Source organism: Solanum dulcamara, chromosome 8 (genome assembly GCF_947179165.1).
Source record: "Solanum dulcamara chromosome 8, daSolDulc1.2, whole genome shotgun sequence".
Taxonomy (NCBI): Eukaryota; Viridiplantae; Streptophyta; class Magnoliopsida; order Solanales; family Solanaceae; genus Solanum; species Solanum dulcamara.
The window spans coordinates 20,188,195-20,260,283 of NC_077244.1; the positions used below are offsets into that span (position 1 = coordinate 20,188,195).

At 34.5% G+C, this 72,089-nt stretch overlaps 1 protein-coding gene, 1 long non-coding RNA gene and 1 pseudogene across 2 annotated transcripts; all 3 read right to left on the reverse strand.

Moving 5' to 3' along the window:
• Positions 1 to 6,576: 6,576 nt before the first annotated feature.
• LOC129899838 (mannose-1-phosphate guanylyltransferase 1-like) lies at positions 6,577 to 14,436 on the reverse strand (annotated as a pseudogene).
• Position 14,437: 1 nt separating this feature from the next.
• LOC129901709 (uncharacterized) lies at positions 14,438 to 17,490 on the reverse strand. Its single transcript, XR_008769924.1, has 3 exons — positions 17,400 to 17,490; positions 15,125 to 15,253; positions 14,438 to 14,655 (listed from the first exon to the last, which is right to left on the reverse strand). It is a non-coding gene; the product is annotated as an uncharacterized LOC129901709 (long non-coding RNA).
• An 18,557-nt stretch (positions 17,491 to 36,047) lies between these two features.
• On the reverse strand, positions 36,048 to 37,910 carry LOC129899840 (transcription factor bHLH51-like). Its single transcript, XM_055974848.1, is given in 2 exon segments — positions 36,048 to 36,482; positions 37,636 to 37,910. Coding segments are annotated over 2 exon segments (708 nt in total). The 5' UTR covers positions 37,909 to 37,910.
• Between the last annotated feature and the right edge of the window lie 34,179 nt (positions 37,911 to 72,089).

Here is a 72,089-nt window from a genome sequence, read left to right on the forward strand (position 1 = left end):
AAGACTCTCAAGAGCTCCATTGAAAACTTCAAGTAAATTCACTCAAAACTCTCAAGTTGTTCTAAATCATTTGGTTTTCTCACTTAAGGTATGTGGGTATTGATTCATGGATTCTTTCATACATAAAGCCCAATCAAATTCTCTAGTCAAATTAAAGTATGGTATTTTATGGGTTTTATGATCTCTATTCCAATTATATGAATTATGATTATGAGTCTATTTTATTATGAATTGAGGGTTGTTGCATTGAATTGAAGAGCTTTTCCATGAATTCTCTTACATTGATCTCTAGGTTTCATGATATTAAGTATGGGTATTTTCAATTATACTTTCGAATGATATTATCTTTATAAATTATGTATGGACTGATAGAAAGTATATGAGCATGCATGTTTTCAAGTCAATTTCAAGGTTTTCAAATCAATTGATCATGCATTCATGTCTTACCCTAATTTCAAGTATAAGCTATGATCATGAATTTTTAAGTATGAATTATGTCTATGTATGTATGATTTATAATGTGGAAGGACAATACTCGCATTTCATTTATGTTATGAAAATGAGCTACTCTATGATTTCAAACCTATGATCATGACTATGTTATATGTTCATTACTATTTTTATGTTATGTATGTATTCCGTGGGATTTGACTTAGCACCGAATGTGGACTTGAGGTGGGGGATCAAAATATGAGGTCCTTATAAAAAGTCTCTTGATGCATAGTTACGTGCCACCATAGGTTGCCTTCATGGCCTAGTTATTGGATCCACATATAGCGTATGTATGACCCACATGCGGGGTAGAGTCTACCTTGGCAAGTAGATTTTCTTTTCTTCCAGTGTAGGGGTAACATCGGGATTCCATGTTATAGCTCACATGGTGTTATTATCGGTTATGAATCCTATCCCACATATGTACGATCTCATATGTGTGATATTTCGTATTTTTGCACATTGAACTATTCATGAGCTAACGGACATAAATTCAAGGACTTTTAATTTTAAATTTTAAAATGGCATGATATTTTATAAATGACAAGCTATATGGATAATATATGTGAAGTTAAAGACATCTCAAGAAGGTCCCTTGATCCAAATCACAGTAGAAGCCAACAAATATTTTTTTCTTAATATCACATTTAAGGGTGAGCCGACTTCGAGAGGCCATAACCCCTTTAGAATTTGGGAATTTGGGAAAACTCTCAAAATGACAGTTGTACAAAATTGAAATATATTTCTAACCATAGGTCATGGGTCTGGAGGAGACATCGAGGTAAGGATATATGGATATTTTAAGGCAGAAGGGTCTAGATAAACAGTGAATTCGGCCCAACCCGAATCCAACTCGGGTCAGGTCCAATACCCATACAATTTAAAGGATATTTCAAGCTTTATTCCTTATTCTCAAAAAACAACATCCAGAATATTATATAGAGAGAGGGAGAGAACCCTTAGGCTAAGAAATCCAATTCAACCAAAATCTAAGTTTCGAAATCCGAAGCTCATGAAGAAAAAAGTGTTGTACGTCACCTTGCCTTCAATTTGAGCTAACAATCAGCCAAGAAGGAGAGTGTTAATGTGTTTGCTGAATACCTAAGGTAATATTAAAGTCCCGTTTTCATTGTTAACAAGTTTATTTAGAGTTCTAACGGATTAGAACTTAGAAAATAATGATATAAACTCATTTGTTATTTTGTTGAGATTTATGGATTTAGAGGCTATTTTGGGTGGATTAAATGGATAAAATTAGCTAAGTTATAATTTATAATAATTATTGATATTGTTTTGATGTTATTGATGAGTTGTTGCTCTTGAATTTGGAAGAATAAAGTGTATCAAGATATCGTACATATTTTAGAGCTGTTTGGTATGATATGTTGGGGACTATTTCATGGTTGTTACTAACTATTTTGTGGGATAGAATATCGGGGGATTGGCTGTAGTTGTTGTTGTTGTTATACTATGGATATACGAAAGTAAAAAGGTAAATACAAGCATTGTCATCTGAATATATATTGGGCTGTTTTGGAAGTAACTTAAGGATGAATTTAATTCTATCTTGAGATGGAATTGTTGGTATTGTTGTTGTTGATATTTTTAATTGGTGTTTGCCTAAATTGGAATTTCGAGGATTGTTACGTTTGCAGGGAAAATGCTTCCCAAATTTTATTAAGTTTCACTATATTTGGATTAGTTAGTAAGTAAGGTGGACACCTAACTGTGGCCTATGTCATCTTAATTTTAGACCCACGAGCTCAAGAAGTAGACGTTGGACATTTAGATAGAGTTCAAGGTATGTAAATCTATCCCTTCTTCCTTTTTGGCATGCCTTAGATTTAAGTAATGAATGATATGAGTTTGGGGTAATTCTATTCATAAATTTCGAATGTAATTCACGATCCTTATTTAATTCTTGATGTTAGAGATCGTAATGTGATTGAGCTATTTCCCCTCAAATTCTCTATATATTGGATAGTTGCTGGTGTATAAAAGTCCCTATTTTTATAGACTTTATCATAATTCGCGTCCTTAACTTACAATAGTTGTTCGCACCATCTTGTTGCATTACCCACACCCAGGTCCGCGACGCGGACTTATCATGGACCACACTATCTAGAAAATTATATTCAAGCTTCAGTTTTGATCGTTACTTGTCCCAGGTCCACGATGCGGACTTGTCGCAGACCACACTATCTCGCAGATTAAATTCAGACTTTAATTTTAGCCACAACATGTAACTGGTCCACGATGCGGACTTGTCGCGGACTATACTTCCTCATGCTTAAATTCTTTATTTTGGTTGGGTTATTCCTGATGGCTAGTTCTGCAATGCATACCTATCGCAGACTACACTGCCCTTGCTTGGCTAATAAATTCCATACTTTAGGCACTCGAGTGTTACTTATTCTATTAAATCTCAGATGATAATCTAATCATATATGGTTGCTCATAATAATCTACTCGTGCATATTGTTATTGTATTATTCACCAAGTCCCGGGTTGGGTATGTTGTCGTGCACAAGTTTAATATATTATTTACCGAGTCCCTTACTAGAGGACCGGGTACAGTATATGATGATATGGTTATGACACTGAGTTCCATATGGGCCGGGTACGGTAAAATGTACACTACTTTATTCACTGAGTCCCTTGCTAGAGGTCCAGGTATGGTATATATGTATATACATATGATGATATAATGATTTAATTATAGCACCGAGTCTCATAATGGATCGGGTATGGTATATGATGATGATATGCATGACTTCATTTCATAAGATGCAGGTACAGTGATTTATTGATTATCATATTTGTCTCCTGAATCTATATTTCAAATGTGATCTCCTTTATGGTATTTTATGTTTTATAAACTCAGTACGTATTCCGTATTGCCCCCTCTATTTGGGGGGCTGCGTTTTATGCCCGCAGATACAGATACTCATTTCAAAAATCCGTCAGCTTAGGATTTCCACTCAGCTATTTTGGAGTGCTCCATTATACCGAAGCCTAGATTTTGGTACCGATCATCTTGATATATATATATTTGTTTATTCAGGAGTACGTTGGGGGCCCTGTCCTACCATATGATATTGTTGATACTCTTAGAGGTCTTTAGACATATGTGTGGGTTGTGTATAAGTTTGTTCAGCTGTGTCTATACGATATTCTGTGGATATTGATACGTAATGAAAGCCTTGTCGGCTTGTGTGTCCTTTCATGATATGATTAGTGGTGACTCCATAGGAGACAAATGATAAGAATGTATTTATATAAAGATGTTATGAATTATTGAAGTTCTTAAGTAAGTTACCATATTGCTCGTAGTTCATCTTGACTACATCTGATAGGTATGTATAGGTTGTTTAGGTCGGACCCCAGTTATGGCCTACGGAGTTGGATCGTGACAATATGTATTTTCATGATCTCAATTATGCTTTTGAAATACTTTGGTCATTATGATTTTCTCATGACTTTACTTATCTCATCTTATCATGTGTTTTACTTGACCATTGCATTGCATCACATGATTTACATTGCATATCATGCCTTCATACTTAGTATATTCCAACATACTAATGCATAATTCTTGCCTACATTGTCTCATAATGTAGGGGTTGAGGTTAAAGATCATATTCGTCAACATAGCTAGTTAAGTTTTTCTATCCGATGGTATTTGTGGTGAGTTCTCATTTATCGAGGACTATTCATCGAGTTGGCTATTATTTTCAAAGATTTTTTTATATTTCATATTGAGGGTGAGCTAGGGACATGTCTTAGCCCCTTTCCAGGCTCATGAGTAGGGCATCTAGTTGGACAAATATTTCAAGTCTATGTTGTCATGTGACATTCTTCATTTATTATTCATGGTTTAGACTCTCTTATAATATTTCCGTTTTTAGTTTTACCTTATGTATACTTATGATATATACCAGAGGCTTGGTTGGAGACCCTTCGGAGTTTTGATCAACGTGTTACAATTAGGCGCTAGGTTAGGTCGTGATATGTTCGATCATGGATGAAGCATTAGTTACCATTGTTTTCATAATCATTAGGAATGTAGGAGAGTAGCATGATTTTTCTCATAATTTGATCTTCAATAGAATCATATTACGTGATGCATGTGGAGAGGATCTACCGGTTGAATCGTGATTCTCCTTTGTGGTAGAGTTTTTGTAACCAGAGCGTTTGAGTAGAGAAAAAGTTTGCTTGATCTTTTCAGCAACACTTCTTCCTCCTTCTGAAACATTTGTGGAGTACTTTGATCTTTTCGGAGTTGAAGACCCAAAAATAGGAGTTGATGTGGATGATACTTGAAGTGTTTTTCATCACAGCATAGTGGTCTTGGTCCTCGTAATAGCTCTAAAACTTCCAAAGGTAACACAGAGGATTCCTTCTATATCAGCAGAGAACTTGGAGGAAGTTGATTGGGAGATGATCTTCTTAGAAGCCATTTCGATATTATTTGATGCTTCAAAAGTTGAAATGAGAGGTAAATATTGTCCCATTGGGCATGCCAGAATTTGTAGACAGTAAAATTTGCATCAAGAAAATAATAATCAAGACTGGAAAATATCGTGACAACCGTAGTATTTGATTTCAAAATATGAGTGTTACAATCTCTATGAATCATTTGATTTGTCTTTTCAAATATGAATTCAAGGGCTTGTAAGCTTGATCTTGAATTTGGTTGAATTTGATGGATTTGATCTTGACTTGTACTTGAATTCAAGGGCTTTTGGACTTGATTTTGAATCTTGTGGTCTTGATATTGATTTGTGGATTTGACGAATTTTACAAGCTTGATATGGATTTGTTCTTGAATTTGATATTGATCTTGACTTGTACTTGAATTCAAGGGCTTTTGAGCTTGTTTTTGAATCTGGTGATCTTGATCTTGAATTGTTCTTGAACTTGAATGCTTTTGTTATTGAAGTCTTGAACTTGTAGCTTGTAAAGAAATTTGTATTTTTGATCCACGAGCTCTCTCTGGATTTTTGTTAGGTTTCTAGTGTCTTTTTTAAATTATGAGGACCCCTATTTATAGGTGTAGAATAGAGGAGTTGTGATGAGAACACACTTCCCTTTTGGCTAATCAGATTTAAGTGACATGGCATATTGGTCTTTAGCAAAGTGGACATATCATTTTGACACATGGCATGATCCTATTGATTTATTGTATGACTTGGAATAACACGTCACTTGATATGTGGCACCAAATATGGGCCTCTAAGATGATATGATAATGGGCATTCACAAGGTGGGCTCATCATTGTGGCCCAGATCAATGTATTTGAACTTTTGATTAAATTTATATTTATTGGACTTACATAATTAACTCAATTATATTAATCCATAATGTTTATTTGGACTAATAGATCTTGAATTTAATATAAATTAAATCATTTTATAAATTTATATTTAATAAATTTTAAATGATTACAATGTGAATAAAGAATAATTATAATTTTCAAATGAAATTGAAGAAACTCAAAATTTAAAAAAGACAATCGAGAATTATGAGTAGCGGATGAAAAAAAGAAGAGAATTTTGATTTGAGAGATGAATATAGAGATAGATTAAGTTTTGAAATCTAAAAAAGGGAGATATGGAGAGGGGTATTGGATCTTTTGGAGAAAAATATGCAAAGAGATATAAGAATTATTTTTTAAAAAAAGATTTGTATCAACTCAAATCCCTAAAATATAGTGAAAAGCTTTTCTGAAAAAAGAACGTAACTACATATTCCTTTTTTAACTCTTGTATATGATAATTAAAAAATAAAAAAATAAAAATTAATCAAATATAAAATAATCCTAATTTGATAGAACTTGTAATTAAATTATTATATTAGTAATTATTAAAGAGTATTTTTATGACTTATAATATAAAGTCTTAAAGCATGGTTTTTCTTAATTAATAAATTATTTTCGATCAGAGATCATTAATAGAGAGACCATTGCCTTCTTGAAGAGGGCAATGAGATATACCATTTTAAGCCATGGAGGAATCAACCAGACAAATTCTGAAGAAATTAGGAAATTGGCACCACAAATTTATACATGAATAATACAAAGATTTAAAGAGAACCTCTAATAAAAAAAATTATTTGTATATACATTGGAAATACAGACAAACCTTCGGTATCTCATATGTGATACCTTTCACAACAGCTATTCTTCAGCATATTACCCTACATAGCTCAACTTTCCCATACTTTTACAATTGAAGAAGATGAAACTGAAAATCAACCATATAAAGAAAAAGAAAATTACATTTTGGACAAACTGAACATATAACTCACTGTTTCCTAGCGCTAGAAACTACCCTCACATCTCTATTTCTGGTTTTAAGATGATAGATTTGATCTTCTTGTGAGGTAAGACGACTTCGCCATTGCTGTAAATTTCATCACAAACATGGACATCTTCTCCAAGAATGGTCATATTCTCAACACGAGCCCATTGTCCAATGGTTGAGTGCCAACCAATAATGCTACTTGAGACGCAAGCGTGTTTCTTAACACGGACTCCGCGTATCACAGTGCAACGAGAGAGTTTAACTCCAGACTCAATCACACAACCAGGGCCTATCGCAATATCTGGTCCAATCAAGCATCCTTCTCCAATTTTCGCAGCCTCATCCACTATGACATTTCCAACAATGTGAGAACCTGATGCCAGTTTTGGTGAAGATCTCTTCTTCAAAGAATCTAGGTAGAGTCTAAGACTAGTGCTGTAATCCCTTGGTTGTCCATGTTGGGTTTAATTGATAGTTTGAATGGGAAATTGAGGGGAAAAAAAAATGGAGAGGAAGATGATATGTTCTCTCTTGCTTTATTTAATAAGCTTTGGTCTCACATAGGTGGTGGAAATGAAAAGTCTCCTACTTAAAAGTAAAAGCATTCCTTCATGTTGCTAAATGTCAAGAATAGGGTCTCCCCTCGCGCCGTCGTCGTCGTCGCTCGCTCGGCTTTGGATTTGAATTTGGATTTGGATTTGGTCAATTGATATGATTGATTGATAATCTTTTTGGACCAAATTTTCTTTAAATTTTAATTAATTAATATTATTTATTTATTTAATTAATTAAGTGAAAAAATCCTGACCCGCGACCCGTTTCTTTCCCGGATTAATTTAAAAAATTTCTTCGTTTTTCCAACGGATTTTTGAAAGGTTGCAACCTTGTCCGAAAAGTTGCAAACCTTTTCTCAACAGGCAAACCTTTTCCCAACAGGTGCCTTTTCTTAAAAGGTGTAAACAGTCTATATATATCTGTTAATCCTCAGAATGTTCCATACGAAAATTCTGAATATACCATCTTCTTCTTCTTTCTGCACTTCCTAAAACTCGTGTGAAATACAGCCATCAAGTGGTTCGCAATCACCAAAAATTAGCAGTACCTCTACTATGGTGAGTAAATCGTTCTATCCTAGGAGGAAAGATTCCAAAACCTCGGGTACTTTGAGGGGAATAATTTCCTTAAGGACACACTGTGCAGTCAGTGGGCTCGATTTTGTTCTTGCATTAATTTTCCAAATTCTGTGTTTTATTACTTTTAGTTGTTGTTACTGTTTTAATATTTTCCAATACAGTTTACTAACAATCTTAAGGAAATTACTATTATTATTGTTTTCTAATCAAACTGTATTCTGTCTTTGGAGACTAAAACCTGTGTGGTTTTCTACTCCGTATGAAATAAATATTCTGACTTGAAGAGTATAAAAACTTCGTTGGAATATTAAAGTTCATACTTGTACAACGATTTGAAGAGTATAAAAACTTCGTCGTTGTTTTTGTAAAAGGTCTGATATTCTGAAATATTAAGACAGTTTGTCTATTTTGACAGTGAAAAGAAATGACAAGTGATACTGCTACTACTTCTGCGACTGTTGCTGCAACAAGCCGCACTTCTGTGCCACCGGCAGAAAAACCAAGAAAATTTTCTGGAGCCAACTTCAAAGAATGGCAGCAAAGGGTGTTCTTTTGGCTTACCACTCTTGGTATGCAGAAGTTCACTAACGAAGATCCTCCTGTGCCCGCTGCTGATATGCCGGCCAATGAAAAATTTATGATTACTGAGGCATGGACACAGGCAGATTTTCTATGCAAGGGCTACATCCTAAGTGCTTTGGATGATGATTTGTACAATGTCTATAGTGCTGTGAAAACTTCTAAAGAATTATGAGATGCACTTGAGAAGAACTACATGACTGAAGACGCATGCTTGAAAAAATCTGTGGTTGCTAAGTTCCTAGACTATAAAATGATAGATAGCAGAACTGTTGGAACCCAAGTTCAAAAACTACAACTTATTTTTCATGACCTTATTGCTGAAGGTATGGTAGTTAATGAAGCATTTCAAATGGCTGCGATGATAGAAAAGTTGCCTCCTTCGTGGAGAGATTTCAAAAATTATCTAAAGCACAAGCGTAAGGAAATGAAGTTGGAAGATCTTGTGATTCGTCTCAAGATTGAGGAAGATAACAAAACAGCAGAAAAGAAGTTGCGTGGAAATTCAACAATTATGGGAGCGAACATCGTTGAAGATGTTGCTCCAAAGAATAAGAAAAGGAAGCAACCTTTTTGGAAAGAATCAGCAGCAGAACAAGAAAAAGTTCAAGGGCAATTGTTATAATTGTGGGAAAGTTGAACACAAAGCTCCAGATTGTCGTCTTCCGAAAAAGGACAAGGAAAGGGACAAGCCAATATGGTGGAAAATAAAGAAGGTATTGATGATCTGTGTGCAATGCTATCAGAATGCAACCTAGTAGGTAATCCCAAAGAATGGTGGCTTGATTCGGGAGCTACTTCGCATGTGTGTGCAGTCCGAGAAGTCTTCTCTACTTATTCCCCTACAGCACCTGATGCGACGATCTATATGGGAAATTCTGCAACTGGTAAGATTGAAGGATATGGGAGAGTATTTCTGAAAATGACATCCGGCAAGGTGGTGACGCTGAACAAAGTGTATCATGTTCCAGAAATGCGAAAGAATTTGGTGTCTGCCGGCCTTCTTATCAAGAATGGATTCAAGTGTGTTCTAGTTTCAGACAAAGTAGTTGTTAGTAAGAATGAAATGTATCTAGGAAAAGGCTACCTCACTGAGGGTCTTTTCAAACTAAATGTAATGGTTGTTGATGATAATAAAGTTCAAGCTTCTTCTTACTTACTTGAGTCAAATAATTTATGGCATTCACGTTTAGGACATGTCAATCATAAAATCTTGCGAAAACTGATTAATTTAAATATATTGCCTAACTTTGATTGCAATAAATCAAAATGTCAAGTATGTGTTGAATCTAAGTATGCTAAGCATCCTTATAAATCTATTGAAAGGAATTCTAGTCCCTTAGAATTGATTCACAGAGACATTTGTGATATGAAGTTTACACCAACTCGTGGTGGAAAGAAGTATTTTATAACTTTTATTGACGATTGCACTCGATATTGTTATGTATATTTGCTTAATAGTAAGGATGAAGCAATTGATGCATTTAAGCAATACAAGAACGAAGTAGAAAATCAATTGAATAAAAAAATAAAAATGATTAGAAGTGATAGGGGTGGAGAATACGAATCTCCTTTTGAAAAGATATGTTTAGAATATGGAATTATTCATCAAACTACTGCCCCCTACACACCTCAATCAAATGGAATTGCGGAAAGGAAAAACCGAACATTAAAAGAAATGATAAATGTTTTATTAATAAGTTACGGTTTACCACAGAACTTGTGGGGGGAAGCTATCCTTATAGCTAATCGAATACTCAACAGAGTACCCCACAGCAAAACACAAACTATTCCATATGAACTATGGAAAGGAAGAAAACCCAACTTGAAATATTTCAAAGTGTGGGGGTGTTTAGCAAAGGTCCAAGTTCCTTTGCCCAAAAGGGTAAAAATTGGACCAAAGACCGTGGATTGTATTTTTATTGGCTATGCTACAAACAGCAAAGCTTGTCGATTTTTGGTTCACAAATCGGACAATCCTGAAATTAATGTTAATACGGTAATTGAATCAGATAATGCTGAATTTTTTGAAAATATTTATCCGTATAAAACTAAATGTGAATCCTCAAGTGAAAGATCTAAACGACCAAGAGAAGTTCAAAAGGAAAGTAAACCAACCGAAGAGGATCCAAGGCGTAGCAAACGTCAAAAGATATCTACTTCATTTGGACCAGATTTTGTGACATTCTTGCTTGAAAATGAGCCTCAAACATTTAAAGCTGCAATGTCTTCTTCTGATTCAGCATTTTGGAAAGAGGCAATCAATAGTGAGATTCAATCAATTTTGAATAACCATACATGGGAATTGGTTGATCTTTCTCCTGGAAATAAACCTTTAGGATCAAAATGGATATTTAAAAGGAAAATGAAAGCTGATGGCACTATTGATAAATATAAGGCAAGACTTGTGGTCAAAGGTTATAGATAAAAAGAAGGTCTTGATTACTTTGACACATACTCGCCGGTAACAAGAATAACATCTATTCGGGTGTTAGTGGCACTTGTAGCTGTATATGGTCTTGAAATTCATCAAATGGATGTTAAGACGGCTTTCTTAAATGGAGAATTGGAGGAAGAAATTTACATGAAACAACCTGAGGGTTTCGTAGTTCCAGGTAAAGAAAGGAAAGTGTGCAAACTTGTTAAGTCACTTTATGGACTTAAACAAACACCTAAACAATGGCATGCAAAATTTGACCAAACAATGTTGGGAAATAGATTTAAGATTAATGAGTGTGACAAATGTGTTTACATTAAAATATTCCAAATCATGAAGTCATTGTTTGTTTATATGTTGGTGACATGTTGATAATGAGTAAAGACATTGCCGATGTAAATGCTACGAAGCGTATGCTTGCTAGCAAATTTGACATGAAAGACTTAGGGGTTGCTGACTTAATCTTAGGAATTAGGATCCATAAAACTCCACAAGGTCTAGCATTATCACAGTCACATTATATTGAAAATATACTTGATAAGTTTAAATATTTAAATTTCAATGTTGCAAAAACTCCAATTGATGTAAGTTTTGCACTTTAAAAGAATGAAGGTAAAAGTGACTCACAATTGGACTATGCACGAGTTTTGGGAAGTTTGATGTATATTATGAATTGTACACGACCAGATATAGCATGTGCTATTAGCAAGTTGAGTCGATTCACGAATAATCCTAATCAAACTCATTGGATGGCAATGAAACGAGTCTTGGGGTATTTGAAACACACCCAAAACTATGTTTTGCATTATAATAAATATCCCGCAGTAATTGAGGGATATAGTGATGCAAACTGGATCACCGGATCATCTGAAGTTAAATCCACAAGTGGATATGTTTTCACCGTTGGTGGAGGAGCAGTGTCTTGGAAATTATCAAAACAGACATGCATCGCCCGCTCTACAATGGAATCTGAATTTATAGCTTTAGACAAGGCTGGTGAAGAAGCTGAATGGCTTCGAAATGTTTTGGAAGATATTCCATTTTGGCCCAAACTTTTGGCACCCATATGTATACATTGTGATAGCCAAGCGGCAATATGGAGGGCAGGAAATGTTATGTATAATGGAAAATCGCGTCACATTCGACGGCGACACAATACTGTTAGACAACTACTCTCTAGTGGTGTTATCACTATTGACTACGTAAAGTCAAGAGATAATGTATCGGATCCACTAACAAAAGGCTTATCTAGAGAAGCTGTTGAAAGATCATCGAGGGGAATGGGGTTAAGGCCTAGGACAAGTCAACATGGCGGTAACTCTACCTAGTAGACTAGAGATCCCAAGAACTAGGTTCAAAGAGATCAAACAAAGTTATGATTGGCGGTTCAACATTGTCAAATAACTCAATCCATTCTCGTGATGATGACAATGTTCAGAAACAAAGGATAAAACCTTAAGGCTTTTTACTGAGTTAATACAGCATTAAAGGTTTTTTAATGATTATCTAAGTCTGGCGGAAAATAACTAGATAGTGTGTCTATAGGACTACACGTTTAGAAATCACCTATGTGAATGTGAAGTATAAGCCGCTTCAAGGGGAATGACGGTAAAGGCCCATTCTCTATGCATTCACGAAACCAGGCGGTGTTCATGGCTGAAAAGAACACAACTATGAGAACCATAGATGGTTGATGATTAATTGTGTGACTTATGTTGTCTAGTTATACAACAAAGTTCGACGGTTCAAAGATATTGCATCTACCGATTGATCGAGTATATCCTATATAAGTTCACTATGGAAAGTTCAAAGGAAAACCTACTTATCCAGATGCAATTAATCTTCGCTTGTATATCACACACTTATCCGTGCATTCCTTTATCTTGTAGACATTCCCCATTCATGTGGGGGATTGTTGGGTTTAATTGATAGTTTGAATGGGAAATTGAGGGGGAAAAAATGGAGAGGAAGATGATATGTTCTCTCTTGCTTTATTTAATAAGTTTTGGTCTCACATAGCTGGTGGAAATGAAAAGTCTCCTACTTAAAAGTAGAAGCATTCCTTCATGTTGCTAAAGGGTCAAGAAGAGGGTCTCCCCTCGCGCCGTCGTCGTCGTCGCTCGCTCGGCTCGGCTCGGCTTCAGCTACGGCTACGGCTACGGCTTCGGCTTCGGCTTCGGCTTTGGATTTGGATTTGGATTTGGATTTGGTCTCCTACTAAAAAGTAGAAGCATTCCTTCATGTTGCTAAAGGGTCAAGAAGAGGGTCTCCCCTCGCGCCGTCGTCGTCGTCGCTCGCTCGGCTCGGCTCGGCTTCGGCTACGGCTTCGGCTTCGGCTTCGGCTTTGGATTTGGATTTGGATTTGGATTTGGTCAATTGATATGATTGATTGATAATCTTTTTGGACCAAATTTTCTTTAAATTTTAATTAATTAATATTATTTATTTATTTAATTAATTAAGTGAAAAAATCCTGACCCGCGACCCGTTTCTTTCCCGGATTAATTTAAAATTTTCCTTCGTTTTTTCAACGAATTTTTGAAAGGTTGCAACCTTGTCCGAAAAGTTGCAAACCTTTTCTCAACAGGCAAACTTTTTCCCAACAGGTGCCTTTTCTTAAAATGTGTAAACAGTCTATATATATCTGTTAATCCTCAGAATGTTCCATACGAAAATTCTGAATATACCATCTTCTTCTTCTTTCTGCACTTCCTAAAACTCATGTGAAATACAGCCATCAAGTGGTTCGCAATCACCAAAAATTAGCAGTACCTCTACTTTGGTGAGTAAATCGTTCTATCCTAGGAGGAAAGATTCCAAAACCTCGGATACTTTGAGGGGAATAATTTTCTTAAGGACACACTGTGCAGTCAGTGGGCTCGATTTTATTCTTGCATTAATTTTCCAAATTCTGTGTTTTATTACTTTTAGTTGTTGTTACTGTTTTAATATTTTTCAATACAGTTTACTAACAGTCCAACATCCATTCAAGACCCAGGTAGGACCATAGCATATAGCTTTTTCTCAGCAGCAATATTTGAGAAAACCTCTTTCTCAATAGATGTTGGTCTTAATTGAATTCTTTCAAGAACGGAAGGGTCCAGCAGGTAAATGTCAGCATTAATCTTGTTGACAACAAATAACTTAGGCTTTTCCACAAATATCTCAACTTGGCCAGTGGATTCTTCCATGACAACAACACCATATTTGGAAGGTTCATCCACCTGTATCAACCAGTTATATTACCTTTTATATGCACGATCATCCTCAAAAATCATGGGAGGCCCCTACTAACTTAAATTCAAACAAAAGATGTAACTAAGAACTCACCTTAGTCACCATTAAAGAAGACTCACCTCCATGGGATTTGTTTAATTCAATCATCTCCTTGAAAGGATATTCACTGATAACGTCACTGTTAAGAACAAAAAACAGCTCACCAGCATCATCTACCAGCTTGTCTCTAGCCAAAGCAAGGGGACCTGCAATCCCAAGTGGTTCAGTTTCTTGAGAACATATAATCTTAATCCCCATTTTTGTCTCAAATTCTTTCAAAAAGTTCAGCATCACCTGCGTGAAATAACATTTGTATATTCTTTTAGTTGCTCATTATATATTTACGATCTCTAATGGAGAGAAGCTGACCTCTGGCTGGTAGTTAATAGCCAAGACCACTTCAGTCACTCCAAGAGCCTTGAGAGCCTCGATCTAACACATAAAATGTTTAATAAGATATGATTCAGTATAATTTATTTTTCATAAGCAAAAAGGAAGAACGTGTGCAAGGCAAAAGTGAATTCTTATTTACATTTTCCATTCTCCTTTAGGATCCTGTCCTAGCAGAGGTAGGGGTTATTAAGCCCTAGATACTCCAGGACATAGGACACCTGAAACTTTAAATGAGGAAGACAGGATTGGGGTCATAGAGAGAAACATAATATTGAAAATGTTGGGTTACAGACAAGGTATGCAAAATCCTATTATCTAATATAAGGTCCAAACTGGAATAGTGAGCTGAAGTTCTCAAAATTCAAATAACCAACTAAAAGGATAGAAAGCAATATCAGGAATCTGCTTAAAAGTCACATTTCTATGAGGAGGTTTTGTATTAGAATGATATTTATAAAATAATCATCCCTATGACTGTAAAATAAATGAGGCTAACCAGGAATTTTACCTGATGCAAAATCATGGGCTTGTTGGCAAAATCAACCAGTGGCTTTAGGACACTAACAGTTACTGGCCTCAGCCGAGTACCAAAACCTCCAACAAGAATAAGTGCCTTCATCCTAATTTCTCAAAACTCCTGCTAATAATAAGACAGAATTTTAAGCACAATTGATCATAACATGTTAGAGAAAAAAGCATGTACTGAATTTAAAAATGGACTCTCTCCTCTCCACATTTATCAAGCCAAAAAGAAAGATACGCGCAAGACTATGAAAACCTTTTATTGACATATGTACAGAAGAAGCAATCATTACTCTCACCTATATGTAAAGTCTGTTGTCCATGACATGTAGCTTATAGAGAGAGATAGTCACGCATATAATGTTTAACTAGGGGACCCATGAAAGTGAATTGAAAGAGAGAGACTACCGAAAGTTGAAGACAAGATCATAGCAAATGGCTGAACTTATACATGAATCTTCAAATGAGCTGAAGTCATAAAGTGGTTCAGGAAATCCAGTCCAAGTGTAGTATTTTGTTGGACAAAAGACAAAATCCCAGCTACACTCTAGGTTGGATCACTTAATGAGAGTGATTGCATCCAATATTTTATATGTTTTGGTAAATAATAAAGATTCAGTAGCTTTGATTAGAAGGTTTAAACTGAGTTTCTTAACACAATGCTTCTTGGATTTCTCGAAAATTTTACAGTCACAGACTCAAAGTAATATACTCCCTCTGTTTCAATATGTTTGTCTGACTTTCCTTCTAAGACAATTCCAAAAAAGAATGTAGGTTTCTTTATTTTTTGGCAACTCTTTAATTATTACTTCCTATATAGCATGATTTAGTGTTTGTTTGACTTAACTTATCTAAAAGAACTTACAAGCTAAAAGTCAGCTTATAAGCTATTTTAGATAAGCTAAATCAAACAGGCTCAATTATTATTTTGAGTTTATTTTAAGCACAAAATGGTTTTAAATTGGCCAACCAAATACTTAAAAAAACTGAAAACAACTTATAAGTTATTGCCGGCAACTTATAAGCCAATCCAAATAAGCTGTTAGACCACAAAATTAAAGGATATTTGATACATTTTACATATCTTTAGTTTATGATCACAAGTTTTTAAATTGTTATTTACTTTCTTAAATTTCATGCCAAGTCAAAACATGACAAATAAATTAAAATTGAAGGAGTAAAAAAGGATTGAAGATACTACTCTCTCCTCTATTCTTCAAAAGAGGAAAGGAAGTTGGACGGAAATCACACTTTTATTAATGTTACTCTTAACAGCTTAAAAGTTGAAACATAACACGATTCTTATTATTCACATTCTTTACATGTTATTTTCCTTGTATATTGCTTTAGCTCTACAATTATCATACAAAAATATGGAGTTGAAATGTTATTCTTTAACTGTGCACAAGAGCATCAAAAATACATTTTCCTCTCATTTTTTTTGTTGATCCTTGAGCTACAAGGCCAACACGTAGGCTTTTAACATTTCCAAATATGTAACAGGTGGGAAAAGAAGGTGAAAAGACTATAGGTGTGTTAGGTATGGAGGAAAATATTAAAAGGCAATGGGTATGTTTAATATGGAAAGATTATTTTTTGAAAGTTTGGTTGATCAAATTTTCTTTAGGAAAATAAGCTGCTTAATAATCATAAAAATAACTTCCCTAGTTGGTAGTACACAAAACAAATAGGAGCATAGGTGACATTCATTGTCTCCTTTCCATCACCAAAAATGTTCACATTTTCTTTCATACCAAACACAAAAAAGTGGTCAGGAGACAAAGGAAATCACAGAAGCTCTACGTCAGCAGGGACAGTTGGGAGAAGGAAAAGAGCTCATTCCAGCTGTAATCCTAAAAAAGAAACAAATAAGTTACCGGAAATTTGGGCATAAAATCAAATTCATCGCTGCAGAAGATGATATTCAAGGTCTAAACGACAAATAGGATTACATGAAATCTAACATCCAACATTTGCTATACACAACTCAAAATACCTCATCTCATCTTCTAGGGAGAAGACGAACTGTATGTAAGAGGATAAATGCAAAGGACAAATTGAGATCACATTACACATTAACTGAAGTAAAAGTTTATATCTCTCATGTGAAAACCTCAGAATAACTCATTAACGAACACAAAAATTAAAATTAATTGTTCATAAAAAATCCAAAGAAGAAAATATAAAAATGAAATCCAGATCCAGATGAAGATGAAGATGTGCAATAATGCACAAATTTAGAAATAGAACGTAATAATCACCTTGGAATCAAAGATCTAAAAAATTCCAGGGCTGGAGTTGACTCTAGTCAGGAAAAATAAATTTGATAGACCCCAAACAATGATGGTCGAGTTGTGCTATAGAAAAGGGTAGAAGAAAAACATAATCAATTCAAGGAATACCCAATATGTAAACAAATAATAATGCATTATTTGTCATATTTTGTTCTTTATTCCTTTTTAAAAAGAATATTTTTTATTTCATTTTAGATAATTCTTTAATTTAAATTTTATATATATATAATGTTTAAGATCAAAAAATTTAAAATATATTTTGATATTGTTATAAACATCTATCTATATATAATAGGAGAGGAAAAAAGCACCACGTGTCAGCACCATAAAATTTTCTAATTTTTTGTATAGTTAAAATTAATTATCTATAATTACATTAAATAATAAATTATAATTTAAAAATAAAATAAAAATTTAAATATTAATGCATGCCTACATACTTAGCACATTCAAAATACTGACGCATACTATTTTGCATACATGATATCATCATGTAGGGACAGACGTAGCTCTACATTTACCTCCACGTGGCTAGTTGATTGAGTTGAAGGCTACTTTATTGGTGAGTTCCCATGTTTCGAGAACAACATTCTTTTCTTTTCTAGCTTGCATAATTTAAAGACTTTTGGTATCTTTCATAGTACGTGTTTCCATCTATTGTGAAGGTGAGCTAAGGATATGTTGTCACGCTCCGAGATGGTACTCTAGGCGTGGCCGATACCTAAAAACCATATCTAGCCTCCGAGAGAACCACTTGATCTCATCACTCATTTAATCATCAGTGGAAGACTTAAGTGAAAATAAGAATACTTATGTGGGCTCACCATCATCAACATCAAAGGAAATAAATAATCCTTAGAAAAAGTAGTTTCAAAGGAGAACTACTCCAATTACATAATAAAACTCTATCTATGAAGCCTTTAATATTATCAGACGGTGCAAATGAAATGTCCATGGTTATCTCAAAAGAAACATAATACTCAACAATAATAAAAGGATAAAGATTTCCTCTGAATACAAGAAGGAATCACTAAATAGCTGAAAAGTAATAATCTTCAATGATGCACCTATTGAGGATCTCTAGCACCTATATCTGCATCATAAAATAATACAGGTTGAATGATGTCAATAAATGGAATGTACGAGTATGTAAAATAGCAGGAAAGTAAGGACATATATCAAGAAACTCCTCTCAGAAAGAATCATTTCAGAACTCAACATCATCTCAACATCAACATGTAATGCAAGTTTAAAAATAATAATAAGCAACACTTACTCAGTTGGGAGTTTCTCTAACCGAAAACCATCACTTATGAGTTAGTGATGATACAATGAAGCGATATCATTTCCACATCCATCCAATACCTTGCCAGGATAAAGGACATCACCATCTTGGATCCAATCATCAAAGTCCTCTTTTTGGAACGTAAGAGGCATAGCCTCCATCCTACGCTAACTATGTAGTTCTAGGGTTTGAGTCAATTAAACTCTTACCCAACTCGGTGCTCAATACTACTCCCAAAATATATGCTCATATTAACTTCATCATCTTGTCTCATTGGACTTTTATTTAAAACATCAAACTCATCTCAATGCATCATCATCATCATTACCTCTTCATCAAATCATTATACTTTAAAATATTCTACTCAAAACATCATTTAATCCAAAGAATCAAAATCATTTAAACTCAATACTTTTTCTCTTTTAAACCTCAATAAAATACATATATAGTAATAATTTAAATCACTATTTTATTCAATGCACATTAAAAGCTAACATCTTTACTCGAAACATGCATAAAAAATAATCAGGGAAATTAAATCAATTAGGGTTCATGAAAAAGTAGCCACGAACAACAATCCCAATAATATGAGTGATAAAAATAATAATAATCTCAATGCATAAATATAGCTAACTCAATAGAAGAAGAATTAAGTCATTTAGAATTCAAGAATTAGGGTAAAACTCAACTATAACTCAATTACGATGAATTTAAATATTGGACGCATGAACGAACTCAATCCAATGCTATGAATAGCCTTACATACCTAGAATCCAAAACTTTAGTCCGAATTAAAGAACTCAATGAACACTCTTGAAACCCTAGCCTTTTCTCCTCGTCGGAGCATTTTGTGTACTACTCGGACTATAAAAATTACCAGAATAGTATTTCTACACTACTAAAAACTAAACCTATATTTGAGAAGGAGTAAAGAAGTTTATAGAGAGAAGAGTTGCTTGAAAAATCTTGATGAATAAAATGAGTAAATAAGGTGGGTATTTATAGGTGTAGAAGAGGGACCTAACAATAAATAAAAATAATTCCAAAGCATGATCTTAAAAATTTAATGGAGGATTGTGATGTCATGGGTGATATCAAATAGAGGACTATTGATGTAATGGGTGATGTCAAATGGATCTAGATCTTTCCATGGTTGGTGAGATGAACCTTCTTTTAGCGGAATACCCTTTTTTGGAGCTGCATTTGAATGAGATAAGTTCCTTCTTAGGATTTGGTGTCTCATATAAATTGTATCATTAGAATTCTATTTTCATGTCGTTTAAGAATCAACTGATTTATAGTATCATACAGTGAGATGTGATTTGTTTTCTACAAATACTTTATTTTGTCACAGCACCATGTCTTGAAAAATAATTTATTTGACCTACTTAACCTCTGAATCATAAGATATGGTTTGCACGAAAGTTGTAGGTAATGATGTTTAGGGTATTTAAAAATTTGAATCACTTAATTTGGACCAGCCTATGAAAAGGTATACCCAAAATATAAAAGTAGTATCATTTTTATCGAGAATTGAAACACCACATACAACATTTTAGGGGGTGTTACAATATCTCCCCCTTGGGATAATTTGTCCTCGAATGAAGATGAAACTAGGAGACATCAAGAACGAATATCATCAAGACATCAATTTCTTAAAAACTCTGATACTCAAATTCTCAAACAACACATACTCAAATAGTCAATGACTCAAACTCAAGAATACATATCGACTCAAAGGTAGAAGTAAGGAATATTACCTTAAACATCATCATCGGAAGGAACGAATAGATGAAGATATTTAGCCTTCGTATCTTCTTCATCTTCCCATGTAGCCTCTTCAATAAATTAATTTCATCATAGGACTTTGATAGATGTCACTTCCTTAGTTCTTAATTTGCGAACCTGACGATCAAGAATCTGAACGTGAATCTATTCATAACTCAAACTCTCTTTCACCCCAATGCTCTCAGTCAGGACAACAAGTGAAGGATCTCCTAAACACTTCTTAATCATAGATATGCGAAACACGAGATGAATAGTTGCTAACTATGGGGGCAACTCCAATTCATAGGCTACGTTACCAACCCTCTTTACAATTTGATAAGGACCAATGTAGCGGGGACTAAGCTTCCCTTTATTTCTAAATATCATCATACCCTTTATGGGTGAAACTTTCAAGTATACCCAATCACACACTTTGAACTCCAAATCTCTCCTCCTAACATCAGTGTAAGATTTCTGGCGACTCTAAGAAGTCCTCAACCTCTCTTGGATGGTTTTCACCTTCTTCATAGCTTGGTGAAATAATTCTGGTCCAATCAACTCAGCTTCACCAACTTCGAACCAACCAATTGGTTATCTATATTTTCTCCCATACAGAGTTTCATAAGGAGTCATTTGAATACTCGAATGGAAGAAATTATAATATGCAAACCCAATAAGAGGTAAATGATCATCCCAATTACATTTGAAGACGATGATACAGGCTCTTAATATATCCTCCAAATTTTGTATCGTACGCTCTGCCTGGCTGTCTATCTACGGATGAAAAGCAGTACTGAGGTTCACTCTTAAACTCAAACCCTTCTGAAACAACTTCCAAAATTGATAAGTGAATTGAGCTCTCCTATCTTAGATGAAGACAGAGGAACTCCATGTAGTCTAACAATCTCTCAAAGATACAGTCTGGCATAATTCTCTACGATGTTCGTAGTCTTAACCAGTAAAAATGGGCCGATTTGGTCATCCTATCCAAAATCACACAAATACAGTCATGTTGTTTGTGAGTTCACGATAAACCGATAATGAAGTCCATGTTGATCATTTTCCACTTTCATTCTGGGATCTCTATTTGGTACTTAACTTTAACTTGTTGTCAGTTTGGGCACTTGGACACAAACTCTGTTATATCTCTCTCTATTCCACTCCACCAGTATACTTCTCTCAAGTTATGGTACATGTTTATCGAACCTAGATGGGTGGAATACTTGGCATTATGGTCTTCTGCCATGATTCTCTCTTGAATTCCATCAACATTTGGAACACATAATCTCCCTTAATAGCTCAACACTTCATCTCCCTCTTTGGAAAAATCCATTACCTTCTGCTTGTGAACCTCATCTTTCAATTGAAGAAAAATAGGATCCTGATCTTGCTTTCCTTTCACCTCTGTAACTAGAGATGATTCAACTCCATTCCATACTATTGTACCACCCTCACTAGAGTCAATAAGTTAAACTCCCAAATGCCCAAATCTATGCACTTTCTTTGCCAACTCCTTCTTTTCCTTTTTCACATGGGTCGTACTCCCATGGATAACCTACTAAGAGCATAAACAACTACATTTGCTTAACCTGGGTGGTAGAGGATGCTCATGCCATAATCCTTGAGCAACTCTAGCCATCTCATCTGCCTTAAGTTCATCTCCTTTTGACTGAATACACACTGCAAGCACTTGTGGTTTATGAATACATCCATATGTACACCATAAAGATAGTGACGCCAAATCTTAAGACCAAATACCACTACTGCTAACTCAAGGTCATGAGTGGGGTAGTTCTTTTCGTGGGTCTTAAGCTGTCTAGAGGTATATGCAATGATCTTATCTTTCTGCATCAACACATATCTCAACCTAACTCTAGAAGCATCACAATAGATTACAAAACCATCCACTCCCTCGAGTAGGGACAACACTAGAGTAGTAGTCAATCTAGCTTTCAACTCTTGAAAGCTTTTCTCACAAGCATCAGACCATTGAAACTTAGCCTTTTTCTGAGTCAGTTTAGTCAATAGTGAGGATATGGATGAAAATACCTTAACAAACCTCTTGTAGTAGCCAACCAAACCCAAGAAACTCCTTATGTCAGTTGGAGAGATGGGTCTAGGCCAGTTTTTAACTGCCTCAATCTTTTGAATATTAACTTGAATTCCATCACTAGATATAATATGGCCTAGGAATGCTACAAACGCAATCCAAAACTCACACTTCGAAAACTTAGAATATAACTCTCTCTCCTTGAGAGTTTGTAGGAAAATCCTCAGGTGGTTAGCATGTTCACTCTTACTTCTAGAGTAGACCAAAATATCATCAATGAAGACAATCACAAATATATCTAGGTATGGCTTAAATACTCGATTCATGAGGTCCATAAAAGATGCAGGAGTGTTAGTCAATCCAAAATACATAACAAGAAACTCAAAATGACCATAGTTGGTTTGGAAAGGCATCTTTCGAATGTCACATTCTCTCACTTTCAACTGATGATATCCTGATCTGAGGTCTATCTTAGAGAAGCATGTGGCACCCTGAAGTTGGTCAAATAAATCATCTATCATGGGGAGAGGATCCATGGTATTTATGGTGACCTTCTTTAGTTATCGTTAATTAATGCACATTCTAAGGGGCCTGTCTTTCTTTCGCATGAATAGGACAGGAGCACCCCAAGGTGAGACACTTGGCCTAATAAATCCCTTATCTAGGAGATCTTTCAGCTTTTCTTTCAGCTCAGTGGGAGCCATCCTATAAGGAGAAATGGATATAGGTTGTGTATCATAAAGGACATTAATACCAAAGTCTCTCTCTATCAGGAGGGATTTCGGGTAGATCCTCAAGAAATACTAGGAAACTCATTCACAAAGGGAACTGACTCAAGAGATGGAGCCTAATCATTACTATTTTTGACTCAAACTATATGATATATACATCCATTGGAGATTAACTTTCTGGACTTAAGGTAGAAAATAAATTTACCCCTAGGCATTACAGAAGTCCCTTTCTACTTTAAGATAGGCTCATTCAGAAATTGAAACTTGAAAATTCGAGTTCTACAATCAACTGAGGCATAACAAGCATAAAGCCAGTTCATATCAAGAATCACATCAAAATCAATCATGTCCAACTCAACTAAGTCAGCCATGGTATCCCTATGATAGATTGACACAATACAATCTCTATAGACCCTCTCGGCTAAGGTAGACTCACCAACAGGAGTAGACATGCTAAAAGGCTCAAGAAGACACTCAGGAAGGATCTCAAATTTACTATACAAGTAAAGAGTCACAAAAGATATCATAGCACCCGAATCAAGTAATGTATACACATGAAAAAAATGTATCGGAGCATACCAATAACAACATCGGGTGCATTATCTTGGTCTTGGAGACTACCGATAGCATACAGACGGTTTGTTCCCCCGCTTGCACCTGAAGCTGCATTTCTCTAATTACCTTTATTCTATGGTGCTGGAGAAGAAAACTGAGCTCTACTACCTCTATCTCTCTATCTCTTTGAAGGAAACTTATTCTAGAAGTGACTTGTCTTTCCACATCTATAGCAAGCATTGGTTCCCTCATGCCACTCTCCTAAATAGAGCTTCTCATATCTAGCACACGGTGTCTTTCCTCTAGAACCTTGAGCCACACTTACTTGGGACTGATAACCCTGAGGTCAAAAGTTTTGGTGACTCAATGACCTCTAATCATACGTGGTATTAGGTGTAAAAGCACTTGTTGAGGAAGGTTCATAATTAGAAGACCTCTTCTGAAAGAAGGACTTGTTACCCTTTCATTGCTTCTGCTCGTTCTCATGCCCACCAGACTTAGCCTTCTTGCTTAAGTGTTTCTCTCGATCCTTTCTTTGTTATCCTCAACCTTCTGAGAATACACCATCAATATAGAAAAATCCATGTCAGAAATCATTAGCATTGCCTTATATTCTTTCTTTACATATTTGTCCAGGCCAAAGATAAATTTCCTCATTAGCCCTCATATGAGAAATCATTTCTAGGGCATATTTGGATAACTGAATAAACTTCAAACTATACTCCTTTACAGTCATGATCTCTTGCTTGAGGTTCAAAAACTCCTTAACTTTTGCTTCCTATAGCTCTTGGGGAAAGAAGTGGTCAAGGAAGGCGCTTTCAAACTCATCCCAAACTGTAGGTCCAGAATCCTCACAACGACTCTGTTCCCACTAGTCATACCACATGTTCGCCACATCCTTGAGCTGGTAGGAAACCAACTCAACACCCTCAACCTCGTTAGTATGCATCACTATCAAGATATTCCACATCTCATCAATGAAATTTTGAGGATCCTCTTCAACCTTAGGCCTGTGAAGACTGGCGGGTTCATCCTCAGAAAATCTCTAATCCCTGTGGTAGCAAACGGCTCTTAAGAGCTAGAGCTAGGAGTTGGTGAACTATGGTTACCCATCTGGAAATCTACCAGTTGAGTAAGCATGGCAATAACTCCTCTGAATTCCATCTCTAATGTAGGAATGGTCTGAACAGTAGGTATTTGGGCTACCTCAATAGACCTTGCAGGTCGGCCCCTAGTTCTCAATAGAGGGATCTTTGACTGTGGAACCTCAGTGCTAGCAGCTACCTCTGAGTGGTTGTATGTTTAGGAGGCATGGTCCACAACGTGTAAAGGCATGGATTAGAAAGGAAGTTTTATAGAGTTAAACTCTATCGCACGAACTCAAATTATGAAAGAAGTAAAATAATTCCTAATGTACAATAGCCTCCTGATTATAAGTGTGGTGCAAGACACACACATAAGCAAGACCCTACTAGACACGGCTTCATAGACACCCTAGGACTATTGAAAACTATGCTTTGATACCAAGTTTGTCATGCCCTAAGAGGATACCCTAGTTATGGCCGACACCCAGAAACCATCTCTAGCCTTTGAGAGAACTACTTGGTCTCATTACTCATTTGTTCATCAGTGGAAGACTTAAGTGAAAATAAGAATACTTATGTGGGCTCACCATCATCAATATCAAATGAAAGAAATAATCCTTAGAAAAAGTAGTTTCAAAGGAGAACTACTCCAATAAGATAATGAAACTCTATCTATGAAGACTCTAACACTATCAGACGGTGCCAATGACATGTCAATGGCTACCTCAAAAGAAATATAATACTCAACAATAATAAAAGGATAAAGATTTCCTCTTATTACAAGAAGGAATCACTAAATAGTTAAAAAGTAATAATCTTCAATGATGCGCCTATTGAAGATCTCTAACACCTATATCTACATCATAAAATGATACAGGTCGAATGACATCAGTACATGGAATGTACGAGTATGTAAAATAGCAGGAAAGTAAGGACAGATATCAAGAAACTTCTCTCAAGAAGAATCAGCTCAGAACTCAACATCATCTCAACATCAATATGTAATGCAAGTTTAAAAATAATAATAAGCAACACTTACTCAGTTGGGAGTTTCTCTAACTGAAAACCATCACTTATGAGCTAGTGATGATACAATGAAGCAATGTCATTGCCACATCCATCCAATACCTTGCCAGGATAAAGGATATCACCATCTTGGATCCAATCATCAAAGTCCTCTTTTTGGGACGTAAGAGGTATAGCCTCCATCCTACGCTGACTATGTAGTTCTGGGTTTGAGTCAATTAAATTCTTACCCAACTCGGTGCTCAATACTAGTCCCAAAATATATGCTCATATTAACCTCATCATCTAGTCTCATTGGACTTTTATTTAAAACATCAAACTCATCTCAGTGCATCATCATCATCATCATTACCTCTTCATCAAATCATTATACTTCAAAATATCTTACTCAAAACATCATTTAACCCAAAGAATCAAATTCAGTTAAACTCAATATTTTTTCTCTTTCTAAACTCAATAAAATACATATATAGTATTAATTCAAACCACTCTTTTTGTCAATGCATATTAAAAGCTAACATTTTTACTCAAAACATGCATAAAAATAATCATGGATATCAAATCAATTAGGGTTCATGGAGAAATAGCCACGAATAATAATCCCAATAATATGAGTGATAAAAATAATAATAATCTCAATGCATAAATATATCTAACTCAATAGAAGAAGAATTAAGTCATTTAGAATTCAAGAATTAGGGTAAAACTCAACTATTACTCAATTACGATGAATTTAAATGTTGGGCGCATGGACGAACTCAATCCAATGCTATGAATAGCCTTACATACCTGGAATCTAAAACTTTAGTCCAAATTAAAGAACTCAATGAACACTCTTAAAATCCTAGCTTTTTCTCCTCGTAGGAGCATTTTGTGTACTATTCGGACTATAGGAATCACCAGATTAGTATTTCTACACTACTAAAAACTAAAATTACATTTGAAAATGAGTAAAGAAGTATATGGAGAGAAGAGTTGCTTAAGAAAATTTGATGAATAAAATGAGGAAATAAGGTGGGTATTTATAGGTGTAGAAGAGGGACCTAACAATAAATAAAAATAATTCCAAAGCATGATCTTAAAAATTTAATGGAGGATTGTGATGTCATGGGTGATATCAAATAGAGGACTATTGATGAAATGGGTGATGTCAAATGGATCTAGATCTTTCCATGGTTGGTGAGATGAACCTTCTTTTAGCGGAATACCCTTTTTTGGAGTTGCATTTGAATGAGATAAGTTCCTTCTTAGGATTTGGTGTCTTATATAAATTGTATCATTGGAAGTCTACTTTCATGTCGTTTAAGAATCAACTGATTTAGAGTATCCTACAGTGAGATATGATTTTTCTTCTACAACTACTTTATTTCATCATAGCACCATGTCTTGTAAAAATATTATATTTGACCTACTTAACCTCTGAATCATAAGACATGGTTTTACAAAAGTTGTACGTAATGATGTCGAGGGTATTCTGAAATTTGAATTACCTAATTTGGACCATCCTATGAAAAGTTATGCCCATAATACAAAAACAGTATCATTTTTATTGAGAATTAAAACTCCACATACAATGTTTTTGGGAGTGTTACACATGTCTTAGCCCCTGCTAAGTCTTTTAGTAGAGGTATGTTTGGACATAAATGTATGATGATTTAAGTTTGATGTTGACTCTTATTCTATGTTGTTTCCCTTAGTCTCATTATCCCTTTTGTTTCCACTTTTTATTGAATGTCATTACTTATGAAAAGCTAAATGAAATGCTAAGAGACTTGGGTGAGGTACCTCTGGGTTTCTGATTCACCGTGTCACATCTAGGCCCTAGCTTGGGCCGTGACAATAAATTACACATCTAATTAATATTATTTTTATGAATTATATATGGGTTGATATAAGTAGTATGATCATGCATGTTTTCATTCCAATTTCATGATTTCCAAGTAAATTGTTTATGTATTCAAGTTTCTACCCTAATTTCAAGTATAAACTATGATTACAGATTTCAATTATAATCAAAAAATGAATTTCTTGCAAGTTATGAAAGACGTGACTTAGGATACTTAATTGGTGACCTAGGAATCTAATGACATATATTATGCAAGTATGATTTGTGATGTTGAAGGCTTTTACTCACATTACAATTATGATATGAAATGACCTACTCTACGAGTTTTAAACCTATGAACAAGTCTATGATCTACATTAAGTATGATTACTATGTTATGTATTCCGTGGAATTTGACTTAGCACCAAATGAGGCTTGAGATGAGGGCTCAACCTACGGGGTTCTTATATAAAGTCTATTTCCTCATAACTATATGCCACCGAAGGATTTTCCCTTTACGGCCTAGCTAGTGGATCCACATATAGCACATGTTCATGACTCACCTAGCGGAGTTGAGTCTACCTTGGCAAGTAGAATTCCCTTTATTTTGTTGTATGGAGAGACATCGGGATTCCATGTTATAGATCGCATGGTCTTATTGGCAGTTATGGTTCTATTCTATATATGTATATTTTCTTTAACTCTTCATGATCTCATCTATGTCTCTTAAATGCTTTGATCAAACTATGATTTTCTCATGATTCTGCTTGTCATCTTTATATTATGCAAATTATTTGATCATTGTATCTTATGTATTATACTATATGGCATGTCCGCATACTTAGTACATTCAAATATACTAACACATACTTTATTGCCTAATATTTACCATAATATAGGGGTCGAAGATCACATCCATTCTCCACGTGGCTAGTTGAGTTCATATACGTCGAAGATTGGTGAGTCCTCATCTATTTTAGGGGGAGTTATGAGTTTACTTCTTTCAAAAGACGTTTGTTATCTTACATTGAGGATGAGTTAGGGACATGTCATAGCCCCCGCCCATATTGATTAGTAAAGGCTTGCTGGACACACTATGTAGAGTCTATGTTGTCGTATTCCTTACTTTTTATGATACATGTGTTGAGACTTTATTAGGTTGTTTCCACTTATTTATACCTTATGCATGCTTATGATACATTAGAGGCTTGGTTGGATCCCCTTCGGGGTTTCAGTCGTCGTGTCGCGTCTAGGGCCTAGTCCGGATCGTGATAGGAGGGCGTGTTATAACACCTTCAACTTTTGTCTCCACTTTTTTTGAGGCTTTTGCAACTGGAGATTTCAAACTTGCACCAGGATCCTTCCCTAAATACTCCTCACGCAATTTCTTCATCATTAAAGGATCGTTGTGGTGTTTGAATCTATTTTTATCATAACCACCACAACTAGACGAATCATCAGGAGTAACAAGTTTTTCTTGTTGGAAAATTAATTCGGTAAGACCAATACAAAATAATGGATGAGAATACACATGTATCAGAAGTTAAAGATGGAGAGCACAAACTTAAAATAGTTTGATCAAAATCTGGAGAAGAAAATGTAAAAACGGAGAAGAAGAAATTCTCCTACCATTTTTAGAAATTTAAATTGATGAAGAATACTAGAAAGGCACAGTTGTAATTCAAAAAATCAACTGATGATACTTAGGCTTGAATTTAAGCGTGAATTTAGGATATTAACAGTGAAGTGGGAATAGGGAGTGTAATGTATCCAGGCATTAGAGAGAGAAAGAATAAAAGAGAGAATTTTTGAATTTTTTTCAAATTACAGGGAATATTTAGAGAATATAGTAAAATAAGTTGTGTAATTAGGTAATTGTTTCTTATATTAATAGGCTGAGCAGTTTGGGCTGTATATTTTTTCTTTATTTAATAAATCTTACCCAATAGGTTCTTCACCAAAAATAAAAAAGTTCTCCTTTTTGAGTTATAAATTTGTTTGCTTTACTAGTTTCAGTTTCAGTTTTATATATTCTCTCAAGATTGGTTTGCTATTTTGTTTGTCTTAATTTTGTAATTCTTTTGTGATATTACTCCTATTGGTGTTAATTTGATGCTTAAAGTTGACTTGGACGATACCACTTTTCTGATAAACAAATAATGGTGTTGGGTAAAGTTAATGTCAATAGTTGTATCATGGTACGGTAACAGTTTATATTGATAAGCTTATCTTTCCAGGCACATGCCATGTACCTTAATGTTATATTCCCAGGTAATGAATACAAATTTCTCAACTTCTCTACCTTGTGTAACATGTCTCAATCTTATGACCAATTTATAACAATCGAGATTGCACCTCAACTTACCTTCAACACGATGCATAGCATTTTGTTGTTATGTAAGTAAAATGTAGATAACTATCTTGTAAAAACGTGGATCCTTGGTAAATGTAATAAGTTATCTTTCGAATCTTATATATTTAAGTTTCCCAACTTACCATACACACTTCCAATCTACCTTATAATTGGTATCAAGTTTTGATATTTTACTCCAAACATAATTGACGTTGGGCCTATATTGGCATGGGCCATTCCGTCTAGTCCTCAAAGACTGATTTCTAAATGGAAAATACATTGAACTAAATAGAAGCCGTCAAATATTTGCATTCTTTATTATAATTTATTTAATATCATTTTAGCATATTTAGATATAAATATCTAAAGCAAAAGTGAATCTCATACATGCATTAATAAGATTGACACATATAATAGATAACAATGAAAATGGCCCCCTCTTTAGTGAGATTATATGAGCAAATGCCTGAATCAAAATATGTTATTGCTATGATCATTAAGCAAAATTGGACATAAATTCACCGGAGGGGATCTCATCCCCTTAACAAGAAAGGTGTTGTGAAATAGTATTTTTGATTTGATTATATGTTGAAAAAATATATTGTTATAACTGATTTTAATTAACTTATTTAAGGGTATAATTTTTTTTTCCGTTTCAAGAGATTAAGGAGGTTTAGGCTTCATTTGTTTGCACTTAATGGAGATCTGAATCTTAATCATTCAGATTCATCTCATTAAGTGCGTTTGTTTTTTAGATCTGAATCTGAAACATCCAGATTAAACCTATTAAGTCCATTTATTTTATTTTAAAAACAAAAAAAAACCTCTTAATGGATCTGAAAAGATCTGAATGAATCAGATCTATAAGGGTCTTAATAACATTCATACTTATTAAATATGCTATAAAAAATAAAAAGACAGCGCCTCGCCTCTTTCACTCTCTCTTTGTACGACTTTGCTCTCACTGCTACAAAAAAATTTCTTCTCTTTTCTCAATCAACACCAATTTTTCCTACTTATTAAATACGCTATAAAAATAAGAAGACAGCGCCTCGCCTTTTTCACTCTCTCTTTGTACGACTTTGCTCTCACTGCTACAAAAAATTTTCTTCTCTTTTCTCAATCAACACCAATTGTTTCCTCTTGAACTGATAAGTTTTCATAATCTGTACAAGTATTTTTTTTAATATTAACAATTTTTATGGGGTGTATTGACGTTTGTCAAGAACTCTTGTTGCAATAATATTTTTGGTGTATTGATGTTTGTCAAGAATCCTTAAGGCAAATAAAAACAAGGGAAAGCTTTCTCTCAGACAAATTGGTGGTGGAACAATAACTATATATACATATTTGAGGTTTCTTATTAAAATTTGATCTTAGGCCATTAATTTTATTGAGACTCCTTGATCATCAAATTCACTTGTGAGATTACACTAGATATATTATCATTGTTGAATTATGTACATACTTAAGGTGTTTTATTAAAATTTTGTTTTAGACCACTAATTTTATTGAGACTTTATATGATCAACCTCTTTGTGAGATTAAACTAAATATATTGTCATTGTTGAACTATGTATATATATTTGAGGTTTTTTATTAAAATTTGGTATTAGGCCACTGATTTAATTCAGACTCTTTGATCTTCAAACTCTCAAACTCGTTGGTTTGATCAAACTCACTTGTAAGATTACACTAAATATAGCATTATTATTGTTGTTGTATTTTAATATCTTAATACATGTGAATTAGAGAGTGGTAAAATGAAGAAATATCGTAACATACTACAACTAGATTATTTTTTGCTTCTATATTCTAAATATATATATATATATTTCTTCGTTTTTGATCTTTTTAATCATCTCGATTGTCTTTGTTTAGTTATTTTTTATTGCATCTATTCATATGTTATATTTATTATATTTTATATTTCAACTATGAAACAATCTAATGAAAATTCAAGAGTGATTTGAAAGAATTTGGAGATAAATAAGACTTTTTTAGAAACTTGTATTCAAGAAATATCTTTAAATGGGAGGCTTGAAAGCAGTTTGAAGTCAGGCTCATGGAAAAAGTTAAAATAACTCTGAAAACCTCTCATGGGTTTATTGTTACCCAAAGATAGATGAAGAATCGTTATGATTATCTAAAAGAAAAATATCTAAGCTTAAAACTTTATTACTAAGCTAACATATAAGGGTTAATTATGATATATAACTACTGTTTAAAATAATTACACAGAAGAGTTATAATTTTTATTTTTGGCTATTAAGACTAATCCCACGTTTGATTTGTATCCAAAATCAATGTCAGTTATTTCTTTCAACTTTTTATACAAATCAAATTAATTTCTCTCTCCCCTCAAACCCCCTAATTTAGCCCATAAATTCCTTCGTCTCTCCGTAAATCTCTCAACCACATCAAATTCAAAATTTTATTTTTTTGTGTTTCCCTCCTAACCTTACAGATTCCTTTCTAGGTAAATATCAAATAATTTTTATTTTTGGTTTGTATATATTTTTTTGATTTCTTTCCATTCCCTCATATTTTACCACTTATAATTTTCAATATCTCAATAAAATCAGTGTTTTTCATTCAAATTCATGGATGAACAATCTCCTTCTGTGAGGATTACTAGAGGTATATATTTGCATGTACCAAATTTCATTCAGCATCTATCATATTCTTTGGGTCTTACTCAAGATTTTGGAGTAATTGCAGGATCTATTGCTAAAGCTAAAGACATGGCTGAAAATAGTACAGAGCAAGAGATTAGGTCTAAGTTTCGCATTGCCCCCAACATTAACAAAGAAATCATTCAGAAATCGAAATTAAAAGTTTCGAAAAAAAAAGAGAAGAGAAGAAAAAAAGTTCGGAATCTGAGTTGTTGGTTTCCAACAAAAAAGAAAATCAAAAGAATCATCTTTCAGTAAAAATGACTCCCAATCACATGGTGAAGATGATGATGATGCTGCAAGCGAGGATCATGGAGGTGAAGATAATGAGGTATTTCTATTTTTTTTTTTATTTGTTATTTGTATATGTATAATAATTTCAACTATTCTTTGTATATATTTTTTTATTTGGGTTGTATTATACATTATTTGTATATTTTTTTAATAATTGTGGGAATATGCACATGTACCAAATAATATTTAAACAAAATGATAATTTCAGTTATACTAATCAAACAGTTGTATAATTATACATCTAAATACTTTAGTTTGTTTGTAAATGAATACTTAATGGATTTTCTTTATCACCTTTTTGTATATATTCTATGTTTCTCTATTATTTGGACAATATTTATGAAAAAATAGTAATTATAGTTATACGGTTCAAACAATTGTATAATTATACATCTAAATAGTTTAGTTTGTTTGTATACGAGTTTTTTATTTGGTTCTCTTTGCATTATGACTTTTTTGTATATATTCTATATAAATTACAATCATATAAGTTGAATCATTTGTGTAAGACTATCTATTATTTTATATATATAATATAATTACAAATATTATTCTGCATAACTTATATTAATATTTTATATCCACATTTACCTTAAATGTTGTTTGATTATTTTAGATAGTCCAATTCATGATCAAAGAAGGTCCAAAGGAGGCACCACATATGCAATGTTATACAAATGTTGATGTATTGGATAATATGACCAAATATTTGTCAGAAGATCAGTTCAAACGCATTTGCGAAATAGAATGCTTTGCTCCTCTGACTGCAATGCATCGTTGCACTGTCCAAGCACAAAAATTTAGGTATTTCATGCAACTTGAGTTGAAGGACAGTTCAAAAGATGAGTATTTGATTCATGTAAATGACACCACATCACGCTTCACCTGTAGAGAGTTTTCACTCATAAACGGGTTGAAGTGTAATGAAGACTTGTCAGAATTTGAATATAAAATTCTTCATATATTGAGTGCTTCTTAAACACAACCCACTCCATAGTGTAATCCACATAGCATATTTCATGATTCCACTTTCCTGAATCCATCATCGAAATTGCTATCACAAACGTCGTTGTTTAAATTCAAAACAAAAGTTACAAAAGATATTATAATTATACAAATTATTAATTATACAAATCATTAAGTAACTTATTCAATTACTCATAATTCAAGTTGAAAAATTTATTCACCTAATTGAATTTTCAATATAGAATATACAGTCGAATAAATAAAAAATCTTGTATACAAAAAATAAAAAAAAGATTATCTTATACATATACATCTAACCAGTGTATAAATCAAGATTTTAATCAACAAAATCGTGAAATACAAACGGTAAAACAAACATAAATTAAGAATTACCACAACGAAGAAATTGAAGAATTCCTTTTGTTATTTTCTGGAGAAATCTCTGTAGCAGAAAGAAGAGTATGTGTTTCTTGTAAAAGAAGTCAATTTTGTTAAAAAATTCTAATCAATCTTAATAACCATCAATTAAGGGATCCTTTCCTTTTTAAAACCGAAAAACCAGTTATCAAATTTAAATGCATCTAGCATCCAATTTGTATAATGCATTAATTAAGGAAAAACGCAATATACAAAAAAAAAATGAACTAACTATTAAAAATATAGTTATAGCTGGTAAGTAGGCAATCTCTAGCTAAGAAAGACCTATTAAATTTCACATTTAAGCTATTTATGATAATTTCCCTAACTAAAAAGACTGACAACATTTATGATCCATCAATCAATACTATTCTGAAGTCTAATAGTGAGTGGGATGAGTACATAAAAGTTAGTATTAATTTATAAACTTTTTCTTCAGTTTGCTATAAAAAAGTTTTATGTTCCTATTTAAAGTATGATCTCTTATATTTGAATATAGGCTCATCCAAAAGCAAAAATATTGAATACTTCACCTCTACCCTTTCCAGATTTGTGTACAAAACTTGTTGAAGGTTCTGCTGCAACAGGAGTTCATGGTTGGAGTCCAAGTTGTACCTATCTCCGTGCTAAAGTCTCTTCTGTATCTACTACTATAAATATAGATAAACCTGATGAAGTTGAACAACTAGTTGGTGACAAAAATAATGAAACTCCTAATAATTCTCCATCCCAATATTCAGTTTCAGCTGAAAAGAAAATTTTGGGAAGAAAAGAAAAATCTCTTCATCTCAATTAAAAATTGATGAGAACATGAGTAATATTTTGGAGTTATTGATTAAAAAAAATAGTGCACCTACTTTGAAGAATGTATGAAAAACTTAGATGGACTTGGATGGAAAGAGCCATTATACAGTACAATTGTTAGTATATTTTGTGAAAGTGAAAGCTACAAAAAAGCATGGATGACGCTAAAGGTTTAGAAGTTAGAGAATTGGATTAAGGTTATTGGGAAAAATATAGGAATTCATTAGTTTTTCTAATTAGCTAGAATATATCATACTTTGAACTTTTTGATATTATATTATGCCTATATTATATCAATAATTTAATTTTTTAATAAAAAACATTTAAAATACTATATTTTATCGAAAGGTAATATTTTTTTGTTACAATGAAATTTTTATAACATTTTATCAATATAATATTTAATTTCATATGCACATTTAGATATTGAAAATAAACAATCTTAATTATTCAGTGTTCAGATTTATAAATCACATCTTAATATTCAGATGTGTATTTAGATATATACATCTAGATCTTAATGTGCATCTCAATATTCAGGCGCTTATTCAAATTCACACGTCCGAATCTTAATGGAAATCTAGTTCATATCATGCCAAATCAGTTTATAGCAATCAATTTATTTTTAATGGGTCCAAATTCAATTTAATTGGCCCATTAAGAATAACAAGGTAGCAGGCAAGAAGTGTTGGAAAAACTCTTTTTGGTTTGTTTCTTTTTATTTTGGCTCACAATTTTAATATTGTTGATATCTAACTTATTTGGAGAATGATGGAATTTATCTAGATTTCCAACAAGAAGAACCTCTGCCTCTTGCTTTTGATTCGAAAATTGGAAGTAGAAATCCTAGCAAGCAGCAGTCTAAGAGAGTTTTTGAGAGAATGAGTGCAAACACCATTAATGGATTGAAGGGCGAAAGTGCACTTAATTCTGCCGCTCAAACTAGTTATATTAGACTCCACAATTGTTAGTTTCATGTTCTTGAGACCCCTGTTTAGTTCTGAGAACAATTTAGGTCGATCATCACAGCAAAAAGAAACCTTGACAAGTATAGGAGTGCTATCCTTATTCGTGGTTGTAGAACTTTCATCTTCTTCCTCAATTATTACTTCATCAATGTCATTTGGAGTGTTCAATACACTGCTCATTTCTTTTGCTCTTCCTTTCATATCTTTAACATGCTCAACAACACTTCTTAATAGACCTGCCTTATCCATCTGCAAGTAAAACCATTTGGTTATCATGGAAAAAACATTCGGTATATCACGTTGTTTAGGATAACTCGGCTGGTGAGCCAAAAATTATTTCTGAAAAAAAAAAGTTATTTACAAATAGGAGAATGTTTTGATTGAACTTTGAATACCAAAGATTAATAGTAATATCTAGGTATTAGTTATAACAGCGACGAAATCAAAAATTTATACAAAGAATTCAAGTAAATACTTGAAAGTCATATGGATTTGAACTTAGTGACCTAAAGAAACAATGAACCCCCTTACCAATAACATACTCATGAACTGTTAAATTTGTAAAGAATTTTTTGTGTAGAAAATATAATAATTTTTTATTTTATTTATTGTGGAGATTGTTGTAATAATTGAAAAATAAAATAATTTTTAGATAATTGTAGTATCTATTCTTAAATGGCTACTTATTTATTTGTCTTATTTTTATTCTGATTACTAACATAAACCCACATTATTTTCCAATAGTTCCCCTTTTGTTTAATCCCTTCCTATGAGCTCCCATCATTTTTATTTTTTTGTTGACTCGAATTCATAATTTTAGGGTTGGAAGTTAGGGTGCTTACCATTCTCATCAATTCTTTTATTATTGAATTTTTTAAAAGTGTTTCAAAGGTTAAACATTATGTATTATGCAAAATCTATTGTTGTATGTTTTCAAATACGTCAAATTTGATTTTTGATGTATTCTTCAAATTTCAAATATTGTAACAAGTTATCACTATATTGAAGCAACACCATACTATTTTGATATCATTATATCAAATTTGGCACAATACTAGTTCGATATCACTATATCAATTTATTAAATTCTTGAGCCAAATTTTATTGTTCTAATTTTATATTATATTATTCCAATGAAAATTTGCATTTCCTTACTTCATAAGGTCTATGTACATTTTATCATACCACAGACCTCACTTGTAGAATTACATAGTGTATATTATTGTCATTCAATTTATATATGTCACCTAGAGAAATGTTTTTAGAACTTTTTAATAAATTTTGGCTTTAGAACTCCAATTTTATTGAGACGACCTTGAATTCAACGGCTTATATATAACTAAAAATAAAAACCAAAAGCTAATGACTTTCCGAGCCAAATAAATGCTTACGAATTAATTACCTTTTCAGAGCTGGGAATGAGTTTTCTAAGAGTAGAAAGCTGAGCATTAATTCTGCCCCTGCAGCTTTTCTCAGTTCACTATGGCTCCGAGAAGCACCCTTCAAACTGTTGAGACCATGTCGGGAAATAAGGAGAGTTGTGATCACAAGAATTAGTAGGAAGAAATGGAAGTAGAAAAAGTGAATCTTGGCAATTAACTCCTTGGAAATTATGACCCCATGAAAGAGTGTGAGTCTCAGGCCAGTAATCAGAGCAAGAGGAATCATCCATCATCTCCTAATGATCATCTTGGCTTATCTTATGTTGTGATTTAAAGAACCATAAAAGAAGGTTGGGTCTCACTGTTTATGCCACTAGTAGGCTAAGCTAACTTTCAAGTACTGATGGTGATGTGTGTGATATCCATATTGGCCTTGTCACATATCACCATGTCATTTCAAGGTGTCAAAAAAGTTTTGTTGTCTGACCTCCTTTCACCAACAGACACATAGATGGACAGAGTACCTTAAATTTCAAGGCAGCATTTACACTTTCATGGCAGTACATAGAATTTTAGGTTTGCCCTATATATAATTTGGCCCTTGTTATGGCATATAAAGTCAATCACTGAATCAGGCTTCAGATTTGCTAGTAGTTTAAAAAAGTATAAAATATACTCCACAAAGTCATTATTCAACTGAAAAATTAAAATGATGATGAGGGGAATTAAATGGAAAAAACTAAAATCTAGTCAAGCTTGTCCTCATAAGTTATCCCCCTTTCTGACGATATATATAAGAAAAGAGTTACTCTTGGGGAATGACACTATCTATGCAATACATAGTAATATTATGATATATCTACTTATATTAAAAATGAATTATGCATATAATATAAATATATTAAGCATTTTAAAATATATTATATTAAAATTGACACAGATTTGCTAGTAGTTTAAAAAAGTATAAAATATACTCCACAAAGTCATTATTCAACTGAAAAATTAAAATGATGATGAGGGGAATTAAATGGAAAAAACTAAAATCTAGTCAAGCTTGTCCTCATAAGTTATCCCCCTTTCTGACGATATATATAAGAAAAGAGTTACTCTTTATAGTGGGGATTGGGGAATGACACTATCCATGCAATACATAGTAATATTATGATATATCTATCTATATTAAAAGTGAATTATGCATGCAATATAAATACATTAAGTGTTTTAAAATATATTATACTTGTTTGGTAAGAAATTGACACAATGTATTATAAGTATATTAAAATGTGTGATAAATATATTATCCATGAATAAAAAACTTGTATTATATGAGTTTTATAAATTATTTTCGCTAATATGTATTAAAATTATATTAAAACTATATTATAAAAGTCGGTTGATTAGGGTAAAATTGTATCCCTTAGGAACCGTACATGCGCTGTCCAATGACAAAAATTATTATTGCTATAAATGATAAATATTTTCTTAATATAGTATATTTACAAAAGTTTTCCTTATTTTGACGTGTAGAGTTCGCTCACTTTATGTTAACTAGTTTAGTTTACGTGCTTTGCACGTGTACCGTGTTAATATATATATATTATTTTTCTAATTAAAAAATCCTTTGAAATATTTTAATTTTGTGTGAACCCTCCATTTTTAATCATATTTAAAGCTCTGTGTTGAAATCTTTATCTCCTTGCACATCTCTGTTTCTGTCCTTTTTCTATTGTTGTATTTTGGGTCTGTAAATAACGAGTAGTGATAGGCTACATATCTATTGTTTCATTAGAGAAATATTTTGTAGGTATTTCTCTTTTCTCTTGTTTTCTTCCCTTCTTTGCAGGGTTTTCTTGTTGGTGCCTTGAAGGTGTTTGACGAAATTCCTCAATAAAATACTGCTTCATTAAATGCAAGCATTTTTGGGTTCTTGGCCGAAGGATTTGTTCAACCCAAGATCTGCTACCCACACAACCCAAAGGTCGTTGTGAACGTTCACCTTGGAAATCAGGTTCATTTCAACTGGAGTTGGTACCTCCGGTTCCCATATCTCCCCCTATTTATTCCTTACTCATACAATTGTAGTTACAATTTGCTAACTTTAAACCTTTGAATAATTTATTAGTTCATACACATTTTTGTGGCTTTGGATAGTGATGGTAGACTAGGGTCATGTTCTCGCTCAGGAACGGGGACGGGGAAGGGGATGGGGACAGGGACGGAGATGAGGGTTAGGAGGGGTAAGTGTGTTAAAGGAGCGTCTAGAATGAGAGTAGATTCTTGGAACATTGGGACGTTGACGGAAAAATCCATAGAGCTAGTTAAGATTCTAAAGAAGAGAAAGATTAATATAGCTTGTGTACAAGAGACCAAATGGGTAGGTTCTAAAGCTAAGGAGGTAGACGGGTATAAGCTTTGGTTCTCTGGTAGATCGAATAATAGGAATGGAGTAGGCATTTTAGTAGACAGTAACTTAAGAGATCAGGTGGTGGAGGTTAGAAGAGTCAATGATAGGATGATGTCGATTAAGGTGGTCGTTGAAGGGACCACGTTGAACATTATTAGTTCTTATAAGCCGCAAGCAGGATTAAACGAGGAGGATAAGAGGTGCTTTTGGAAGGATTTAGACGAGTTAGTGGGAGGCATATCGTCTACTGAGAAGCTTTTCATGGGAGGGGATTTCAATGGGCACATCGGGTCTATTTCGGGAGGATATGATGATGTGCATGGAGGCTTCAGATTCGGGGTCAGAAATGGAGGAGGAGTCTCACTGTTAGATTTTGCAAGAGCTTTTGGGTTGACGATAGCCAATTCGAGTTTCCCAAAAAAGGAAGACCACTTGGTAACCTTCCAGAGTGCGGTGTCTAAGACTCAGATAGATTTTTTACTCCTTAGGAAGGATGATAAAGGTCTGTACAAAGACTGTAAGGTCATTCCAATCGATAATCTTATGACCCGACATAAGCTTTTGGTGATGGATTTAGGGATCAAGATGTCAAGGAAGAAGAGGGTCGGGGATGACCGACCTAGGATCAGATGGGGGAGTTTGATCACGACTAGCGCCATGGAGATGGGAGAGAAATTGAAGGATATGGGGGCCTATAATAGTAGTGGGGATGCGAACACTATGTTCGATAGGACGTCTAGTTATATTAGGGTTGTATCAAGAGAAGTATTGGGAGTCTCGACAGGTAGCCATGGACGGCACCGAGGGGACTGGTGGTGGAATGGAGAAGTGCAAGGATAGGTGGAAGCAAAGAAGATAGCATATGCGAAGCTGATAGAAAACAAGGATAAGGTGGAGAAGTGGATGAATAGGGAAATTTATAAGATAGCGAGGAAGGAGGCGAAGTTGGCGGTTTCGACGGCAAAAATGACAGCTTTTGAATGTCTTTATGCTGAACTAGAAGAGAAAGATGAGGATAGGAAATTGTTCAAGCTAGAAAGGATGCGGGAGCGAAGGGTACACAATGTGGATCAAGTGAAGTGCATTAAGGACGAGCATGGAAAAGTATTGGTAGAAGAGACCCTCATTAAACAGAGATGACAGTCGTACTTCCATAAACTTTTGAATAAAGAAGAAGACAGAGAGATTGTGTTGGGAGATTTGGAAGATACAGGGAGGATTCATGATGGTGAGTGTTACAGGAGTATTTCGGTCGAAGAGGTTAAGAGTGTTGTGCATAGGATGCGCTGGGAAAGAGCGACCGGACCTGACGAGATTCCTAGTGAGTTTTGGAAGAGCACGAGCCCGGTAGGTTTGGAGTGGCTGACTAGGTTATTTAATGTCATCTTTAGGACAGCAACGATTCTCTAAGAATGGAGGCCGAGCATATTGAGCCCTCTATATAAAAACAAGGGGGATATCCAGAGTTGCAACAACTATAGAGGTATCAAGCTTCTAAGCCATACTATGAAAGTGTGGGAAAGAGTGGTAGAGATGAGGGTTAGGAGAGGCGTGTCTATTTTAGAGAACCAGTTTGGATTTATGCTGGGACACTCAACTACTGAAGCCATCCATCTTATGAGGAGACTAGTGGAGCAGTATAGGGAGAGAAAGAGGGACTTGCATATGGTATTCATCGATCTAGAAAAGGCATATGATAAAGTTCCACGAGAAATACTATAGAGATGTTTGGAGGCTAAAGGTGTACCAGTGGCGTACATTAGAGTGATCAAGTATATGTATGAGGGTGCCAAAACTAGGGTAAGGACAGTAGGAGGGAACTCAGAGCACTTCCCAGTTGTGATAGGGTTACATCAAGGATCAACCCTTAGCCCATTTTTATTTGCCTTGGAGATGGATGGATTGACGCGATAAATTTAAGATGAGGTTCCATGGTGTATACTTTTTGCGGATAATATAGTCCTGATCGATGAGACTCGTAGCGGAGTTAACGCTAAGCTGGAGGATTGGAGACACACCTTGGAGTCTAAAGGGTTTAAGATGAGTAGGACCAAGATAGAGTACTTAGAGTGCAAGTTCAGTGAGACACCTCAAGAGGTTGACGCGGAAGTTAGGCTTGGTGACCAGGCTATCCAAAAGAAAGGTAGTTTCAAGTACCTTGGGTCTATCATGCAAGACAGCGGGGAGATTGACGATGATATTCACATCATATTAGGGCAGGGTGGATGAAATAGAGGCTCGCTTCCGGGGTGCTCTGTGACAAGAAGGTGCCACCACAACTTAAGGACAAGTTCTACAAAGTGGTTGTTAGACCGACTATGTTATATGAGGCGGAGTGTTGTCCAGTTAAGGTCTCTCACGTTCAAAAAATGAAAGTAGCCGAGATGAAAATGTTGAGATAGATGTGTGGGCATACCAGGAGAGACAAGATTAGAAATGAGGCTATTCGGGACAAGGTAGGAGTGGCCTCGGTGGAAGACAAGATGTGGGAAATGCGACTTAGGTGGTTTGGGCATGTGAAGAGGAGAGACACAGATGCCCTAGTGAGGAGGTGTGAGAGGCTGGCCATGGGTGGTTTCAGAAGAGGTAGGGGTAGGCTGAAGAAATATTGGGGAGAGGTGATTAGACAAGAGATGGTGCAGTTACAGCTCACCGAGGACATGACCTTAGATAGGAGTGTGTGGAGGACCCACATTAGGATAGAAGGCTAGTACATAGTCTCGTTATCCTACCCTATTCGTAGGCACATTAGCGCACTATAATTTTCTTTGTGGAGGACTCTGATTAGGATAAAAGGCTAGGTGATTCATCTTTTGCACCATGGTAGTTGTAGTTCTGCTCATTGTTTATTGCCATTTGATTTCTGCATTGTATTGATGTTTATAGTTATGGCGCCGTTGTACATTGACTATTTTATTTATCTTATTTATTTATAGTAGTTAATGCCCCTTTCTCCCCGTACCATTCTACCATGACTTTCTCATTTTTTGTTATTCCTTGTTTTCATCTTGTTTTCGATATGCTTGTTCTTATCTGACTTTTTATCTTGTTTTCCTCTTTTAAAGCCGAGGGTCTTTCAGAAACAATCGCCCTATCTTTCAAGGTGGGGGTTAGGTCTGCGTACACTCTACCCTCTCTAAACCCCACATTGTGGGATTATACTGTGTTTGTTGTTGTTGTTGTTGTTGTATATATATAATGAGTAAATTATTATGTATGTAATCCATATCATTGAGTATACAATTTTAAAAATTATGTAAATATTACTAAGTAATATATCTGAGTTACAAAATAAATATAAAAAAGGACATAAATTGAGAACTTGCTATTTTAACTTCCCTATAACTTATCATCCTTTTTAATTAATAGGTTTTAAAGTCTAAAATTGATATCCGAAATAATGTGTAATTTTTATCATAGAAAATAGTTGAAGAATTTTATTATTTAGATGAGGTTTATATGTATAATAATTAATTAATAATTTTAAAAAAATAATAAAAGACAATTTTGTATATTGTGAAGTATAGTGTTTATAAAAGATAAATGATTAGAAGTATCAATTGAAGTTATAGGAATTCAAGTGTTAATATAAAACTTTTTCCTATTTCTTTTGTACGTTTTCTTTTTCCTTTTTGTTGCCTATTGGGACCTTTTAAACCTATTTTTTTTGAAGTTTTTTTAAATCTTTTTTGCCTATTATTTTTGAAGTATTTTGACAATTTTATTTGTATCAAGTCAATTCAATACAAATAAATAATAATTGTTACCTCTTCATCAACTAATGTCATAGTCTCTCGGATACTTTCGTTTATTCCTCTTTTATACTCTTTTATTGCTCCACTTCCGATGGCTAACACTTTTATTTACATCATATCTACTTAAGGTATTAATTGGAACAATTTGACTAATGAAATCCTTTTTAGAATCCATTACAAAATTATCTTAGCTAAGCAAATCCTTTTTAGAATCCATTGCAAGATTATCTTAAATAAATCGTTTCTGTAAATTATAATAAGAATAATATATAAATTAATAACAAATAAAATTTGATGAGATGAAAATATTAGCGTACCTCGATTTTACTTTACCTGAATAGATGAAAGTTGTGAATATAGGACTATGTTAGTTATAAGATATTATGAATACATGAGCATGTCAATATTAGACTCAACTAATGCAAATAATGACAGGATCTAACTTGAATTAAGCAACTTAAGATGGCAAAGCAATTAATATTATTGTGTCCAAATCAAGAATATGAAAAAAAAAATGGTAGAAGAATATGAAAATAAAACAGGAAAGATATAATGTAAAATAAAAAAACCCTGAAAATTGAATCAAAGTTCTAAACCAAAATTGTGGAATAAGACGCAGAACCAATCGATAAATTGAAACAACTTGTAGGAAATATTGATGAATAAATTTATGAAATTAGAAAACCTGTTATAGAAGTAGTGCAATCCTAAACTAAAAAGGATAGAAATTTATATTTCACTATATTTAATACTAAACTTCTCCGCATATAATTAGGATTCGTGTATTTTTATTATTTTTTAAAATATTTTTGTAGGATTTGTATATTTTTATTTTGTTTATATTTTTTTAGGATTACCGTAGTATTCATAGTATTAAATAATGAGTAGTGAATTGAATTTGATACATTTGGTGCTAGGTCAATCCCATGGAATATCATTTAAATATCTTAGTAACATAAGCATTCATAAATATTTAGATATCAAATCATCATTCAGAGGAATAGCTTATTAAAACCTTTTATTTAATTCAAATATGTGAGAATTGTCCTTTCACATAGAATCCATTCTTTGGCTAAGAAGCCCCTTCTCATCATTAAACCATTATTTCATTTCATAAGACTCCCTTTAAACATAAATGTTTGCTTTCATACACCTTCATTATGGAGTAAAAGCTTTCAATTCAACTTCATTTTAACGTAATTAAACTAGGTGGGTTTACTTCATTCAATCTTCAAATATATTTAAAATAATGCTAGCGTGCATGAAAGTGATGAAAATGCATTAATTGAAACATCTTAGAACAACCCACTAAAATACTTTAAAGATACTTTCATGCCTTAATATAAGAACTTGATAAACCATTCATTTTATTGAAATTGAGAGTCAATATATATCAATATAGGTAAATAAGCCTCAAATCAACCATAATCTATGCATTTGGAATCATCATGTAAAAGTCCATAAAATTTCATAATTTACAATTGAAATAATAACTTGAGAAAATATTTGGGCTCCATGGGTGAAGGAACCCATGGATGAGACCCACAAACCTTGGGGGAAACAAAATCACTAATGAAAGCTTGAGAAGGAATGGAGACTTGAAGATGCTTTGAGATGAAACTCTAACTTGGCTTGAAACTCTTGGGAGAATTTGAGAGGAGAGAATTTGTATGTCTTGAGTCTAAGTGTGAGAATGAGGGTTTGTGGAGAGTTTAGGGATTTTAGATAGGTGAATTCAGCCCCCAAAATGACCACACTCCAATATTAAAACAAATGAAAAGACAAAAAATGTCCCTTTTAAAAAACTAACCGGTTTGGCCTCACGGGGACCCTTCACGGTCCGTGATAGGGCATTAGCTCGGCCTTCTCATTTGAAGGCACACCCATGATAGCTACAAGACGGTAAACCTTATCAATGAACTCCATAGGGTCCTTATCTACTTTAGAACCATCAAACTCGAGCGGATTCATCCTTTGAAAATCACAAATCCTAGAAGCTAGATTTTGCATTTGAGGAGGAAGAATGCCTTCATTCCCTTGGTTGACTACGGCTTGAGCCAACAATGTGATGATATTGCGAAACTCTGCATGGGTTACCCTTTCCTCTTGATGGGGAGCATCGGGGACCAGTGCAGCTTCGTCCTCATCATCAACCCTTTTTCTTGGAGGTGATCTTCCTCGAGGCATTATCTAGGGAACAAAAATGGGTCATCAGTTAGGGGAAGTATTTGGACACTCTAGGGCACGACATGAGTTTTAAAAAACAGAAAACTTTCCTAAATATCCCATAGTATCATAGTCATAATTATGGTGCGCTTCACAACTATGAATAAGACCGTATTTGACGAGGTATGTTGGACTACGAGGATATTTCAAAACTTCAAGCTCTTAAACCTAGTTTATGACGATCCAACCCTAGGGCCTAGACATGATATGATGAATGAGACATCCAAAAGTACCTCATCAAAGCCTCTTAGCATTCATTTAGCTTCTTATAGGTAATGACATTTCAACAAGCTGAAAAAGAGGGTTTATAGGACTAAGGGAAAACCACGCTTGATAAGAGTCAATAGCAACATTAACAACTTCTACTTGTCCAACAATACCTCTACATCTTTAGAATTAGCTGGGGCTAAAACAAGTCCCTAACTCACCCTCATAATAAAGAAAGAAGGACAAAAGGAAATCCAAATACTTATACAATTCATAACCTAGAAAGGAAAAAGGGTATTGTTCCATAAACATGGAACTCACCAAACTAGTAGTAGCCTTCAATGATTAAACTAGCCATGGGAAGGAGAGTGTGGAGCAATGCCAACCCCTACATGGTGATGTCATATAGGCAAAATTATGCGTTAGTACTTTAAATGTACTAAGTATGTGGGCATGCAATATAATGAAAGATATTAGGACATTTATAAGCAAAATGCATAAGTGAATGCATTCATGAGAAATCATCACACATAACATTAAAACATTCATTTTGTGGGAAGATGACCATAATCGACATTTAAGACCATGCAAGCTATTACATGGAATCCAACATAATACCCTATGTTGGCACGGGGAAACTACTTCCCGAATAGTACTCCGTCAACTTTAATCATTTTTTTAAGTTTAACTTTAAGGGCTAATTGTGGATCCACAAACCTAAATAGCCTATAAGGGCTCCTATGTTGGCGCATAGTTAATGGAATATTAGACTTTACTTAAGGACCCCTTAGGTTGAGTCTACATATACTTGCTATATTCGGTGCTAGGTCAATCCCATGGAATATCATTTAAATATCTTAGTAACATAAGCATTCATAAAACTTTAGATATCAAATCATCTTTTAGAGGAATAGCTCATTAAAACCTTTCATTTGATTGAAATATGTCAGAACTGTCCTTTCACATAGAATTTATTCTTTGGCTAAGAAGCCCCTTATCATCATTAAACCATTCTTTTATTTTATAAGACTCCCTTTAAATATAAACATTTGCTTTCATAAAACCTTCATTTTGGAGTCAAATATTTAAATTCAACTTCATTTCAACGTAATGACACTAGGTGGGTTCACTTCATTCATTCTTCAAATACATTTAAAACAATGCTAGCATGCATGAAATTGATGGAAATGCATCAATTTAAACACTTAAAATAGTGCACCAAAATACTTCAAAGCTACTTTCATGCCTTGATATAAGAGCTTTATAAATGATTCATTTCATGAAATTGAGAGTCAATATATATCAATATAGGTAAATAAGCCTCAAATAAACCATAATGTATGCATGTGGAATCATCACGTAAAAGCCCACAAGATTTCATCATTTATAATTAAAATACTAAGTTGATAAAACATTTGGGCTCCATGGATGAAAGAACATATGGATGAGACCCACATACCTTGGGGAAACAAAATCCCTAAAGACTGCTTGAGAAGGAATAGAGGCTTGAAGATGCCTTGAGAAGAGAATTTAAGAGGAGAGAATTTGTGTGTCTTGAGTCCAAGTGTGAGAATGAGGGCTTGGGGAGAGTTAAGTGATTTTATATAGGTCAATTCATCCCCCAAAATGACCATAATCCAATATTAAAACACAAAAAAAGACCATAATGCCCCTTTAAAAAAACTGACCGGACTAGCCTCACGGGGACCTTTCATGGTCCGTGATAGGAAACTAACTCAGCCTTCTCATTTAGAGGCACACCCATGATAGCCACAATCTGGTAAACCTCATCAATGAACTCCATAGGATCCTCATCTACTTTACAATTATTAAACTTGGGTGGATTCATCCTTTGAAAATCCCAAATCCTAGAAGCTGGATTTTGCACTTGAGGAGGAGAAATGCCTTAATTCCCTTGATTTTCTCTGGTTTTTGACTAAAAAGGAAAAACAAACTCAATCATGCCTCACTTGTTGATTAAGGAGAAGGATCAATTCTATACTACTGCAGGCACTAGGTCCGGTGAAAATGAGATCATCTCCCTACCTTCATCTCTACTACGTCTTAAAAACTGTCTTTCTCTATCTTTGCTACAACTACTCAGGCCTCATCCTTGACCACGAGAGTTTATTGATCCTTAATACCCTCCAATACTAAATCCAGATTGGTCAGCACTTCCTAGTTCCGGTCTAAAATCCTAAAAAGAAATTTCCTATTAAGTAGTCAATTTTTTAAGTGCTCAATCTTCTTGCAAGGTTGGTTGTGGTGGAAAACTATATAGAACCCTTGGTCACTAAAATGATAAAGTCAAGATGAACAAAGTTTTTCCCGAGTTCTTATTCTAAGAAGCCACTCAAGCTTGTGCTAGAGTAAATTTATTTCCCAACTATTTTTTGTAATACCCCGTACATCTATATTCACATGTGACTAGTTAAATTGTAGTGATTTAGTGTGAAACATGGAGATTAAGGATAAATATGGATAATAATGTTAAGTAACACTTGAATTTAATTTGAATGTTAAACAAAATTTTTAGGCCAATGGAATCTTTAAAATATAAGTTCAAGTCAAAGGATATCTCATGGAGGGTAACTTCAAGTGATCCAATATGTGGTCCAACTTTAAATGAGCATACATTCCAACATATGTAGAGATATAGAGTGTACTACATATCAATAAGGTCCTTGAGTCTAGTTTCAAGCAAAACACGGCTCTAAAATGAAGCTCCATCATGAGTCTAGGTATGGGTGATATAGAGGTTTCTTTATTTTTATTGAAGAAATCAACAATGATTTAGAAGTCAATTGTGAGTTTTCAATCTTGATGAATATATTGCACATCCTGCAGAATAGTATCAGTAAAATTCCAAGATGATCTAATGTCAAGAAGCTGAAAACAATTAATACTATTTCTAGATTAGCATTTATATGGGTTTGAAGGAGACACTATCACAAGTTTTCACAGACAACCCACCCTCGTGCTGATGAAAAAGTTAACATTGATGAGATTATTTAATCTTGAAAAAAGAAAACTACAGTTGAGACTAAATTCCATGTGTTCAAGTATACAAAACTGAAAATAACAGCTAAAAAGAATAAGATTTGAGAAGGAAATAAATAGTGAGAAGTCACATACTTGAACCTGATACAACTTGATACGATTATATTATTGATATAATTATATTCATTGATGTAAATTATATTCGGATACAAATTATATTCATTAATACACTTAATACCAATAATTTAAATCAATGAATACAATAGTTTTTGATACAATTGTATTCATTAATGCATATCAATTATATTCGTGCTATAATGATCCAACAAATATATAATTATCGATGGGATATACAAATCAAATGTATCTCTATCGTCTCTCTCCTTTCTCTTATATCTCGCTCACCTCTCTCCTCTCTCTCCCAATATCGTTCACCTTAGTCCTCCTTTTCTCATGACCCAATATCTCAATCATGATAACACCTATTAAGTCCCACCAGTAGATAAACGGAACCAATATCCCTGAGCTAGAGACAATGGGCTATCAAAAAGAAGCAAATAATGTGGACGATAATAAAAATAATTAAAAGCAAAAGAAAGAGAGAGAATAAACTAAATACATATAATACACCCTGAGACCTGATATCAGTCCGTATTTGAGAAACTAATAAAAAATAGTACAATGACAAAAGAATACACAACTATCTGTGACAACTAAATGAAGACTAGATCCAACTGAAACAGGGGAGAATAAATACTTCAAATGTCAGAAGCTCACCCCAAATCTCCGAATCCCAAAAGCTGCTCCGCACGAAGGACAATCAATGGTGAGAAATCGTACTAGGATCTACAGGGTGCAAAAGTGTAGTATGAGTACCAAACAAATGATACTTAGTAGGCATAGACCGACTGAGCTTCAAAGATTATATAAGTATAAACAATAGGTAAGAAAGGAGCATACATCACAATCAAATAGAAAGATTATAAGGTGAACTCATAATAAGAAACAAACTGTGTCAAGTAGAAGAGAGTAAAGGAAATAGGTAAATAAATCAAGGGACGTCCTTGGAGGTGCTAGCCTAAAAACCTATTCACGAAAGAAATCTATGAAGAAAGGCAACTAGATAAAGATATACTAATAGTCATAAAAAATATCACATAAAATCCAAGAAGGCCAATATAAGTCAAACCTTGCATAAAAAGAGATAAATGGAAGAGAACAAGGGAAGTAACTACCTCCAAACAAATGTACAACCCTTTATACTTTCACAAGTACACATTCAATCAAAAAATAACCTCAGCGATCCCTTATGTGCCCAAAAGGTACATAACATCAAACTAAACTCATACGGCCCTCCATAAGACCAACAGTTACAAGTAATAACCAATTATGCTTGTGATAGGCAATGCATGATGAATGCGAGTTATGCAATAAAATCAGTAGTACCAATAGTTCCAAGTGTCACGTGTCGAGGTATATACACCTACCGCAAGTCCCGGTCAGAAGGTAAGACTCATGTGCCTCTCTTATCCCGTTAAGTGAATCACAAGTAGTGAGGAATCCATAGGGGACTCAGGAATGTCCGTATATATCTGCCAAGTCCCGATCCAGGTCTTATATCCTCGATCCTCTTAGATCCCCTCCATAATGTTGAATGAATATACACACATAATGACAAAATATCATAGAAAAGGTCGGCGACTCTCTGACCGGTCAAGTAAAAAGTGAGTACATCCCATATGCCTCTAACAAATCAAGTAAAAAAAGAGCATATCCATGACGCCTTATAAATCTAAAAAATCAATTTCTCAAAATAATCTAGGTGGTACGACTCTCGTTGAAAGGTAGTTCAGTAGTAAAAAGGGCAACAACCCTGCTTCCTCAAAAAATGATGGTAAAAACTAATACATGCACCGGGATCGTACCAAAAACATGTGAAAATGAACAACTAATGAAATGAATGCCATCACCAATGTTCAAACAACACATTTCTTTGACATACAATATAAAAGTAGAAAGTACCTCACCTCTAGAGCACATAAACTAATTAGGGATCCAACTACTTCTCGATCAAGGCCTTGAGCCCAAAATACTCCAATCATCTAAACAATAATAACATAGTAAGGAACATCTACACTCAGGCAATGAAAGGAGTTATAAAAAATAAACAATGGAAGTAGTAACTTAAGAATCTCCACATCTACCTATAGATACCATCCAAAGGACCAAATCATAACAAACACTATTCTTCGGTGATAATATACATCAAAGGATTCAAGTTCTAACAACAAGATAGGAATTTTATCTCAATTAAAGGCCTAAATAGGGCGAAACCTCAAAAATTTCAAAACCACTCCAAAGTCCATCAATCATGATTGGTAGACTATTGTTAGAACTTTTTGAGACTGTTGCCTACCTCAAAGCGAATCACAAATGCTTTAAGTACTAGCGAAGGGTAAAACACCAAAGAGACTCTCCCAAGATGCAACTATAATAACTATGGATCAACCAACACCCTTTTTAAGGTACTAATCATACTGATTGCTCTTAGGCATCAAACAACAACACAAAGAGATTAAAAACACTAGACTAAGGCATGAGCAAGGGATTACAAACCTAAACAAAGGATTTCACAATACTAAACTAGCCTAAAGTTCATACGAGAGTCAAGAAATAAGGATAAGAAAGAGAATCCCATACCCATAACATATAATCCTAACTCGCATGCAATATATTCTAAACATTATCTTATGAAGCATAATCTAAGAAAAAGTAGACCGTTGCCTACCTCAAAGCGAATCACGAATGCTCCAAAGTCCATGAATCGGATGCTTTGAATTTATAAATCACCTCCAGGTATTGCCATGCTATAAAAATATTGATCATGATATCAATATAGATGTATTGACAACAAAATCAGATTAATTGAAGACTGAACCAAAATTAGGTTTAAAATGGGATTATAGGACCAGTGCCGAGAATCTCAACATTGACTACCTAAAAAGTTTCATTTTACCTTTTCACGCCCCAATTCTACACCCTAGGGGTGACCGACACTTAAAAGTCATTATTGGTTCCCAAGTTAACCCTTGTCATGGTTAACTCACTAAGCAGAAGACTTACTCATAAAAATAGAATTCATGATGGGCATGAAGATTTATAAAATGCATTTCTCAAAATAAAGTCTCAATATACTCCTAATATAATACATGTAAATATTTTCAAAACATGAACTCAGAAGAATAAACTAAATAAACTCAACACTATCTGACTGGTCTATGAAGCCTCTAAGAATGACTCTGAAATAGGTGCTGGGACAAGGCCATGTGTACCTCAAACTGATAAATAAAGACTAAAAATATAAAGACTCAAGTGCTCCTCTGAATGCAAATAGGTCTCACCAAAGCTAGGTAGAAAATTGATCTTCAACGATGTGCCTATTGAGGATCTTTATCACCTGTATCTGCATTATAAAAAGATGAAACACCAAATAGAATTAGTACATGGAATGGACAGTATGCAAAATACCTGAAAAGAAACTTACTCAATATACTCATCTTAAGGAACTCAACTATAAAAATACATCAACTCAATAAAGCATGCATATATGTAAAATAATGATTTAAAAGATATGTAAAAGTGAATGTAACTCAGTCTATAAAAATATATTATTTTACTCTTGGGGAGTTTCTCTAACCGAAATCATCACTTATGAGCTACATGATGATACAATTAACTGCTATCATTGCCACAACCATCCAATACCTTTCCAGATTAAGGGATGCAAACTCAACTCTAGATCTAATAAAATTCCTCTTTTGGGACTAGGAGGAGTCGACCGAATGAATGATACAATCGTATCCTATGCTTGCTACGTAGTTCATGGAGTTTGAGTTTTTTATAATCTTATCCAAATCATTGCTCAAGACTACTCCCTAAAATATATTTACTATGCTCATAACTCAAGTAAGTGGATTTACTCAATTAACTCATTTAGTCTCTTTTGGACTTACCTCAAACTCGACTCTTTTCAACTCATCTTATCTCTTTAAAGTAGATATAATCTCAACTCAAGGAATGCATTTAAAAACATAAATAAACATCTCAACTCAATTTCAAAAATAGATGTTTAAAAATATTTATACTCATTCTTAAAATAATAACTAAGAGAATTCTCAAACTCAACTCATGCTCAAAATGATAATTAAGTGACTTCTAAAATTCAACTAATGCTCAAACTCTTTCTCAACTGAATGATGAAAATAAATAATATTTAACTCAAAAAGTGCATAAAATAATTAATGCAAAACTCAACTAGGGTTCATTTGAATGCAAACATGACTACATAATCTCAAAACTCAACTTATCAAAGTATAATCAAATATATACTAAAACTCAAAAAGAAATTATATAGATATTCAAGAATACACTTTATCAAAATCGGAACACAAACTAAAAACTCAACTTGACTATGTGAAGATGTAGGGCATGAGCATGAACTTAGTCCAACATTATAATAGCCTTACATACCTGTAAGATAAATGATCTAGACAAAACTCGAAGAAATTTAGTTGTACGCTTGAACCCTAGCTTCTCCTCTTCTCCCATATGCTTGCTCTCAAAATATTCTAAGTAATAATGAGAGAAAAAACCTGTTGGGTACTGATGTGGGACTAATTTTAGTTCCAAAATGGGGTTAAGTTTGGGAAAAGTGGGAAAAAGGTTGGAGTGCCCTTTGTAAAATGTGCTAGGCCATTTACAAGACCCTTCTACAAATAGTAGAAACTCCTACATACCATAGGTTCCTTCTCGTAGCAACTGGGATCTAAATTTAGACCCTACTGAATTGGACAGGTTTGTCTACGACCAATCTCATGACTCGATTTTTCAGGTCATGATAGCACCTACTATCAATCCACCACTAGGTAAGCCTAACCCTACAGTCCAGAACCATAGGCAATGGACCATCACAAGCAGAAGGAAAGAAGCGAATAATAGTAAGAGAAGAAGAATGATAACAATACAACAAAAAAACCCCAAGATATGGTATCAGTTGGTAGTCAAGCTACTAAACTTATATAAAGAAATAGAAGTCTTATACAGATACAATGATACTAATAGTAACACAGACTATTTTAGAATATAAAATAAAGACTAGTCCAAGTCAAAATAGAGGGAGATAGGCAACTCTGAACGTCAATAGATCACCCAAGCCTACAAATCCAAGAGCTGCTTCTCATGTTTGTCTATTCCATTGAGAGATTACCTGGCATTGAGTGGACATTGGGATAGGCATTCTTTCCCATAGTTTAGGCAAGAGACCTATAGTCAAATTCCATTGTCTCATAACTACGTGCCACCATAGGATAAAGGATCACTCATAGGAGAGGCTCGATTCTTTTAAGGGTCACCCATAGTTGAGGCTTTATCCTCCAATATAGCTTAGTGGATCCACTTAGTCATGATGGATTCTACCTTGGCAAGTAGTCTCCTCCTTTCTTCCTGTATAGGGGTAACATCGGGACTCCATGTTATAGATCACATGATTTATGTTGGTTTTTGGTCGCTCTTACAAAGGTACAAGGTCATTTTTTCCAATGTTTAAGGTATTTCTTACTATGGATAATATCTCTCTCACAAGTAAAGTATGTTCTCTCACCCATGGTTTATGACTCTCAATGTATTTTAAGATCCTTACTACTACTTATGAACTTGTAAGCTCTTTTATGATTACTCATTATAACTCATGACTATTCTGCATTGTATAACTTCTCTTCATAAGATTTCATTATGGTTTTAAATGATAATAGACTTACTCTTGATTCATTACCACGTATAAATGGTTTACTTATTATGTTCTTTAGCCTTGATCATACATCATAGATTTTATGTAATGTATTGCATTGCTCACATACCTACATTCAAAGTACTAACACATACTTTTATTTACCTATATTGTGTTATAATGTAGGGCTCGGCGATCACCCTACATATATTTTTGGATAGATAGAAGACTTATTCACTTGACTTGGTAAGTCCTTATGCTTCGGGGACTACCTATCGAGCTTATTACTTTTTTTGCAACCTCTAGACTAGGTTGATATTTTGAGACGTTTCATTCTTGTTTGAGAAGCTAGTAGCTTATTCTTTCCCCCCACCTATATTAGTATGATAGAGGCATGTTTAGACATAAGAGTTGATGTAGTCCGTTTGGACATATAACTTGAGATTTCATTTTCATTTCTAGACTTCCATTGAGATTATTCTTCCACTTGTTTCAATTATTTTTTATCTTACCTTATTAATGTAATATATGCTAAGAGTATTTTTTTGGATCCTTTGGGTTCCCAATCACCATGTCACAGCTAGGCCCTAGTCTGGGTCTTGACAAATATGGTATCAAAGCATAAGGTTCAAGTATCCTAGGGTGTCTAACATGTCGCATTGAGTAAAGTCTTGCTCATCGGTATAAAGCATGCCACATATATGAATAGGAGGGTATGAGGTGTTTAGGTAAATATTCTAATTCTTTTATGATCTATGTCGTACGATAGAGTTGCGCCTGAGGTTCTTTTCTTAACAATTGGTCTTTCTAATTTTCAAAAATGCTTCCAAGAAGACAAGTCCCTCAAGCTATTGGTCCCCTTCCCAACTAAGTGATCAATGTAGAGATTTGGACCGCTATCATTATGCTAGCTCATGTTGTGGAAAATCAAGAGTTGTTTCTCCTCTTAATGCTCCTACTCCGGCTTTAGAGTAAGCAATTTTGAAAGAATGAACCCTCTCGAATTCCATGGTTCAAGGGTAGATGAAGATCCTTAAGAGTTTGTTGATGAAGTGTATAAGATTGTTGATATCATCAGAGTGTCAATGGAGGAGAAGGCAGAGTTAGATACTTATCAATTGAAAGGTTTTGCTAAGATTTTGTTTGATTAATGAAAGAGTGAGAGGCCTAGAGAGGAGGATCCCATGAATTAAGGAAGAGTTCAAATGAGTGTTTGTTGATCACTTTTCCCCATTAAAGTTGAGGGAGGCAAAGATACAAGAGTTCATTAACCTTAAGCAAGGAAATATGAGTATGAGAGAGTATGCCCTCAAGTTCACCCAATGTCAAAGTATGCTCTATTTATGGTTGCCGACCCTAGAGCTCAGATGAGCTAGTTTATTTTGGGAGTCTCGAACTTGGTGTCCAAAGAGTGTGAGATGGAGATGTTGGTAAGTGTAACACCCCAATTTTCTTTTTATGATTTTTCTAAAGGATTGCCAGGTGATCCACGTTATCTATAAAGTTCTACGTAAGCTATTGATTGGGATGTCTTACATAACAAAGCTACTTGAGTACATGTCAAGCTTAGGTAGCAAGGATTACATAGGTTCTTAAAGTGAGATGAGATTACGAACCCACAGAAGAGGGAAAAAGAGGTGTAGCACCTACTTGAAACAATTAGGTGATGCACATACTTGGACTAAGTAGGTGATGCACCTACTTGGACCAAGTAGGTGATGCACCTACATGGGGTGGACCCTATGCTGCCATGTGAAAGCTTTGGATTGGGCGCATAGATGAGGTGGCACCCTAGGGGATGGATACGTGTCACTCCTAGGGGGTGACACATGTTACACCTAGAGGGTGACATATGTCACACTTCAAGAGAGCATATATATACATGTAAAGTGATGACTAATTCTTGATAAGTCATCCTTTGAAATTAGAAAGTGAGACAAAAGAAGAGAGAAACTTAGAGAAAGAGAGAGGCAGCCACAGATTTGGTTTGAAGCAAGGTAAGTCCTCCGATTTCATTTCATAAATTAATTGTCTAAGGTATTTTTTTAGTTATGTAACGGTGATTAACAATGTAAAAATTATAGTTGGGGCAGCGAGGAGGTTCTTGTTCTTGGTAGCAAACCCGTTTTTGGATATGACTGCTGTTAGTAATATTAGTAGAACTCCTTGTGTAAATCTTCATTTCGAGTGATTCAAGATGTTTTGGAAATCTATTTCATAGGGATATAAATTTCATTTAGGTTCAGAAACCTATTTTTGCTTTTAGCTGGTTGAAAAAGGGTGATGAAGTAGAGGGGAAGTGCTGCCCAGATTTTGTTTTGGAAATCCTACTTGGACTGCTGTTAGTATTTTGGGCATATCATTTTATAAAGAATTGTTGTAGGGGTTATTCGAAATTGTATGCGACCCTAAAACACATGTATCTAACTTTTATTGAGGCTACAAAGCCTACTTCCTCCATTTACCCTTTCAAAACTGAGCAACACTACAAGACAGTAGGTTGTCCAGAATTCTTGTTTGAATAGTTTGGGCTGATTTTTATTAATTTCATATTTAGTTTTGATATGATGAGACTCTTAAACTTAAGTAGATATTTTATTGTGTATTTAACATATATATATTCTTATACAAGCTAAGAGGAACTGTTTTACGAAGTGGATTTTGGTTGGTCTATAGCAGAGAGGAATTGAGCTCCTCGAGTTATGGTAGAACCTGTTGTATGCTAAAACGCCAAGGTTTGTGTATAAAATTGAACTTAAAATATTTTATTTTCTGAAATTTGAAGTATTTTGATGGGTTGTTTTCTTGCTCCTTATTTTGTATTTAGGTATGACTATTATCTTAAGTATTGCAAAACTTTCTCTAAACCGCCCACTTGTATAAATTGCTTGATCATTAAGCATTCTTGATGGGACTTTTTTGTTCTCAATATGGCGACTTGTCATCGATATTGGCATGCTTCTCTATTTGGATCTTGTCCATCTTGACTTTGTATTTACATTTCATCTTGACGATGGGATTTTTGTCCATTTTCGAGTACGAGCGAAAATCTACTTTCAATATGGTTCTTGATTCTCTTGATATTGGGTGACGACCCTTCTTGATATGGGCTTCGGTCCATCTTGATTTTGTGGCTTTGGTCCGTCTTGATATTGATTGTGCTTAGTGTGAAGGCATGGCGTACATATTGGGCGAAATTGATTATTTGACAACTCTTTCGAATTAAATTATAAGTTTCTTGATACTCGAACCTTTGAATATTGATATTGATTTTGAAAATCTTCAAGGTTTGTATTTGATACTTTGATATACTTGTTTACTTAGGCTTACTTTTACCTTATCAAGCCACCTATGATGAACCAGGTAGTTGAAGAATTTAATGACTCCAAGACCAAATTTTTTACACCACTAAGCTTTATGCGTAGCGATAGTTATTTTCTATCGTAGGTAATATGTGGGATGAGGTATGAAGATGACCATTTAGAGTAGACTTTTTGGAGCCCTTGTTAAGATCATATCTACATATGCATCTAGTTTTTGTAATTATTTTGGAGGACTTGTACATGATACATGTGGCACTTATGTATGATACATGTGGCTTGTGAAAACAAAACTATATGCTTGTAACTTGAACAGGGGACTAGTTTTGATATTTTGGAGTGTGCTTTTAACTCAAGTCATGCCATATAGTATATGTTGGCTTGTCATTTTGCACAAAGGAGGATAATAGTTTTGTAATAACTGTTGGTTCGAGTTTTTTGTATTTTAAGGACCCGCAATGGTATTGACTATTTGTGATTTTAAAAAATTAAGAAATACCTTTTGTTTCGTAAGTGGCATCCTCCTAAAGGGGGTGCTACAAGTGTTGGTATTAGAGCCTAGGTTTATGATTCTAGGACTTTTGTGTGTCTTGTTGGTATACTATTTGTTTTTGTTACATGTTGTTTTTATATATAGTGTATATGCATCATATACATGTCCCTAATGCAATTTGATCTTCCCTTATGAAGGAATTAATTCATGGCATCTTCTACTTCTAATAGGCTTATGGAAGCCGCCCGCGAGAGTTTAAATACCTCTAATGCCCAACTTCACCTATAAGAAGGGGTTAGGGAATATTTTTCTGATTCTAATCCTCCTAGTACAAGGGAATCTTAAGCGGGAAGTAATCAGGGTACAGGAGTTGGGACACACCCTCGAATGAGTCATAGTGCCCCCGCTGTTGATCCCCCTTTTCAATAAATGGCCAATTTCTTTTATCACATGATTAGAAGGATGTATGCCCCTTATGAAATAAACTTTGAGAAAATGAGAAAAATGGGTGGAGTTGAGTTTGAAGGCACTGTTGACCCTACAGATGCCGAGAAGTGGTTGGAATGGATTAAAAGAGTGTTCGAGCAGTTAGAGTGTTTTGACGCTGCTAAATTTGAGTATGCTATCTCACTGTTACAAAAAGATGCCTATGATTGGTGGGTAAGTATGCCGAATGCTAGGGCAAAACCTCTTGTTCTTACTTGGAATAATTTTGTGAAAGAATTTCATAAGAAGTATGTCCCACATTCTTATCATGATGCAAAGAAAAAAAGTTCTTAAATTTAGAACAAGGGAGTATGTCTATCACTAAATATCAACAGAAGTTTCTCAGGCTGTCCCGCTATGTTGGGGGTATTATTAATAATGAAAAAGGCAAGTGCAGGCGATTCAAAGACAGTTTGAATGATTCTATCAGAAAATTGGTAGAGTTCCTACAATATGAAAACTTTTATAAATTAGTTTCAACTGCTCTTACTTGGAAAAGGATCAACAAGGAATAATCTGGTAGAAATGAACATAAGTTCAGGAAAGCTTATGTAGATTTGGGAGGTCCATCAAAAAGGGGGAGGTTTGACAGTTCCCAAGCTAATACTTTTCGCAAGTTAGCCCAACATAAGCAGAATAGATCAAGTTTCTTTACTGCCAGCACTCCAAGCTCTAGCCAAGGCAAGACTCGTATATCCCCTTGTGCACAATGTGGAAGGAATCACTTTGGTACTTGTAGAAGAGCTTCTGGTGTTTGTTTTAATTTTGTAAGCTTCGATCATAAGGTGGGGGATTATCCTAATTCTAACCCCACTTCTTCTCCATGTACGGAAGGCTCAGTTCAAAAACCTGTTACCACTCCCTCTCAAGGGAATAAAGTGCAAGATTTAGAAACACACAAGCAACAGGTGCAGGTGCAACCAATCCAGCTGGTGGGTAAAGAGCTACAACACGAGCTTATGCGATGAGATAGAGGAATGACCATGATGGAGCAGATGTGGTTGTTGGTAAATTTTACTTATTCGACTTGTGTGTGTTACATTATTTGATCCTGGTTCTACACATTCGTATGTTTTCTCATCATTGGCTTTTCCTGAGAATATGAAATCTGTGAGACTCAATTGTGGGGTGCTTTTCCAAAGTCCTTTAGGGCAACACGTTATTTTCAATCAAATCTATCGAGGTTGTCCCTCGGTGATTCAAAATCTAGTTTTCCCTACTGATTTAATTGAAATGCCTTTTCAAGACTATGATGTCATTATCGATATGAATTGGATTTATAGAAACCATGCGGTAGTTGATTGTAGGTCAAAGCATGTGAACTTTAGAGCTTCTCCACTTTCACATATCATTATTCAAGGTGAAAGATCATTGACATCTAATATCATCTCTGCGGTAGTGGCAAGGAAGATGGTTAGACAAGGTTCTGAAGCATATATTGTCATATATTTGATATACGCTTGGAAGGTCCAAGCCTTAAGGATATACTCGTGGTGTGTGAATTTTCTAATGTCTTCCCTGAAAATCTTTCCGGACTACCTCCAGAAAGGGAGGTTGAATTTCCTATAGAGGTTGTTCCTAGAACCACTCCTATCTTTATGACGCCTTATCGAATGGCTCCAACAGAACTGAAAGAGTTGAAAAATCAATTGCAAGAACTCCTTGAGAAAGGTTTTATTCGCCCGAGTATTTCTCCCTAGGGAGCTCCTGTGCTATTCGTAAAAAAGAAAGATGGGACTTTTAGGCTTTGTGTTGATTACCGACAACTGAACAAGGTAACAATTAAGAATTAATACCCATTTCCTAGGATTGACGATTATTTGACCAGTTAAAAGGTGCTAGTGTGTTCTCAAAAATTAACTTAAGGTCTGGGTATTGAAGATCATAGAAAACATCTTCGAATTGTTTTGCAAATTCTGCAAGAGAAGAAGCTTTATGCCAAGCTTTCTAAATGTGATTTTTGTCTTGGTGAAGTGGCCTTTCTGGGACATATTGTGTCGGCAGTAGGTGTGAAAGTGGATCCTAGTAAAATTCACGCTATTGTTGAATGGAAACCACCTAAAAGTCCAACTGAAGTAAGGAGTTTCTTGAGTTTAGCGGGATACTATAGAAGGTTTGTCAAAGGCTTCTCCATTATAGCCTCCCTTTGACTAAACTCTTGAGGAAGGATTTCAAGTTTTTATGGGATAACAAATGCCAGGAGAGTTTTGGAATGCTCAAATCTTTATTAAAACAAGCTCCTATACTTACTCCACCAACTGAAGGGAAGGAATATGTGATATATAGTGATGCCTCTCATCATGGTTTGGGTTGTGTCTTGATGCAAGAAGGGAAAGTGGTTGCGTACGCTTCCCAAAAATTAAAACCACACAACTTTAACTATCTTACTCATGACCTTGAGCTCGCTGCCATAGTATTTGCCTTGAAAATTTGAAGGCATTATTTATATGGCAAAAAGTGTCACATATTTACTGATCACAAGAGTTTGAAGTACTTGGGTACACATAAGTTAGATGAAAAGATGGTGAAATTGATCAAAGAAGCTCAAATTGGAGAAAAACTTGATTTTAATTAAGGGAGGATGGTGTCCTACTTTATCAAAATAGGTTATGTGTCCCTAAAGATGACAATTTGAGAAAGGAAATTTTGAATGAAGCAAATACTTCACCTTATGCAATGCATCCTGGAGGTACTAAAATGTACCAAACCATTAAAGAACACTACTGGTGGAATGGTATGAAGAAGGACATTGCAGAGTTTACTTCTAGATGCTTAGTTTGTCAACAAATAAAGGCCGAGCATCAAGTCTCGACTAGTTTGTTACAACCCTTATCGATACCTGAGTGGAAATGGGAAAGAATAAATATGGAATTTGTTTTTGGGCTTCCACGTACTCAAAGAAATCATGATGCAATTTGGGTTATACTTGATAGGCTAACCAAAAGTGCTCATTTCTTGGCCATCAAGGTGGACTACCCACTTGAACGTCTAGCAGAATTGTATGTTAAGGTGATTGTGAGGTTACATGGAGTTCCTATTTCTATTGTATCTGACCGAAATCCAAGGTTTACATCTAGATTTTGGACTAGATTGCAAGAAGCTTTGGGCACTAGGTTGAACTTTCGTACATCTTTCCATCCTCAGAAAGATGGTCAATCTGAGAGGGTGATTCAAATCTTGGAAGATATGCTTCGAGCTTGCATTATGGAATTTGAAAGTAGTTGGGACAGACACCTAGCCTTGATAGAATTTGCTTATAATAATAGCTTCCAATCAAGTATAGGCATGCCTCCCTACGAAGCCTTATATCGGAGAAAGTGTAGAACTCCTCTTTATTGTAGTGAAGTTGGTGAATGAAAAATGGATGGTCCTGAGATTGTGCAACAAACTGAAGATAAGGTAAAAGTCATCAAGGATCATCTAAAAATTGCTTCAGATAGACAAAAGTCTTATGCTGATCTTAATAGGCATGAAATTGAATATCAAGTAGGAGATAGGGTATTTTTAAAGGTTTCTCCATGGAAGAAGGTTATGAGATCTGACCAAAAAGGAAAACTTAGTCCTCGATTTATTGGACCATATGAAGTACTTGAGAGAGTTGGTCTAGTTGCATATAAATTAGCTCTTTCATCAGAGTAAGATAGAATCCACAATGTATTCCATGTTTCTATGCTTAGAAGATATCGCTCTGATCCATCTCATATTCTCCCTATCGAATCCATTGAGATAAGTCGTGACTTGATAAATAATGAGGAACCTATCCAAATCTTGGCCCGTGAGACAAAAGAGCTTAGAAAAAAGAAAGTTCCTTTAGTAAAAGTCATTTGGAGGAATCATTATGGCATTGAAGCAACCTGGGAGCGAGAAGAGGATATGAGAAATCAATATCCATATTTTTTTTGAGTATAAGGTAAATTTTGAGATGAAATTTCTTAAGGGGGGAGAGTTGTAACACCCCAATTTTCTTTTTATGGTTTTTCTAAAGGATTGCCAGGTGATCCACGCTATCTATGAAGTTCTACGTAAGCTATTCATTGGGATGTCTTACATAACAAATCTACTTGAGTACACATCGAGCTTAAGTAGAAAGGATTACATAGGTTCTTAAAGTGAGATGAGATTATGAACTCACAAAAGAGGGAAAAAAAGGCGTAGCACCTACTTGGACTAAGAAGGTGATGCACCTACTTGGACAAATTAGGTGACACACCTATTTGGAGTGGACCCCACGCTGCCATGTGGCAGCTTTGGATTGGGCGCATGGATGAGGTGGCACCCTAGGGGTTGGACACGTGTCACTTCTAGGGGGTGACACATGACACACTTCAAGGGAGCATATATATATATATATATATATATATATATATATATATATAAAGTGATGACTAATTCTTGATAAGTCATCTTTTTCAATTAGAAAGTGAGAGAAAATAAGAGAGAAACTTAGAGAAAAGAGAGAGGCAGCGGCGAATTTGGCTTGAAGCAAGGTAAGTCCTCCAATTTTATTCCATAAATTAATTGTCTAAGGTATTATTTGGTTAACTAATGGTGTTTATAAATGTATAAACATAAAAATTATAGTTGGGGCAGCGAGGAGGTTCTTGTTCTTGGTAGTAAACCCATTTTTGGATATGACTGCCGTTAGTAATATTAGTATAACTCCTTGTGTAAAACTTCGTTTTGAGTAATTGAAGATGTTTTGGAAAGATATTTCATAGGTATATAACTTTCATTTAGGCTCGGAAATACAGTTTTGCTTTTAGTTTCTCTAAAAAGGGTAATGAAGTAGAGGGGAGGGAGGTGCTGCCCAGATTTTATTTTGGAAATCCTACATGGACTGCTATTAGTATTTTGGGCATATCCTTTTGTACAGAATTGTTGTAGGGGTGATTTGAAATTTTATGCGACCCTAAGACACATGTATATAAATTTAATTGAGTCCACAAAGCCTACTTCCCCCATTTATCCCTTCGAAACTGAGCAACACTACAGGACAGTAGGCTGTCCAGAATTCTGATTTGAATAGTTTGGGCTGATTTTTATTAATTTCATGTTTAGTTTAAAATGATGAGACTCTTAAAATTAAGTAGATATTTTATTATGTATTTAAGGTGTATATTTTCTTATACAAGCTAAGAGGAACTGTTTGACGAAGTGGGTTTTGGTTGGTCTATGACGGAGAGGAATTGAGTTCCTCGAGTTGTGGTAGAACCTGTTGTATGCTAAAATGCCAAGGTTTGTGTATAAACTTGAACTTAAAATATTTTATTTTCTGAAATTTGAAGTATTTTGATGGTTTGTTTCCTTGCTCCTTATTTTGTATTTTGGTATGACTATTATCTCAAGTATTGCAAAACATTTGTTAAACCATCCACTTATATGAATTGCTTGATCATTTAGCATTCTTGATGGGACTTTGTCCTTCTTGTTATGGTGACTTGTCATCGATATTGGCATGCCTCTCGATTTGGATCTTGCCCATTTGACTTTGTATTTACATTTCGTCTTGACGATGGGATTTTCATCCATTTTCGAGTACAAGTGGAAGCTACTTTAAACATGGTTCTTGATTCTCTTGATATTGGGTGATGGCCCTTCTTGATACGGGCTTCAGTCCTTCTTGATTTTGGGTCTTTGGTCTGTGTTGATATTGATTGTGCTTAGTGTGAAGGCATGATGTACCTATTGGGCAAAATTAATTATTTGATAACTCTTTTGAATTGAATTATAAGTTTCTTGATACTTGAACCTTTGAATATTGGTATTGATATTGATTTTGAAACTTTTCAAGGTTTGTATTCAATACTTTGATATACTTGTTTACTTGGGCTTACTTTTACCTTATTGATCCACCTGCGATGAACCAGGGAGTTGAAAAATTTAATGACTCCAAGCCCAAAGTTTTTACACCACTAAGCTTTATGCTTAGCGATAATTGTTTTCTATCGTAGGTAATGTGCGGGATGAGGTATGAAGATGACCATTTGGAGTAGACTTTTTGGAGCCCTTGTGAAGATCACATCTACATATGTATCTAGTTTTTGTACATATTTTGGAGGAATTGTACATGATACATGTCGCACTTATGTATGATACATGTGGCTTGTGAAAATAAAACTATATGCTTGTAACTTGAACTGGGGACTAGTTTTGCTATTTGGAGAGTGCTTTTAACTCAATTCATGCTTGTACTGCGTATATGTTGGCTTGTCTTTTTGCACAAAGGAGGATAATAGTTTTGTAATAACTGTTGGTTTGAGTTTTGTGTATTTTAAGGACCCGCAATGTTTTTGATTATTTGTGATTTTAAAAAATAAAGAACTACCTTTTATTTCATAAGTAGAATCCTCCTAAAGGGGGTGATACAGTAAGGGTGATGGATATCTCCCAAATCATGACATATGAAAAACAAATAGAAGTTGAAAATCTAGGGGAGAAATCTGGGGACTTCAAAAAGGCACAGACTAATAATGGTTCATCTTTTGCTAATTCCCCGATGTTTAGGCCTAACAAGGAGGAATGTTCCTTTTCCCCTTGTGATGGGTGTGGTAGGACCCACCAAGGAGAAAGCATGGATGGTAAAGAGGATTTCTACAAGTATGGGGATATGGGGTATAAGATGAGGGATTGTGCGGTGGCTACTAGAATAGAAAGTGAGATGGATTGGGAAACTTCATCTAGTATGTTACAAGTTCTCTTTGGTTATGATAATGATTGGTATGGATTCGTTTTGTATTCATTGTGCCATGATTCACTTGATAATTTCATTGTTCGAGTTATTCTTATGTTTTCTCATGCATGCATGCTCATGAAGTTGATTTTAAGCTATGTTTTATATGAAAGATGAAACTCTCATGTCCTATGAATTTTGATGTGTTATTGCATTCATGATGGGCTGGTAGTCCTCTTTCTGTGCTCGTTCTATGCTAGTTGAATCATCAGAGGAAACATATTCCCAAGGGAAAGATATTGTAAGACCCCACAAGTTGAAAAGCCAAAATGAGGGAAATTTAGACTGTGCCAGTTCCCACGAGTCAACCTACGACTTGTAGAGGATTCTACAGATCGTAGGATGGAGTCATATGATTGGCACCGAGGACTGAAAATTTGGTTAAGTCTAAGGAAGGTCTAAGAGTCGAGTTACAACCCATAAGAGAGTTGACGACTCGTAGGAATGAGCCGTAGGGTCAATGTATGATTTCTAAAAAAATAACAAGCCTTAATACTTTTGAAACAATTTAATAAGATGAGTCATAAAAAGTTTGACAAGTCATAGATAGACTCGTAGGATTGGGTCCTAAGTTCATTTTTGACTAAGCGAAGGGGGAAGTTGACAAATAATATTTACGACTTGTACAAGAGTTGACAGCTCGTAAGGATGAGTCATAGAACCCAAAGGTGCTTTTCATAGCTAATGTTTCATGCACCTTGGTTTATGATTTGGGTCTACCCATAGAGGAAATGATGATCCATAGATATTTCTAAGGTCGTACTAGGTAATTCTTAATTTTGTATAGATTTTAAGGTCAATTATTCAATGTGGAAATAGATTTGGAGATATTATAAGGTCACGAGAATCCTATAGAACTAGGTAGAGGTGCAAGCTTCCTTACCGATTGAGTTCTGGTGAAAGATTTTACTTGAGTTAACTTTAAATGATCATATATCCTAGAATATAAATAATTATGTAACATATTACCTATCAAATTAAAGGTATTTGAGTCACCTTTCCAACTACACTAAGTTTGCCTCATTTGGAGTTCTAAATAAAAGTTTTGACCATTTTACCATAGACTACCAGATCAAAAATTTTAGGATCTTGAGTTACGACTCATAGAAAAAGCTATGAATTGTAAAAATGTTTATGAATCGTAAAGATGAGTCATAAAAGAAGATCACAGTCTCCTTATTTTAGTATTTTTTTAGGGGTTGCCAGGATGAATTGGGTCTACGACCCGTAAACCTTTTGATGACTCATAAAGAATGATTCGTAGGGTCTTCCAATCAGGATTTATGAGGGATTATTTGGTCTTATTCCAATAAGTTCCTTAATATATATGGATACTTTTAGGACTAGTTTCTCAACTATTGACTATACTAAGTATTCTTTGATAGTACTAGTGTGTTTTGATAATGTTTCACTTTTGCAGCAACGTAAAGAAAGATCCTTTCATTTATGAAGATGAGACTTTCCATAGAAGACGGAGATACCCTCTATCAATAATTGAAGATTCTGATTGATTACATGCATTAATTAATTATCGGACTTTGATTTATAGAAAACATCAAACTAAGAAAGGTAAGAGATATCACCCATTGCTGTTTGAAGATGGACAGATGGAAGATCAAATCTGAAGCTCTTATACAAGGCAATGACCTATTGCTGATTAGAGAATGACACTGTTGCTGATTGAAGATTGACAGATGGAAGATCAAATCTAAAGCCACTATACAAGGCAGCGAAGTTGATTGAAGATCAAGACACCAACCAGAGAAGAAGACCTATGTACAAGGGAGAGAATCATTCCAAGAAAGGAAGAAGACTATGCATGAACAAATCTGATATGGACGTGCATCATCAATCAAGGAATCATTACAAATACTTGATTGATAAGAAAAGATCCCTTTGATTTTCCTTTTAGAGCAGATATAGAAACCTCACCTTAACCCATATAAAGTCATTCTCACCTAGTTAGATAGTTGCGCACTTCACTTGAACTTATACTATTGTTTTCTCTAATCTTTAAGAAAATCTTTGTACTTAGTTGAGTTTACAATTGTAATAGAAAAGAGAAAGAACTATCTCTAGCATAGGCTATACGAGTAAAGGTGACTTCAAGTCAAAGAGATCTGATTTGCACATTAGACGTGTTTAATCATTCCTACAAGTGTACCCATTGAATCCCTACAAGCTCTACAGGAAACCCTTGTAACCCAAGGGGACTAGACTAGGCACCACATCAGTGATCCAAACTAGGATAAAACTTCTTTCTCTTTTACAATTCTGCATTCGTGTTTTCGTTTTATACTGTTTATACTAATGTACATGTTAATCGGCTCTCAGACCTGAGTAGTCGACTAAGGAACAATAGTTTTTGAATTCACCCACCCCCTCTTAATCTTCATTCCTAAACTCTCATTCTCTTATTAAATCTCAAAAATCACAAGCCTTCTCTACCAAGATCCCTCTCAAAGGTCTTCTTTATCATTAAGAAATTTTCTAGGGTTTCTTCAAGATCAAGTCCCCTTTTCCACGTTCAAAGAGAGAATTCATCGAGGTATGTAGGGAATGACCCATGGGTTCCTTTCACCCATGGAGTCCTAAGATTTTCCTCAAAAATATCCTTAGATTTTATTGGTTTCTAAACCAAGTTTGGATTAATTATATTGGGTTATTTCTATTTTGTTTTTAATTGTTATCAATGATCATTTTAAGCATGATTCTACATTTATTACATGATTTCAAGTTGGATTATGAATGCCCATACAGAATACTATTTTTAATGGTGATTTTCATGAATTATGATTAGTTTTAAAGGGGTTTTCAGTGAAGAATTTGAAAAATGATGTTTGAGACTTATGGAAGTTTGGTTAAGATTATAAATAATGATTTCAATGAGTTTTTAATAAATTTCCTATATTGATCCTTAGGGTTATGATATGAATTATGGGTACGTTCTATGTTGCTTCAAATTCAAGTCATCTTCATGAAATTAGTGTAGGTTGATATAAACTATACGGTCATGCATGTTTTATATCAAATTCCATGATGTCAAGTCAAATTCATCATTTATGCATGCTTCACCTAAGTTACAAGTATAAGTTATGAACCTGAGTTCCAAGTTATATTCAACAAAAGCTTTATGAATGTTTGACAAGGTCTATGAATGTGTTTAAAGGTGTTGTTTTGCAAAGAAGTTTCATGAATGATGATTGTATAATGTTCAAGAAAGTTAATGATAGGATGAGTTAAGTCTCTAAAGATGTTTTATAAATAAATATATGTAATGATGAAAGGTCTATGCTCATATCACATGAGATAAAGTGAAGGAGCAATTATATGATTATGTCCGTATAAAAAGTGGATGGGTAATAGATATGGCCCCTCCCACATGATGTTGACTTTATGTCTTATAGTTTGTATATTCCGTTGAGAGTTTACCTAGAGATGAGTGGACCTTGGGATATGCATTCTCTCCCGTAGTTTAGCCAAGAGACTCATAGTAAGATCACATTATCCCATAACTATATGCCACAATAGGATAATGGATCACCCGTAGGATAGGCTCGATTCCTTTGAGGGTCACCTATAGTTGAGGCTCGATCCACCAATATATCTTAGTGGATCTACTTAGGCATGATGGACTCTACCATGGCAAGTAGTCTCCCCGTTTCTTCCGGCGTAGGGATATCATAAGGACTCCATGTTATATCTCACTTGGTTTATATCGATTAATAGTCGGTTTCACAAAGTTAAAATGTCCCTTTTCCAATGTTTAAGGTATTTCTTACTATGGATAATATGTCTCTCACAAGTAAAGTATGTTCTCTCACCCATGGTTTATGACTCTCAATGTAATTTAAGATCCTTATTAATACTTATGAACTTTCAAGATCTTTTATGATTCCTCATTATTACTCATGACTATCCATGCATTGTATAAGTTCTCTTCATAAGATTTCATTATGGTTTTAAATGACAATATCCTTCCTCTTGATTCATTACCACGTATAAATGGTTTACTTATTGTGTGCTTTAGCCTTAGTCATACGTCATAGAGTTTATGTCATGTATTGCATTGCTCACATACTTAGAACATTCAAAGTACTAACACATACTTTTTTCCCTATGTTGTGTTATAATGTAGGGCTCGACGATCATCCTACACACTCTCATGTCTAGATAGAAGACTTGTTTACTTGATTTGATAATTCCTCATTCTTCGGGGACTACCTATCGAGCTTATTTCTTTTCTTGCTGCCTCTAGACTATGTTGCTATTTTGAGATATTTCTTTCTTCTTTGGGGAGCTAGTGGCTTATTCTAAGCCCCCACCTATGTTAGTATGATAGAAGCATGTTTAGACATAAGATTTGATGTAGTCCATTTGGACATATGACTTGAGATTTCATTTTCATTTCTAGACTTCCATATTTGAGTTTATTCTTTCATTTGTTTTGATTATATTTTATCTTTCCTTATGAATGCAATGTATGCTAAGAGGCTTATTTTATATCCTTCAAGTTCCCAATCTTCATGTCATGATTAGGCCCAAGTACGGGTTGTGACACCATATATTCCTAGTTATATAATTCGGTTTGACTAACGCCCCTGCAACATTCATAGACCACATAAATCAATTGTTCAAGTAGTATCTAGACATGTTCGTTATCATATTTATCAATAACATTTTGATCTACCCAAGGAATAAGGAGGATAATTCCAACTATCTCAGTATTGTTCCCCAAGATCTTACGGACCGAGAGTTATATGCTAAGTTTTTAAAGTGTGGGTTCTAGATACATATGTGTCATTCTTAAGCGATATAATTTCTAGTGATGGTATCCGATTAGACTCTCTAAAGATTGATGCAGTAAGGAACTGGTCCAAACCCATGTCTTCGCCAGATATATAGAGTTTCTTTTGTTTGGCTGGTAATTATAGGAGGTTTGCTGAGGGATTTTAATGCATATCATTACCTTTGACTAAGATGACTGAGAGGAAGACTAAGTTTCAATGGTCCGATGCTTGTGAGAAATTTTTTGATGAATAGAAAATAAGATTGACTACTGCTCTAGTTTTGTCCTTGCCCGAGGGAACATATGGTTTTGTCATTTATTTTAATGCATATAGGGCCTGACTTGGTTTTGTTTTGATGAAGTTAGGTAAATTTATAGCATATTCTTCTAGATAGCTTAAGATCCATGAGAAGAACTATCCGACTCATGATCTAGAGTTGGCAACAGTAGTATTTGCTCTTAGATTTGGAATTATTATCTTTATAGCATGCATGTGGATTTATTCACTAACCACAAGAGCTTACAATATGTATTTAGTCAGAAAGACCTGAACCTGATGCAAAGGAGATGGTTTCAATTTCTCAAAAATTACGACATGAGTATTCTCTACCATCCAGGTAAAGCTAACATTATTGATGATGATTTTAGAAGGATATCCATAGGGACTACTGCTCATGTTAAAGAGGAAAACAATGAGTTTGCAAAGTAATTACATAGACTTGCATTCTTAGGAGTTTATCTTGTGGACTCTGATAAGGAAGGGGTTCAGAATGGAACTGAGTCTTCATTAGTTGTTGAGGTGAAGAAAAGAAAGACCAAGGCCCTATTCTACTTTAATTGAAAGAAGATGTTCATAAACAGAAAGTGATGGCTTTTGTGAAAGGGGAGATGGAGTGTTACGATATCATGAAAGATTATGTGTTTCGAGTGTTGATGGCTTTCAAGAAAGAATCATGATTGAGGCCTATAGATCCAGACATTCAATCATCTGGGCTCTAAAAAGATGTAATATGACTTTAGAGAAGTCTATTGGTGGAATGGTATGAAGAGAAACATTGCAAATTATGTGTCCAAGTGCCCAAATCGTCAACAAGTCAAAATTGAGCATCAAAGCCCTTGTGGAGTAGCTCAAAATATAGAGTTTCCATAGTGGAAATAGGAGATGATCAAAATGAGCTTCATTACATGATTATCGCGATCTAGTTAGGAGTATGATTCGATTTGGGTGATTGGATAAAATGACCAATCAGGCCACTTTTTGCCCGTTAAGACTATTGAT